Here is a 72,089-nt window from a genome sequence, read left to right as displayed (position 1 = left end):
TAGATCCTGGGAGTCCTTAGTAGATGTCCACATCAATGGCACCATCATACCTCACACCTTGATTGATCTAGGGGCTTCCATTAATGTGATGACCAGAGATACCATGCTCAAACTCAACCTTCAGGGTTCCTTGAGGAAGACCTCGACAGTCCTACAACTAGCAGATCGCTCCACCGTGACTCCCGAAGGGATTGTGGAGGATGTCTTGGTCTCTATTGACTCTTGGGAATACCCTGCAGATTTCTTGGTTCTGCAACCAAAGGCAAAGCTCACTGGATATCCTCTTATTTTGGGAAGGCCTTGGTTAGCCACTGCAGATGCTTACATAAGCTGCCGTGCAGGAAACATGACCATCAAAAATGGTCCTATGTCCAAGCAGCTAGTCCTATACCCGCCTGCCCAACCCTCATTAGAGCATGACTTACCACTTTGGTTGGAGGAAGGAGAAGAGGATGAGGTGTACTCAGCACCTTTGTGCACCCTAGACACCACTAGGGGAGATCCCCCAACCGAGGATGATTTGATTGAGACCTTGATCCAGAATCCACCTCCCAGTGCACTGTCCTTAGAGGAATTGGTGGAGGATGCCCAAGCCAGCACCTTAGTGGACCTTTGTGCGACCAACCCTGTCACTCCCAGAGTAAAAAATGTGGAGTTCGGCCCTGAGAGAATGTTAAAGATCAGCTCCTCCCTATCTCCTTCCCAGGAAAAGGAGCTGTGTAGTCTGTTGGCCAGTCATCTAGATGCTTTTGCTTGGAGCTATAAGGAGATGAAAGGAGTCCATCCTTCGGTTTGTACCCATCACATCTACATCAAAGAGGATTGTAAACCGGTTAGGCAACCCCAGAGGAGAATGAATCCAGCCCTTAAGGACATCGTCAAGGAAGAATTGCAAAAACTGTTGGATGCCGGATTCATTTACCCCATCTCAGATAGCGAATGGGTGTCCCCTCTGGTGTTGGTTCCCAAGAAAAATGGGAAGTGGAGAATCTGTGTGGACTACCGAGAACTGAACAAAGCTACCAAGAAAGACCATTTTCCTCTACCTTTCATAGATCAAGTGTTGGATGGACTGGCAGGAAAGAAGTTTTTCTCTTTCCTAGATGGGTTTATGGGGTACAACCAAATCCAAATCAGCCCGGAAGACCAAGATAAGACCACCTTCACTTGTCCTTGGGGTACCTTTTCCTACCGAGTTCTTCCCTTTGGACTATGCAATGCTCCTGCTACCTTCCAGAGAGCCGTCTTGAGCATCTTTTCTGAGCTGGTCCATGATGCGGTGGAAATCTATATGGATGACTTCACTCCTTATGGGTCCAACTTCCAGGAAGCATTGTCCAATCTGGGAAAAGTCCTAACCAAATGCATTGAGATGAACCTGTCCCTTAGTCCTGAAAAATGTGAATTCTTGATGACTGAAGGGACCGTGCTAGGCCATACCATTTCTTGCCAAGGGTTACAGGTGGATCCTAACAAAATTGCTCTCATCAAGAAGGTTCCACCTCCTCAAAAGGTAAGGGATGTTCGGAGTTTCTTAGGATTAGCAGGGTATTACAGGAGATTCATTAAAGACTTCAGCAAGCTAGCCTCACCATTGTTTGGCCTGTTGGCAAAAGATGTGGAGTTTAAATGGACTGACGATTGTCAGAGGGCTCTGAATGAATTAAAGGACAAGTTGGTGTCTGCCCCAATCTTGAGAGGTCCAAACTGGGCCCTACCTTTCCACATCCACACTGATGCCTCGAACAAAGCCATAGGGGCAGCCTTAGGACAAGTTGAACAAAAACTTCCATATGCCATTTACTTTGTCAGCAAAAACTTATCCAAAGCGGAACTGAATTACACTGTAACTGAGAAAGAATTCTTGGCCGTGGTCCATGCACTGAACAAGTTCCGACATTATATCACTGGCTATCAAACATTTGTACATACTGATCATGCTGCAATTAGATATTTAATGAATAAACCAGATGTGAATGCTCGTATCATTAGATGGTTACTTTTGTTGCAGCAGTTTGATTTGACTATCGTTGACAAACCAGGTAAAGAAAATGTTGTTGCTGACTTTTTATCTAGATTGGATTTATCTGCAGATGAGGATGGAATAGTGGATGACCAGATGCCCGATGAACATCTGTTTGCTATTTCAGTACTCTCTCCATGGTTTGCTGATATAACAAACTACCTTGTTTCAGCACAGTTCCCTCCGCACCTATCCTCAAGAGAGAAGAGCAGAATCATCAGAAAAAGTGCCTCATTCACTTGGATCGGGGGCAACCTGTTCAAGCTTGGCCCTGATCAGATCTTAAGGCGTTGTGTAAGGGAGGAGGAAGTCTTTGATATCCTCCTCACCTGTCATGATGGGCCTTGTGGAGGACACTTTGCAGCAAAGAGGACTACCTTCAAAATCCTGCAGGCAGGCTACTATTGGCCCACACTTCATCAAGATGTCAGAAGGTATATCAGCCAATGTGACCGATGCCAAAGGATGGGAAAACCGACTCAAAGGGATGAGATGCCTCTCCAACCTCAAGTGACTCTTGAGCCATTTGAGAAGTGGGGTATGGATTTTGTGGGTCCAATCAACCCTCTTTCGAGGCAAAAGTCTTACATCATTGTGTGCACCGACTACCTGAAAAAGTGGGCAGAAACCAAGGCAATCAAAGCAGCGACAGAAGAAAAGGTGGCTGAGTTCTTAAGAGAAAACATCTTCTACAAATTTGGCTACCCAAGAGAGCTAGTCACTAATCAAGGAAGCCAGTTCACCTCCAACTTAATTGAAGACCTACTAGCTCATCACAAAATCAAGCATAGGACATCCACCCCCTATCATCCCCAAGCAAATGGGCAGGTGGAAGTCACCAATAGAGCATTGGAAGGGATCTTGACTAAGGTGGTGAGCAGCAGCAGGAAAGATTGGGCAGATCGCCTGGTTGAGGCCACATGGGCTTACAACACCACTTGGAAGACCACAACCGGCTTCACACCTTATGAGCTGGTCTATGGGAAGAGAGCTTTGCTGTCAATTGAATTTGAATACAACACTTTGAGGATGGCAGCTCAGCTGGACCTAGATCTCAGCCATGCCCAACAAGAAAGGTTATTGCAGCTGAATGGATTGGATGAGCACCGAATGCAGGCCCTCCTTCACTCAGAAGTGGTTCAACTTTAGAGAAAGGTGTGGCATGACCAACACCTCAATGACAAGCAATTTTAGCTAGGAGATTGGGCGCTGTTGTATGATTCCAGGCATAAAGATTTCAAGGGGAAGCTGAGAACCAGATGGCTGGGACCATATGCAATGGAAAAATGTCATGACAATGGATCTGTTCTTATTCGGACCATTGATGAGGAGGCCATCCCCATGCTTGTCAATGGGCATTGACTGAAGATCTACAGGAAACCTCTCTCAAGACAAGAGTTCATCAAAACTGTGGAGAAATCAGTGTTGGTCATAGAGAAGGGTTCTGCCTCTGTTTTGGGCATACCCTGAAGATCTTAAAAAATAAATAAATAAATAAATAAAGATCCTTGGGTGAAAACCTCTCTGAGGCTCCCAAGGCAGATGGTAGGGGTGAAAACCTCATTGAGGCGCCCCTGCTGTCTTTCAAAAAAAAAAGAGAGATTTGAAAAAGACCCTTGAGTGAAAACCTCTCTGAGGCGCTTAAGGCAGATGGCAAGGGTGAAAACCTCATTGAGGCACCCCTGCTGTCTTTCAAAAAAAAAAAAAAAAAAAAAAAGAGAAAAAAACAATAAACAAAAAAAAAACAGGGACAACAAGTTCACAATGTGGCAATGCATGCAGGTTGCAGGTATTCTATGAAGGAGAAGAGGTCCCTCAACTCAAAGTCAAGGGTCCTTATTATGCTACCAGGTGACCTCACCAGCACCCCCTCCGAAAACACTCATCTTCTCCAAGGTATGGGCACGATTTCATCACAGCTTAGTCTTCTACAGGAAGCTACAGACTTTCTACAGGAAGTTCTGTATTTCTACAGGAAACTTCCTGTAGAAGTTTTGGACAGCCCAGAACTAATTGTGTGGGGAGATCTAACGACCAAGGTTCGGCATGGAGGCATGCAAGCTACTATTTTCTCCATCGCACACTGCTGTCACCTCCTTCTACCACCCCAGTTGACATGCAATAAAAGTACCTGCACAATCAAAACAGATCATTGAATTATCAAGAGGAAGCGATTCTTAAATAAAAAAAGATGCCGAGATGCCATGCAATACTCATCACAGCTATCCAAGGGCCCTGCGAGCGTGATCGTGATGCCACTGTCTTCACCGTTCAGCATGCACCCGAGGAGGAAAAACTGCTACAGGACATCCTACAGGAATCCCGTAGCAGTTCAGCCAACTAGAGTGTATACCATTCAATCGCCTGCAACATGCAATAATAAGCGGGCACATGCAGCCGAGTCACAAGCTTCATCATCAGCAGCCTGCGAAGAGGAACCTCCGGGCCTGTGCAAATAGCAGCAGCAAGCAAATCTAGTCATCGTCGTCCTGAAGCCTGGAAAATCATGTCGCGGCCGCACAGGTAAGTGCCTCGCCCTTTCTTTCGTCGAATTACATGAATACTACTTTGAAATGTTTGCAAGTATGAAATGAACGGGTTGAGCAGTCGTATGGCCATTCAACTGGCCACGTCGACCAGTCAGATGGTCTAGTCGGATGTGTAGAATGGTGGTCGTGGCAAAAAGAATGGGTAGTGGACACGTGAGAACCGTCCAGTCGGGGAGAAGCGCGTTTTAACAGAAATGGCGGCGGCGGATCTGCGGGGAATGATGCAACAGTCAGGGAACTTGCAGTGGAATGAGTAGATGACGTCGTCCAACGGTCCGGCAGGGACAGCTCACCCCCGCGCCACGGATTCCGCCGGATTCAAATCTATCGGCTAGATTGCCACCCCACGCATTTATCATCAGCCGTTTCGAAGTCGAGTGAGCATCCGAATTCCTCTGAAGCTCGACACTCCAAGTCTTCGGCCATTCGAACGTCTGATAGCAGCCCAGAAGGCGCAGAACCACTGCAGTGTTCTCCAGAACCCGTGCGCTGCTTCTACAGGAAAGCTCCGCTACAGGAAGCTCACTGCCACGAGGAAAATTGGGCTCTTCACGTCAAAGGTGGCGAATTAAAAAGGTAAGCCTGAACCTGTGCCTCCCATGCAATTGGTTTCGAGGGTGGCGGAGTCGACGTTCTACAGTCTGATCATAAAAAAATTGCAAGTGTTGTCTGCCGTTTGCATGAATTGTCGTCGAAATGTATGCAAGGTTTCCTACAGGATATGATTTGTAATTAAGCTCTGTTAAGGCTCATCTGGAGATAGTCTTCGTGAATTGTATGCGTGGCAGAGGCATAATTCTACGCTCTGTCCCAAAAGGCTAATCTGTGAATACGCATCCGCCACCTCCAGCTAACGTAGCAGGTCTTCACCATGCCGGGTGGGTTCATCAGAAAGGAACCGACCGACTCAAAGAAATTAAGAGAGAACCCTGAGGTGGTAGAGCTGTTCACTCGCGCGCAATGGATGTCGTTCTGCGACAAATTGCAAGGATATGATGATGAGGTGGCAGAGGAGTTCTTGCGGGCTCTGAAGCCAAAATCAAAGACATTGGCCACCGTCAATTTCAGGGGTTTGAGTCTCAGACTCACCCCACAGTTCATCAGCCGAGTTACTGAGCTCCCAATGGGGGTACCATGGGACAAAGAAGAGAGGAAATTAGTCCAGAAGGCTAAGAAGGAATTCTTTCCACCAAAGGAGCAATTCTCAGAAGATAAGAATGGGGTTCGCAGAACCAGCTTACTGCCACTTTGGAACGAAGTCAGCCTCCAAATTATGAAATACATCACCTGCGAAGGTCGGTTTAGCATTGTGTATGGGTACCATTTTCGGCTACTCACAGAATTAAGGCATCAGATGGACCTACCTGCAGAGAACAGATTAAGTACTCCCTACTTTCTACTACAGTCTATGACTGAATGTGCCACCAAGTTGAGAGAAGGCACACCAGACCAGGTAGCTCATCACGGGCTCATTAAGCTCCTCGTGGAGGATGCACTCCACACATACAAAGTCCCTCTCTCGTGGGAAGCCTTCCGAAATTTGACTAAGGATGGCGATATAAAAATGTTGACCGAAGAGCTTGGTTCCTCCAGCAGTGAGGAGAAGGAGTCAGTACCCACAGAGAAGAAATAAAAAGGTCAGAGACCCACGGCCAAAGCACCGAAGAAAGAGCAAAAGGAGAAACAAGAGAAAAAGGGTGCCAAAGAGAAGGATGACACACCCATGTTGACGGTGTTGAGCCTCAAACCTGCACTTCTTTACACATCCTCTCAGCCTCCTTTTCCTATTCATTTCCTTCTTTTGCCACTCATTCCCTTCATCAAATTGCTCAAATCATTGTATTTTAGGACTTTTTACATGGTTTATTAATTATGCTAATGACTGTGTTGTTGGATTAGAATTTTGGTTCAAGTGCTGCACTTTCCGTAGCTCACACAGGGTTTCCGCAGCTGATCCCGGTTTCCGCAGCCAACCCCGGATTCCGCAGCTGTTTTATTAAACGGCATGTTCCAGGTGTCCTCCGGGCAGAAGAGCCACATGGGCAAGTTCGTGGAACCAAGGACATGGTGTGTGTCCTTCCAGCTCAGCCAAACCAGTCACAAAAACCCATAGTCAACGAGGAGGCAACTTCGGTCAACAGAGGTCATTGGCAGTGGCACGGCTCTGCGTGTTCGGTTTTAGAGCACGTGAAGAACAGCTGGCCTCTTCCTCAGCCACGAAGATGATGGGAAACACAAATCCAACAGAAGATTTAATGCCCACCACGACCGTTGCTTAAATCCGAGGACGCTGCCAGATTACGTGTTTTTACACAGCTGATAGAATAGCGTAGTTTGTGTTAAGTTAGTTTTGTTTTCTCTGCTATAAATAAAGCGTCTCCGAACGCTGGATAGTTAGCTGTTGATATGTAATTTTGAACCCCACTGTACTTTCTATTTTGATACATAATATATGAGAAGACTGTTCTCCATTTGAGCGTGTAATTGATCTTTGAGCTGGCTGGAGTAGGCAGAGGGCCCTTGTTTACTTAAGGCCTGTACAGTGCTTTTAACTTCCTGCATTTCTTTTTATCATTTTATGTGTAATAGTTGTACAAAATGCCTTTGATTGCTGTGTTTCGATCATGTACAATAGCTGTATATAAACGTTGAATTCTGCTCATTTATATTTCTGAATTTTTTTCCATGACTGATCAGTGTGTTTTGCAGATTGCTTAGGCGTGCCCGGGACAGTTTCTTTTCTTTCTTTTTCATAGCTAGTGACACTTGTGATCATCTTGTCTATGTTGCTGACCTTCTTTGTTTTGCAGCCTTTATTTCTTTGTTATCATTTCTTTAAGTTGCATAGTTGCTTACTACTTTTAGATATCAAGTTGTTTACCTATTGATGGTTTCTTCTCTATAATTCAATATCTTTATTGAGGACCAAAATATCACTAACACAGCTTGGTTTAGTTGCTCAAGAACTCACAATTACTTGGATTATTTTTCACTGTTTCTCACATGATATATTCAGTTAAAAGACAAGAGGTTAAGAAGAAGTTAAAGTATTTGTGACTAGTCTTTCTTTTATGTAGATTTACTTCAGTTTCATATTACTTAGTTTTAGCTAGACTTGACATAGATTTCATCTTCATTTTCTTGCAGCAGCATAGATACTGGGCCAATGTCATTAGCCTTTTATTTGATGCCTTCATTTTCCTTTAAGAGTTGATTTCATTTCAAGTTGTTGTTCAAAGCTTTCTTGTAGATTATTTTCAAAGTTTTAAGAAATCATTTAGAACTCATCACAATCACACACACACTTCACTCACTTTACTTCATTTCCATCACATCATTGTAGGAGAAATATATTTGAAAACAAACTTAAAAAGATAAAAACGACAAAAATATAAGAAACAGTTGCCTAAGTACATACAGTACACATCACTTCATCAGCTTACGAGCCCCGGGTTGACATTTAAAAGTTGCAATTTAGACATCACTAAATTGACCAAACATTTTGGCGCCGTTGCCGGGGAAGTGAAAATTAGGTAGCTAGTTCTTAAAAAAAAAAAAAAACCAAGAAAAATTTCAAGGAAGGAAAATTAATAACCTCTCAAAGTATGCTCTCCTCTTGCACCTAGAGTGATCTGGAGGATCAGAAAGAGAAAGTTATTGGTTTAATAGTTTCTTGAGTATGCTCTCTTCTTGCACCTAGAGTGACCTGGAAGATCAGAAAGAGAATTATTAGCCTGACTTGAAGAAAAATAAAAAATGACATGCATAGAGCTAGAGATTCTAGGGGAAGGTTTTTAGCTAGAGCCAAGAGTTCGATTTTTACAAGTCCATCTACTTCAAGGAATAGACAAGAGACACCTCCCTCATCTCCAACTGACACTCCTAGCCCTAGGATTCCCGGAATTCAAGAAGCAGGAGTCGACTCTTCCATACCTTCCATCGAGTCTGAATTAGAGAGAGATCCTTTCCTTCTTTCTCCAGAGAGACAAATTATAATTGAAGAAGTAGAATCACCTGAAGAAGAAGGAGAAAATCCTTCTCATACACCCTTAGTAGAAGAACCGGAAGACTCTGAAGTCTCCAGGGAAACTACCATGACAGAGGAAGGAGCACCTGGATTTGGTAGAGGTAGAGGTAGAGGAGGAGGAGGAAACAATGGAGGAGGTAGAGGTAACATTGGAGGAAATAGGGATGGGGATAACTCATTCGGGTTCCCTATAGTCGATGAGGACTCCCGAGCCACCATGAAGAACATCTCACCATCTGTCCTCCCGAACTTCCATGGGTTAAGGAATGAGGACCCTGAAACATTTCTATTTGAGTTTGAAGTCGTATGTCGAACTTATGATTATCTGGATGACCCTCAAAAACTCAAACTGTTTCCTTCAACATTGAAAGGATCAGCTTTGAAATGGTTCATGGGATTACTCACTCAATCCATTAGGTCTTGGAATGATATGAAACAGACATTTTTGGATAGGTACCTGGACTATTGTATGCCCACCAATCATAAGGATGAGGTATTCAAAATGATGCAAAAAGAAGATGAAAACTTGGAGGAATTGATTGAAAGATTTCAATATAATCTGAAAAGAGCAAAAATGAGTAACTTGGATGAGGAGACCTTGAAAGCCCTTTTACTAAAAGCCATTAGAGATGAATGGATAGATCTTTTGAATATGATGGGAAAAGGAGATGTATCTCAACTTCCACTTTCTGATATAGCAGAATTATGTGTCCATCTCTCAAGGGGGAAATCCAAAACTCAAAAAGGGCCTAGAGATCCTTCTCTCATCAGAGCAAATAAATCTGCAACTGGATCGGTAAGTAGGGCTGAGATTGGCAACTTGCTTGATGAATTTAAAACCGACATCTTAGGGAGTCTTAGTGAACAACTAGACACTCTTAAGATTCACAATAAGCAGAGAGCAGAAGCTGAGGCTTTGGCCATCTTTTGCCCAAAGTGTAGAAAGAAACATGCTCTAAGGGAATGTCCCTTGGAAGCAAAAGTTGTAGAGACATGTGTGATTTTCTCAGAGAATCATGAGACCAAGGATTGTCCTTCAATCCCTGGGCTCAAAGCTGTTTTTCAAGAAGATCCAAGTACACTTGAATCTCTTTGTTTTGTTGCAAGGAGACCTTGGCAGGGGCAACAAAATCAAGGGTTTAACAACTCTATGAATTTTCAACCTCCACCAAATTGGAATCCTTGGCAACAACCTTGGCCCCAATCTCAAAATCCTTTTCAAGCATGGGTACAAGGTATGCAAAATCCTTATGGGAGATTTGCTCAGTTCTACCAATATCCTCCATCTTTTCAAAACCAACAAGCTCCACAACTTCCAAATCAAAATCCACAACTATCATTACCATTTCCACAACAACAACCTTCTCAACAGAATCAAAATTCTCAACTCTTGCTTCCATTCCAACAGAAGTCAAATCAACTTCCTTCTCAGCCATTGCCAAACCCCAATAATAAAAACCCTCAAAATGCTTACATGATGGAAGGTCAACCTTTTCCTACCTATATGATTGTTCCTCTCAATGAAGTACAACTCAGATCAGGTAGAGTCTTAGACAAACCTTCTATAAAAACTCAAGAGTAAAGCATTTTTGAGGAAGAATCTCTGGAAGCCAATAAGGGTTCTGGAGCATCTCTTCAAAACCCAAACACTCAAAAAGAAAAAGAAAAAGAATTAACCCCCACAACTCCCATAGTTGAGCAACCTGCATCCTTATCCACACCTCCTTTCCCTGAAAGATTACAAATTGATAAAGGAGTGGAAAAACAAATTTGGTTGCCTGACTATAATTTTCTAGATGAATTGAAAAATGTCTGTATCAAGATTCCCTTGTTACAAGCCATTAAAGAGATTCCTATTCTAGCAAAAACAATAAAGGAGTTGAGCCTTAAAAGACCAGGAAGGAAACCAAGAGATACCAGAAGGATCCACCTGGTAGGAAAAATTGCAGACATCATGATGGGAAAAATTACTATGCAGAAATATGTAGATCCCGGTAGTCCAATTGTCAAAACACATATCAATGGGGTAGAAATACCGAATACTTTGATTGATTTAGGGGCTGCTATTAACATTATGAGTAGACAGACTATGGAACAGCTAAAACTTCCTAATCTTCTTTTTACACCTACTTTATTGCAACTTGCAGATCGATCAATTATTAAACCAGATGGTGTATTGGAAGACATTCCAGTCTCCCTAGACTCTTGGGAATATCCAGTAGATTTCATGATTTTAACTCCCAAGAGTAATCTAGGAGGGCATCCTCTTATTTTAGGAAGACCTTGGCTAGCCATAGCTGATGCTTTCATAAGTTGTAGGTCTGGGGATATGTACATTTCTGATGGTAATTCGACAAAGAAGTTCAATCTGTATCCTCCAGCAAAAGCAATTACAGAAATAGGGGATAATGAGTGGGTTGATGATGAAGATACTATACAACCTGTCTTTACCATTTCTGAGATTAGTGAAGATAGTCAAATTCTGAACACATTAGAAAATTTTGAACCATCTTCAGAATATGACCACACACAATTTCAGTTGGATTCTGACATTGAGTGTCTATCATCTAGACAGATGTCTCTTTTCTCTATGGAAGAGTTTGGTAGTTCTGCCATTGAGATTTTTCCAGGAAAACACTGAATATCAACAAAAACTTGGAAAAATCACAACAGGAAGAGCTAACCAGAGTCTTGCAAAAGCATTCTACTGCATTTGCATGGGAATATACAGATATGAAAGGTATTGACCCGAAGACTTGCATTCATCACATCTATATTGAGGAAAATAGTAGACCAATCAGACAACCTCAAAGAAGGATGAATCCAAACCTTAGGGAAATAGTGAAAGAAGAGCTCCAAAATTTACTCAATGTAAACTTCATTTACCCCATTTCAGATAGCCGGTGGGTTTCTCCTTTGGTTATAGTACCTAAAAAGAATGGTAAATGGAGGGTTTGCATTGATTACAGAGAATTGAACAAAGCAACCTTGAAGGATCACTTTCCTTTACCCTTTATCGATCAAGTATTAGATACTCTAGCAGGTAAAAAGTATTTCTCATTTTTGGATGGTTTTAGTGGTTACAATCAAATTCAGGTAGCACCTGAAGACCAGGACAAGACCACATTTACCTGTCCATGGGGAACTTTTGCTTACCGAGTACTTCCTTTTGGATTATGTAATGCACCTGCAACATTTCAAAGGGCAGTACTAGGAATCTTTTCTGATCTAATTCATGATTGTGTAGAGGTCTATATGGATGATTTTACAGTTTATGGTAATTCATTTGAAGAGGCATTAGAAAATTTGGAAAAAGTTCTTGTAAGATGTAAAGAAACAAATCTTTCATTAAGTCATGAAAAATGTTTTATGATGTTTACTGAAGGGATTGTTTTAGGACATCATATTTCAGGAGATGGAATCAAAGTTGATAGATCAAAAGTCGAAGTCATCTCCAAGTTACCTATTCCAAATTGTCAAAAAGATGTTAGAAGTTTTCTTGGGTTTACTGGGTATTATAGAAGATTTATTGAAAACTTCACCAAGATAACATCTCCACTCTTCAAATTACTTACCAAAGACTGTGAATTCAAGTGGGATCCTGACTGTCAATCTTCATTTGAAACTTTAAAAACTAGAATAGCTGAAGCACCCATTTTGAGAGGGCCAAATTGGAAACTCCCTTTCCACATTTCTACAGATGCTTCAGATACAGCTCTAGGAGCTGTGTTGGGTCAAAAGGATTTAGTTCCTTATGCCATTTACTACACCAGTAAAAATTTGACTCCCACTGAGTTAAATTATACTGTGACTGAAAAAGAATTCTTAGCCGTTGTTCATGCAATCAACAAGTTTAGACACTATATAACCGGCTATGAAACTTTTGTCCATACTGATCATTCTGCAATTAGATATCTCATGAACAAACCTGTTACTAATGGCAGAGTTACAAGATGGCATTTACTTCTACAAGAATTCAATATTACTGTGTTAGATAGACCAGGAAAACAAAATACAGTAGCTGATTTCTTGTCTAGAATTCAAAATACTAACGAGGATTCTCCCGTAGAGGATAAGTTTCCAGATGAATATTTGTTTGCAATAACTACTAAAACCCCTTGGTATGCAGACATTGCTAATTATTTGGTTACAGGGAAGCTACCTCCACACTTATTTCTTAATGAGAAAAGGAAAATCATTCAGGAGAGCTCAAAGTATTCTTGGATTTCTAATGAATTGTTCAAAACAGGGCTAGATTGTGTGATCAGAAGATGTGTTCGGGAAGATGAAATGCCTGACATCCTTAAGGCATGTCATGATGAACCGTGCGGTGGACACTTTGCTGACAAGAGAACGGCCTATAAAATCCTTTCTTTAGGATATTATTGGCCTTCTCTCTTCAAAGATGCAAAACAATATGTCAAAAGGTGTGACAGCTGCCAAAGAGTTGGGAGACCAACTCCTTCAAATGAAATGCCATTACAGCCACAGGTATGCATCGAACCCTTTGAAAAATGGGCTTTAGATTTCATTGGACCCATTAACCCACCATCTAAGCAAAAGAAGTATATATTGGTTTGTACTGATTATGTTACTAAATGGGTAGAAGCAAAGGCATTGCCTTCTGCCACTGAAAATTCAGTTGTTCAATTTCTTTTTGAGGATATTTTTACTCGTTTTGGTGTCCCAAGAGAAATTGTGACAGATCAGGGAAGCCAATTTACATCTAACTTGATGGAGAAGCTGATGGAAGAATACAAAATTAAGCATAGAAAATCTACTCCATACCATCCGCAAGCAAATGGTCAAGTGGAATCCACAAATAAAGTTCTTGAGAGCATCATCACCAAAACTGTTCATCTTCATAGAAGAGATTGGGCAGAAAGGCTTCCTGAAGCCTTATGGGCCTATAGAACTACATGGAGGAACACAACAGGACATTCTCCCTATGAACTTGTTTATGGGAAAGAAGTCTTGCTCCCCATTGAGTTTCAAATCAAGACCTTCAAGATGGTAGTTCAGTTGGGGATGAATCTATCAGAAGCCCAAAAGCACAGAATGGAGCAGCTGAATGAGCTAGATGAGATAAGACAAGATGCAATTTTAAGGACTGATCTAGTTCAGCACCAAAGAACTAAGTGGCATGATCGACACATCAAAGAGAAAAAGTTTCAGAAGGGAGATTGGGCACTATTGTTTGATTCCAAGTTTAAGGACTTCAAAGGAAAATTTCAAACTCATTGGCTTGGACCATATGAGATTGATGAAGTCTTTAACAATGGAGCAGTTCGAGTAAAGACCATTGATGAGTTTTAGATTCCTCTCATTGTGAATGGCCACCGATTGAAAGTCTACCACAAGCCACTCTCAAAGGAGGAATTTGTTAAAATGTTCCAAGAAGATTCTGCAATGAGGCTGGTGGAGAAGAATTCTTCTCCTCCATCAGCCTAGTCTTTGTTTCTTTCAGTTGAAAAAAAAAAAAAAAAAAAAAAAAGTCTCTTGTATAAGCCTGAAAACCAATCTTGAATTGGCAGTCTTATGCAGAAAATATAAGGTGAAAATCAGGGGCACCTGACACTTTGTATTTTCCAAAAAAAAATCTCTCTCTCTCTTTCCATCTCATTCGCCATTTCAGTTCATCCATCACATCATCTCCATTCCACTTCATTTTCATTCCATTTCATTCATCTCACTCCATTTCATCAATAAAAGTCCCTCTCAGGACTATTTCATTTAGTTAAGTCTTCTCTAACTACTTCTTGGTATAGACAGAAGGGTGTTGTTTCAGTTTCCGCAGCTGAGAACTGTTTCCGCAGCTCGCACCAGTTTCCGCAGCTCGCACCAGTTTCCGCAGCCAGCACCACTCTGTCTCTACAGCAGCAGTACTCTGTTTTCAAAAACCACAGTCAGAGGTATCAACATCACCAAGGGCAAAAAGGATATGAGGCACCTGCAAGATAAGAAAGCAATAAGGGGTCAGCAACCTTAATCAACAAAAGGCAAATCTATGAAGGTATGATCAAATTTTTTTTTCCAAACAACCATTTAAATGTCATTTTATGCACAATTATTAAATCGTGGATAGAGCCACTAAATGCAATGATTCGGCAAGATCATCCCACTTCTCCTCCACGATAATCCTTCATCCACCTTGTACCCTCCTAACGGTCTCATAATCACACTTAGTTCAAACTCAAACCGAGACTGTGCTTTCATTAATTAGCCATACAAGGGAGAAGAGACCTATCGTACTACGTCTCTTCTCCACCACGATCTTCGTAGCCAATGCTGAAACGTGTGCGTAAGCCGCCCAACTCCAAGGGATTTGGCCGTTATTCCATTCTCTTATCACCCCATTTCCGCACGCATTTGAACTCATTCTCGTGTTTGTCTTCTACTCCCTCGCACTCACACCATTTCCACTCTCATTTTCGCTTCAAACCCCGCGGCTCTGTTTCAAACCCCGCAGCTCTGTTTCAAACTCCACAGTTCCGTTTCAAACCTGTATTGCCTCGCATTACATTGCGGCTATTCTACTTACAGCCGTAGTCCACCTGTTTTTCCTGTGAGCATCCTCCTTAACCATTCTCACATAGTCAAAGCTTCAGCCGAAGTTGAAAAGCCGAAGATGGGGAAGCTGCTTAGAGCTGAACCTGAAGGTTCAAAGTATCTAGAAGGATACCCACAGACAAAGGAAGCATTAAAGAAGGCAAAATGGTTGAAGTTCATTCAAAAATTCAGAGGATATGATAAGGAGGTAACGAAAGCATTTGCTCGATCATTCAATGGACACACTGTGGAAGTAGGGGACCTGAAATTCACAATCACAGAGAACTCCATAGCCACAACAACCAGTCTACCTCAAAAAGGAGAAAGATGGTTTAAGAACAGAACAGTGGAAGATCAGGGATGGAAAGACATGCTTAAGAATCCAGGTATGGACACTTCAATATTCACCAAAGGGATTCCTGTACATGTGATTAAAGAAGAATGGACTGCATTATTATTACTTGTTCAAAAATTTGTTACATGTGAGGGCCGCTTTGGCACTATGTATATGTACCATGCAAGAATTATGATGAATTTCATGGATGACCATGCCATCAATTTACCCTACTTTCTGTTAAGAAGCCTAACAAAAATGAGTTCCACTGTCCAAAAGAATATAGGCAATATTGAATCTCACTTGTATCATCACGGGTTAATTAGAATTCTCATAGAAGAGCAGTTAAAAAGTAACAATGATACATGGGAAAAGTTTTTAGTCAGGAATCATTTTCAAGAGGTAACTGAAGCTTCCGCTAGCAGCTCTCCTAGAGTCCCAAAAAGAAGTAGGAGAATGAAAAGAGATGTTGCAGCCCAAGATCCTCCTATTGTAGAAACTCAGGAGACTACTCAAGAAGAAGAGGTAGAGAGAGATAAAACCAAGAAACAGAAAAAGGATAAAGGGAAAACAATTGTTCAAGAATCATATCCATCACCTGAACCTTCAATAGAAGAAGACTATCAAACCTTGGCTGATAGACTAGTACAACTCCAAGCTACTGCCCTCTCAAAGAAGAAACAAAAAGAAAAACAGAGTAGTCAGCAAAAGAGCACTAATGTACAAGTGAGAAGAAGCGGTAGACTTAAAGAAAAAATGAGTGTGACTAAAGAAAAACAATCACATTTCATTGATTTGGGAGAAGGCACACCTGAAAAGACTCCAATTCAGCTAGTTATTGAGCCAAGTCCTCCATGAGAGGAAAGTCCCTTTCAGCAAGAAAGAGAAAACAGTCCTCAAGAATTCGAGTTTAGGCCAAGAAGAACACCTGAAACTGACCTTGACCAGCAGGAGGCATACAATTATTTGGAGACCTTGGAGCAATCAGTTGCAGGTCCAAGCACTATATTGCCTCTTGAGGAATAGGTCCAATCTTTAAAACAAGAGGTGTTTGAGCTAGAAGTCCTGAACCGGCATATTAAAAAGAAAACGAAGCATTGAAAGAACAAAGCAAGGTGGACAAAATTGTCCATGACAACACCATGCTTCACTTAGGACTTTGGCAGAGGAAGAACAGAAAATTGAAGAGAAAATGCAAGAAACTGAGCAGGGCCTTGATCAATTTGAAATTCAAGTGTTTAGTTAAGAAACCAAGAACAATTTTGGCAACAAGAAGAAAGAGAAGAAGGCTGGATGTTTTGGCAGAAGCATCTGAGCACATGGACTGAAAAACAATGACAAAGTTTTGGTTGCATGAGGACATGCAACACCTTCACAGTGGGGGTATGTTGAGCCTCAAACCTGCACTTCTTTACACATCCTCTTAGCCTCCTTTTCCTATTCATTTCCTTCATCAAATTGCTCAAATCATTGTATTTCAGGACTTTTTACATGGTTTATTAATTATGCTAATGACTGTGTTGTTGGATTAGAATTTTGGTTCAAGTGCTGCACTTTTCGCAGCTCACACAGGGTTTCCGCAGCCAACCCCGGATTCCGCAGCTGTTTTATTAAACGACAAGTTCCAGGTGTCCTCCGGGCAGAAGAGCCACATGGGCAAGTTCGTGGAACCAAGGACATGGTGTGTGTTCTTCCAGCTCAGCCAAACCAGTCACAAAAACCCATAGTCAACGAGGAGGCAACTTCGGTCAACAGAGGTCATTGGCGGTGGCACGACTCTGCGTGTTCGGTTTTAGAGCACGTGAAGAACAACTGGCCTCTTCCTCAGCCACGAAGATGATGGGAAACACAAATCCAACAGAAGATTTAATGCCCACCACGACCGTTGCCTAAATCCGAGGACGCTGCCAGATTACGTGTTTTTACACAGCTGATAGAATAGCGTAGTTTGTGTTAAGTTAGTTTTGTTTTCTCTGCTATAAATAAAGCGTCTCTGAATGCTGGATAGTTAGCTGCTGATATGTAATTTTGAACCCCACTGTACTTTCTATTTTGATACATAATATATGAGAAGACTGTTCTCCATTTGAGCGTGTAATTGATCTTTGAGCTGGCTGGAGTAGGCAGAGGGCCCCTGTTTACTTAAGGCCTGTACAGTGCTTTTAACTTCCTGCAATTCTTTTTATCATTTTATGTATAATAGTTGTACATAATGCCTTTGATTGCTGTGTTTCGATCATGTACAATAGCTGTATATAAACGTTGAATTTTGCTCATTTATATTTCTGAATTTTTTTCCATGACTGATCAGTGTGTTTTGCAGATTGCTTAGGCGTGCCCGGGACAGTTTCTTTTCTTTCTTTTTCACAGCTAGTGACACTTGTGATCATCTTGTCTATGTTGCTGAACTTCTTTGTTTTGCAGCCTTTATTTCTTTGTTATCATTTCTTTAAGTTGCATAGTTGCTTACTACTTTTAGATATCAAGTTGTTTACCTATTGATGGTTTCTTCTCTATAATTCAATATCTTTATTGAGGACCAAAATATCACTAACACAGCTTGGTTTAGTTGCTCAAGAACTCACAATTACTTGGCTTATTTTTTACTGTTTCTCACATGATATATTCAGTTAAAAGACAAGAGGTTAAGAAGAAGTTAAAGTATTTGTGACTAGTCTTTCTTTTATGTAGATTTACTTCAGTTTCATATTACTTAGTTTTAGCTAGACTTGACATAGATTTCATCTTCATTTTCTTGCAGCAGCATAGATACTGAGCCAATGTCATTAGCCTTTTATTTGATGCCTTCATTTTCCTTTAAGAGTTGATTTCATTTCAAGTTGTTTTTCAAAGCTTTCTTGTAGATTATTTTTAAAGTTTTAAGAAATCATTTAGAACTCATCACAATCACACACACACTTCACTCACTTTATTTCATTTCCATCACATCATTGTAGGAGAAATATATTTGAAAACAAACTTAAAAAGATAAAAACGACAAAAATATAAGAAACAGTTGCCTAAGTACATACAGTACACATCACTTCATCAGCTTACGAGCCTCGGGTTGACATTTAAAAGTTGCAATTTAGACATCACTAAATTGACCAAACAGACGGCCAGAGAGAAAAGATTACAAAGCAGGGTGGACAAGACTGAGCAGGTCCACGTCAATAAAGGCACCTCGACAGCAGCCTCAACCAAGTCAAAAAGCAAAACCCACTCAGCAAAACAAACCAAAACGGTGCCACCTGTTTCTACAGGAAAACCAAAACCGGCTTCTGCAGGAAGCCAGAAATCTGCTGAAAAAGGGCCTTCTACAGGAAGCCTTGAGAAGAGAAAACCCAAGGAAAAGAAAGCCGACATTCTTGCAAGGGAGGCAGCAGCCGTGCTGGCTGCCCTCAGTACACCTCCTAAGCCGAAGGAAAAGAGAAAGAGGGAGGCCCCTCTATATTTTAAAGCTAGGAGAAGTGTGAGAATAAAAACGGGCAAGCCACAGCCTCCATCCAGCAGCCCAATCACTATAGAGGATGCCCTTAATTCGCCCAGGGAGAGGTCCCCCTCAAAGATATCAGTCACCTATGAGAGGGGGAGCCCGAAAACAACTACTTGGAAAGAGAGGTTGGACCAGTTGGCCTCAAAAGCCCGGTTACAAGATGCTGAGGCTGTTCTACAGGAAACCTTAGCCTGGCTTAAGGAGACAGAGAGGATGGAAGGAGAAGCACCCTCATCACCACCGAGGGAGGACGAAGTAGAGCCACCAAGAGAAGAAGAGAAAGAGCATATTCCGGAGCCTAGCCCTCAGCCAAGTCTGAGCTCATATTATAACTTCTTAGAAGCTGGCAAAATTATACCACAGAAATTCACTGTGCCACTGTTCTTTGCATTGGAGGAAGAGAGAGTACGAACCCACACGTGGATGAAAATAGCCAAATCAAAAGGTGTGGCGGACATAGGCCCCTTGGAGGAGCAACTCAAGGAGGCAAGAAAGGAATTAGCCATGGCTAAACACGTGGAAAATTGCCAGCGGGTGTTCCTACAGGAAGAAAACGAAAAACTTAGACTGCAGCTACAGGAGCTGAGAAGAGGAACAGGCACATCCTCAGGGGACATCACAGCAGAACAGCAAGGCAGAAAGGAACTACAAATCGGTCTTGGGGAGCCAACCACGCATCTACAGGAAACAGAGCTGCAAGCACAAATTGAGGTGCAAGCTCTCAAACAACAGCTGCAGCAGAAAGAGGCACAATTGGCCTGCATGGCCAGTTGGGCCATGGATGCCATACAATGCAGACAGCCGGCCAAATCCTATGGCCTGTACCTGAGAGACCAGTGGCTGCAATTTCAAATCAATACCTTGGCGCAAAGGGGTATCTCTCAGCTCCAAGACCCGCAGTAGTTCACTGAATTATGCAATACCAGTTCTTCAGAGGATAAGGCCAAACTGTCGGAGTTCTACCTCCATAATTTGGCCCTTCCTAATGTGACTTCATGGGATCCCAACATGGTCTTAGGGGATATGCAGTTAATGGCATTTGCCTCATGGTTGAACCATGAAGACAAAAGAGCAGTAGAAGCCAAAGCGGTCATGAACCGAGAGCTGAATGAGCCATTACTATTTAGAGCAGAACCAGGGGATCCAACTGCATTAATATCAGCACACCAATACTTATCCACCGACCCTCAAGCTTCATTGAAATATATGGATCAGCAGGCCCAGGCCATAGCAAATTTCGAGGATATGGAGAGACTGTTAGGGGACAACTGTGTTCAAGCTTGCACCCGCCGATGGAACACATTGGCCCACAGTCTAAAAAGCAGAGAATATCATACTCCAACTCGAATGAGGGAAGCTCTAGTACGGGTGCCGCTCTATAAGAAATCTATGCAGAACCTCCAGGCCAGCTGGATTGGCCTCAAGCTAAGCCCACCTCTGCTGTTAGGATTGATGGAAGGCAACACAGAGAAAGATGAGCATGAACAGTGGGAAGAGGTGGAAAGAAAGGCTGGGTTCCATGTCAGTAAGGAGGACACTACTGCAGAAGCTTGGGATGTGAGGGTGGCAATAAAGGCAATGAAGGATGAGGAGCTGGATTAGTTGCTCAAGGATGAGCAATCATTTTAGCTGGGGGGTGATGATGAGCCCCAAATTTGGTAACATTTTGGGCTCATTTGGCCTAACTACCCTTGCTCAACCCTTCATTTTTCATAACTTATGCATCATTTTTTAGTATATTTATGTCATTTGTACGAATGAGGGCAGTCACTATTCCTAGGTGGCTAACACATGTTTATTTCAGGTTTTTTGACATTTAATGGAGCAAAACCACGCAGATGAGGGCTAGGAGACAACCAAGATGGGATTGAGCTTTTGTAGGAAGGTTGTCCACAGCATTGAATGGCCTTCCTCGTGATTTTCACCCTCAACTCCGAGCTCCAACAGCCCCCACCACCGAGCTAGAAGGCAGCCAAACGGATTTTGAGGAAGCAGCAGATTACTCTTAGTTTGGTCAGCCAAACCCCACTAATTTAGGAGGCCAGCTTGGCCCTCGTAATGTATAAATGATGAGGCTATAGCCATCGAGGGGGACTTTTGAAACCTTGTTGCATATTCTGAATTAGGAGCTGATAGCTCTGTTTTGCTTTTGTAAGCCATTTTTGGCATGTTATTTGACTTATGACTATTATCTTTTAATGAAAAGCAGGCAGATTTGAGTTCAGTTCTGAGTTCTTAAAGGAGCCATAGCTCTCGGGGTTGGGCCCAACCTGAGAGCAAAAGGCATCCTTCCTTGTATTGTTACCTTTCTTTCAGCATTATATTCCTTTTCCTTTACATGCATTTGGAAACACAGTTTGCTACGTTGAATTTCTTGGTGTGATTAAGTAGGTTAGTTTTATGAACAGAGTTGCTTCAGTAGCTTAGATTAGAGTGAGGAGATTGGAGTTAATCAGAGATCCAAAAAGGGTTGACTGCACACTCACTTTCACCTCTGTTTAGGGGCTGGAATTGCAGACCGTGCCACCCACCAAAAACACCGTTTTACATGTTCATGCAAGCTTTGATGCAATGTTCTCGTTTGTAGCAGTGTTCATGCATTTAGATCTTGTGGAATGAGTCTTTGCTTCAGCACCATGCATGATTTCCCTCAGAAATAACGTTGCTGTTCTTTGGTTTTTATTAAAACAGTTAGAATAAGTTGATGAAATTTCGGTTATGTGCAAGACATGGATGATTTGTTTCATTTACACTGTGCAGTACTACTCCCTCACTCCCTTATCCTTCTAAGCCATGCCTAGGCCATCTACTCATCTCCCAGTTAGATCACTTGCCTCCTAACTCTTCTATCACCCACGTGATTCTACCTTTTCGGCCTTCCATTCCCTCTACTCTCCTTTAGACCAACCAGCTTAGCACACCCCCTCTCCAACTCATCTCTCTGTCCATAAGCCATCACAAGCTCCCCTCCTACCTCCCTAGCCATCCATACAGCCTCTTCCACTCATCCATCACCCAAAAATCCGATTGCAGAACATCCTGTAGGAATTACTGAACTTCCTGTAGAAATCCTGAACATCCTGTAGAACCCCTGCAGACTTCCTGTAGAAGCTCGTAAACACGGTTGCCAGGCATCTAAACTTTGTGAACTTCTCTGAAAGGATGTTAGGGATTCCTTAGACCCTCTCTGAGCCTTCCTGACCTTTTCCAAGCCTTTCCCTCCTTGATCTATCCCTGCACAGTCAAGACCCAGTTAGAAGCACACGCATAATAATTCCAACAACTTGAACAAAAATACAAAAATATGTTTTCTTTAGATCAAAGTAGTCTAGACACATGCACCTCACCTTAATAGAAGTAATGGCATCACTTTCAGTAGTTTGCATTCTCTCCGTTGCATCAGTAGGACTAGCTGGTAGAATTAGGGTTTGCTAGGGTTTTCATTTCTTGTTGGCGTTCATTTCATTTTTGCAAAGTAGGTTAATTTCCTTTGAGTTAGCCTTCGTTCATCAGTTAAAAAGCTTCTTCTGAGAGCTCATAAAAGTTGGCTTGAGCCCTAGCGGACTTGTGCCAGCTGACCAAGTGACAACTGCAACAAGAGCTAGTACTTGTGCATACAGCACCGTCGCTTCCAAGTTTGTTATGAACTACCGGGTTGATAAAATTAGAGAAGGAAGCTCCAGGAGTTGTAGCATTATTGCTACAATACTGGAGCCCACCAGTAGGCTAAGTATTTTTCCATGCATATTTGTTCACATGGAAATATATCAATGACCCAAAAATCCTGAAGTGACGAACATCTGGCCTCTTACCAGAATAAGCCTCCTCTAGTGTCTTAATCTCAACTATCCAATGTGGGATACGATTCCGAGAATAAACCATTGTGTTGCATGTCTCAGACCACAATTGAAGTGGTAGGCCCTGATCATACAACATCGTCCTCATTGCCCCTACTATGCTTATGTTCTTCCTCTCAGCGACCCCATTTTTCTGAGGGTTATGGGGTGTCATCAACTCTCGTTTAATCCCTTTCCCTACACAGAAGTTCTTAAACTCATTTGAGACATACTCACCACCATTATCACTATGTAGATCTTTAACCTTCTTTCTCGACTCTTTCTCTGCCAATGCTTTAAAATCACAAAAATTTGTTAAAGATTGATTATTTTTTTGCATGAAAAATATCCATCATTTACGAGAATAGTCATCAACAAATATAACATAATACTTGTATTTGGTCGTGGATGCTGTCAAGAATGGTCCACACACATCTAAATGGACTCGCTTTAGAATAGACTATGTTCGGCTGTCTTTGTCGTGAAAGGAAGACTTGGGGTATTTTCCCAAAGTACACCCCTTGCATGTATCAACTTGCTCAAGTGTGCATTTAGGAAGACGGGTAGATATCTGTTGCAATATCTTCAAAGCCCCATGATGAAAGTGGCCCAATCATCTGTGCCACAACTCGCCAATGCCTTAGCTCTACACCCTTTCTACTTTTGTTTTCAAAGAAGCACACTCCTCTACCTCCAGCTTATAGATATTCTTCACCTAAATCCCTATCTTCTTTACCTGACCCGTGGCTATGTGTCGAAGGAATGCCTTTCCTTTAGAGAAGATCACATCATAGCCTCTATCCTCCAGCATGGCAATAAATACCAAGTTCTTCTTCAACACTAGCACATACATAACATTATTCAAGGTGAGTGGAGCCACATGCTCCCTTTGAAAATTAATCGTGCCCAATCCATTAACACTATACTTCCCATCGTCACCTATCTCGATATGCATTTGGAGATCTTTCTCCTCCAGGTCACTGAATAACTCTTTGTCACCAGTCATGTGGAATGAAGCTCCACTTTCTAATTACCATACACTTCCCATCATTGATGACACCATGCATGCAATGAGGGAAAATTCCAATTCGAATTGAGTGGCCAAAGCCTCACTCGCTGCTCCTCCTAAGGACTTCTTCTTGGACTTCTTAAGTGGAAAATTTGTAGTAAAATGGCCCAACTCATGATAATGAAAGCACTTAACTTTCGTCATGTCTTTCTTCTTACCTCCATGATAAGAATCTGATTTGGAATGGGAAGCTTTCACTTCCCCTTCTTCTCCTTAATCGCTAAGGCACAGTTCTATTCATCATCAGTCTTTGATGAAGAGCCATCCCTGGTGTTCCTCATGATCTCTTACTTCATCAAATCTGACCACAGTCGTTCCTAATCCAACAGCTTCTCCTAACCATTAACAAGTACTAATAACTATGCCAACTCTTTAGGAGTCCTAGAAGAAAAATACTCACCATATCATCCTCGGAAACTATGATTCCAACACTTCCAAGTTCATCACGGCATTTAGTGAACTTGGTCAAGTATTTTGGAATAGTCTCACCTTTCTCCATTTTGATTTGTCGAAGTGTGTCCTTCAGTGCCAATTTCCTTTGGTCACTATTTTCTAATACAAGTTCGTCAATTCTTTCCACATAGAATACAGAGTTTCCTTTCCATGGAGACTCGAGACAATGTGGTCTCCAACTCCCTCAAGGATTATTTGCCTTGCCTTCACCACACACTTCTTCGATTCGGCCAAATTTTGTGCATTCGATGCTGCTGGCTTAGGAATTTCCTGATCAACGAAATCCTTCAAGTCATTATCCTCTAGCATAGCCTCCATTCTGTTCCTTTGGGCTATAAAATTCAAGTTGCCTTCCAAGGCATACTCAAGACGCAAACCGAAGAATGCCATCTTCCGATCCTAAAGTATGTATTGCAAATTCGAATTTCACCTATAACCCAAAACTCAAAACTTCGAAATATCCTCTAGTATATTGTTCTCAGCTCTGATACCATGTAGAAAAATCTTGTAGATTCACAAGCACATGCAATTTACTAAAGCACAGGACAAGAATCTACTTCCACTATCAACCAGCGGAAGCCAATAAATCGATGAAGACAATATGAACAAGAAGAAGATAAATCAATGGCACATAACACAAGATGTATCTGGGGAAAACCACTAATCAAAACCCTGCTATCTGTATTGCATATATCAAAAATATGAGTGAAGATACAAAGCTTGTTCTCACTAGAATGATTCCACACAAGTCTGTTCAACTCTCTTAGCTCACAAGCTAGCTCTTGGCCAACACTTAGCCAATTCTGTAGCTCTCCAAGCTCCTAATCTCTTGTGTAATTCCTAGGATGAATATCCCGTATTTAAAGGGAATTCATGCTTCCAAAATAGCACAATCCAAACATAGGATCAATCTCTGATGCATGCATGATATTTACATCCCAGTAAATAATACCATTGATAGTACACTGTCCCTGCACTCTAGTCTCAACTGGGTCTTTCTCTGAACTAACATGCATGAGTTTCTCATGAGGGAATATTCAGTTAACTAAAGTAGCAATAGTGGATGCATTAGTGCACCAACTGAATATTATTCCTCTATTAGTTCCAAAAATAATTTAGAACTAATTTAAATGAACTTAACTCAGTAAACTAAGTGATCTAATTTCCAACTCATTTTAAACTCATACTGGACCCCTAAAACTTAGGGAGAACATATAGATGACTACATAAAGACTTCCAACTTGAATTTACTAAGCTAATTAAGTTAATTAAACTTAATTAACTATTTACAAGTTTCTGTGAGAATAGAATTCAACTTTAATTCTTAGTTTAACTCAAGAACAAATTAAACTGGAATTTCTTGTTTCCATTTCTCAACACCTAGGACAATCCCTGCATTCATAAAAAAATCACATTTTTCGAGACTTAATGAAAGATTCATATCAATTCATTTCTTTAATACTTTACACATGTTAGAATGAGCTTCTTGGAACTCACAACCATAAGGAGTGAAGTCATCCATGTATATCTCAACAGTTTCATGAACAAGGTCAGCAAAGATACTCAAAACTGCCCTTTGGAAGGTAGCAGGGGCATTACACAAACCGAATGGAAGGACCCTATAGGCAAAGGTACCCCAAGGACATGTGAATGTAGTCTTGTCTTGGTCCTCAAGGTTGATCTGTATCTGGTTGTACCCACTAAACCCATCTAGGAAGGAAAATAATATCTTCCCTGCAAGGCCATCCAGGACTTGGTCAATGAAAGGCAAAGGGAAGTGGTCCTTTTTTGTAGCCTTGTTAAGTTCTCGATAATCAACACAGATCCTCCACTTCCCATTTTTCTTGGGGACTATAATGAGGGGGGACACCCACTCACTATTTGAAATGGGGTATATGAACCCTGCATCCAATAGATTTTGTAATTCCTCTTTCACAATGTCCTTAAGAGTTGGGTTCATCCTTCTCTAGGGTTTGTGCACATGCTTGCATCCCTCTTTTATGTAGATATCATGAGTACAAATTGAGGGATGCACACCTTTCATCTCCTTATAGTCCCAAGCAAAAGCATCTAGGTATTGCCTCAACACACTGCATAATTTTTCTTTATTCTCAGCTAAGAGAGAGGGGTTGATCTTTAGAGTTCTGGATGGGATAATCTCTACAACCTTGGCATGTTCTAGGTTAGGGTCAATAGATCACAAATAATTCCAAGGGTTACTCTCAAATTCCTTCATCAGTTCATCAACTGGCATGGCAGTGGGAGGTTGATTCTGTAAGATATGGTCAATAAGGTCATCTTCATCAAGCTGCCTCCCTCCTATAGTAGTGTCTAGTGTGCAAACTGGGTAGAGGGATGCCTGAGAAATTTTTTCCTCTTCCTCATCCTCTAACCACAAGGGCAAGTCATGCTCAATAGAAGTTTGATCAAGAGATACAACATAATTTTTTTTGATATATGCCCATTCGTGATGGTCATGTTACCAACTCTACAACTAATGTAGGCATCAGCAGTGGCCAACCAAGGTCTTCCTAGGATGAGAGGGTAGTAATTAAACTTGGTTTTGGGTTGTAGGACAAGGAAATCAGTGGGGTACTCCCAGTTGTCAATGGAGACCATTACATCCTTAATAACTCCATTAGGAGCTATTGTGGATATGTTTGCAAGCTACAGTACTGTAGTGGTCTTCCTCAAGGCCCCGTAGAGGTTGAGCTTGAGCATGGTTTCCTTGGTCATCATATTGATTGTAGCCCTGAGGTCAATCAAGGTATTAGGGACCATAATTATATCAATGTGCACATCCACTACTGGGCTACCAGGGTCCAGGTACTTTGGGGAGATCACCCTCCCAAGCATTACATCAGATAGTTGCCCAACAACATTGATAATGGGGGTATCTCTTCTTGTTCTCCCAGTCCTTTTGAAACACACTTCCTTGATAAGCTTGTTGTAAATGGGGACTTCTTTGATGGCCTGGAGAAGGGGTGTTTTGACACACAAATTCTTCAATTCTCCCAGAATTTCTACCTCTTCCGAGGTGTGTTGTTTAGGTTGGATCAACCTCTCAGGGTAAGGAGGTGCATTGGCTTGAGGGGCACTTTCTTCCTTCTCTCCTTCAATCTCTTTAGGTAGAGAAGGTGGGTGAACATCTGGAAGTACCTTCCAAGACTGAAGGTTGATCTCTTATATTTCCACAACATAAGCAGGATAGGATGTCTCGCCATTGTACACTAGTTGTGCCTACTTATTGTTTGTACTTAGATTGGTTTGGCCAAGAAGTTGAGGTTTCTTAGGAGGGTTGTGGTGAGGAAGTTGTGGTTGAGGTTGTGGTGGAGGGATTAAAGCAAGAGGTTGGGTTGTTTGAAGCCTCTAGCCTAGTGAGGAGTTTCCCCATTGAGGAGATTGAGGTGGATATAGCTGGAAATGGGGGTTTATAGGTTGAGGAGGATATTAAGGAGCATCAGGCCAATGAGAGGGGATGGGCCATGATGGATGAGGGGAATGGTACCAAGGCTGGAAAGGTGCAACTGATTTGGATTGTAAGGGGGATAATGTTCACCTTGCATTCCTTGTTGATATGGCCAAGGGCCTTGAGACCTCATTTGGTTAATGAAGTAGAGTTACTCTGAACCACCTTCTACCCCTTCGTATACAACTTTCAGGCCTGGTAGGAAGGACATTTGTTTGTTGCATGGTTTTCCTCACAAACAAAGCAGACTTTTATGACATTCAATGGGCACTCATTTCTAGGATGTCTCTTAGTGCATCTAGGGCAAACGATAGTTAGTGTTCTTTCTACTTCCTCTTGCTTCCTTTTGATTTGCTTAGTATCCATATGTAGGGCAAAGGTATGGAACATTTCACTCTTGAAATCCTCCAACATACTTCCTATCTCATGTTTGAGGGACATGAACTAACCAAGCCTTGGCTAAACCTACCCTTTTTCCTAGCAGCCTTAGAGTGACTCTTGAATATTGTCTTGATGTCATCCTAAGGAAACTAGTAGATGACCCCTCCAAACAACATGTTGATGGTCTTAATTACATCCTGCCTGATCCCTCAGAGAAGAACTAGCTTGAGTGACTCAAGGTCAATGGTACAATTAGTCCTCTTATAATTGAGTTGAAATCTTTCCTCATAGTCCTCTAAAGATTCATCTGGTCCTCCTTTCATTCTTCGAACCTACAATAATCCATGTACTTTTCATTAAAGGCTTGATGCATTTGGGCCCACGTAGTGATGTTTCCTCTAGGTAAACCCATAAACCAACGCAAGGATGCATATTTAAGGGTAAATGGAAACAAATTCAACTTATGTTCATCAGAGGTATAGTCATAGGTCCTACAGACAACAACAAATTCAAACATGAAGGTGTGAGGGTCTTCAGAGGTTAGGCCATGGAAATGTGGCATTAGGGGAATTTTGAGGTCTAAAATGGACCTCCTAAGAAAAATGTACAACAAAAATAAACTTTATAAGAACCAATAGGATTCAAGATGATGATGTCAACCGTGGGGGATGAATCACCATTTTTGGAGTAAAAAAGAAAAAAAATTAATAAAATAATAAAACTACTTTTCAACTCATATTTTCAACTTATCTCCCTAAGATTTTACTCAAATTTCGAGTGGGAATACTCGTTGGATGCAAAATTTAATTCCTCATTCAAGGAGTACCCATGTTGCATACTTGCGATGGACCTTGCTACACGCAAAATGAGAAATACATGAAAAAATGTGATTGCAATCATGTTTTTCATGTATTTCTCATTTTGCATGTAGTAGAGTACATCAAAAGTATCCAACATGGCTATTCCATGGATGAGGAATAAAATTTGCATCAAACAAGTGTTGTCTCTCAAAATTTGAGTAAACCCATAGGGAGATAAGGTGAAAATACAAGTTGAAAAAATAGTTTTTTCTTTTTTCCCTCTAAAATTTGATGACATAATCTAATATTATTTTATTATTTCCACTATTTTTTATAATTTCCTTAGAAGGCCCATTTTAGACCTCAAAATTCCCATAATTAAGGGCAACATAACTTATATTCTTCATTATGGCCTCCCCATTGGTTTCTTGAATAGGAAAAAGATCATTCTATTTATTTTCATCCATGGTGTGGGTAGGCCCCTTATTCTCCTATTGGTTCCTAAAAAACTTCAGGTTCCCCACCTAAAGGTTTTTCTAACCCCCCTACAGTCAGAGAGGGAATTTCATGGTCACCAAAGAAGAATGATGGTTGGTTGTGTAACAACCCTGGTTAAAAATTCATGTGAAAGTATATAACACCGTAGTCATGGGACATGTATTCCAAGTTGAATGGTGGGAAAAACATCCTAGTGGGTGTTCACTTCGGTTTATTATGGCTAAGGAAAATGGAAAAGGCAATGGAAAAGGATTTGGAAAGGAAAAGAGGCATTAATTGGCATTTATTTATGAAAAATAAAGGAAATTAGAAGAAAAGGGAGGTGAAAGGTCACAGGTTGCATGTGAGGAGGAAAATGAAGGAAAATAATGGAAAATGAAGAAAATAGAGGCCTCATTAATAAAAAGGATTTTGAGGATCATTTGGTAATATTTTGATAGGTTTTGGTGGATACCTCTTCTATTCTCTCTCTTTCTCATACTCTTGGACACTTAGAGTTTCTTGGAGCAATCTTGGAGGAGTGTGGCATACTTGGAGTTTTGGAGCAAGAAGGCAAAGGAAGAGTAGGAAAGCATAAGAGGACATTGGGATCATAAGCTACAAGGAGTTTTTCTTGCGGGTACAGAGTTGCATGTATGTTTTCCTCACTAGTTTTGGCATGCATGGCACATGCATGTGGTTTCTTGGTTATGATATGTCATTGGCATGGAGGATTGGCTAGATTGATAGTGGATTTGCCTAGTCTTTCCATTCCCTATATAGTCATGGTGTTGTGGGTTTATTTCTTTATTTTTTTGGTTGGTTCTCATGTTTCTGTTAGCTTGGGTTATTAGTTTTTGGAGCTTTGGTTGGACAAATTCTCTGGAGCCCAATAGCAACCGTGGGTTGAGTTACTAGCCTTGGAAGTCGGGTTGGACAAATGCTTTGGAGCCCAATAGCAGCAGTGGGTTGAGTTACTAGTCCTGGAAGTCGGGTCGAAACAAATGCTCTAGAGCCCTAGATAGCTTGGGTAGAGACCGATCTAGTGATGGTTTTGTGATGTCCGACCATGAGGTGGAATCATTGTTTGATGGGTTGAGGTGGTTTGGCCCTTCGAAGCCCTAGATAGCTTTGATTGATGTGTTTTATGAGATCCCACATTCATGCTTGGAATATGGCATGGGGGTGAATGTTTGAAGAGAGATTTGGCTCAACCATTCTACGGTCAGCTGGAACATGGTAGTCCCATACCAGGTTGGCTTTTGCATCATTAACATGAGGTTATTTCTCCTTGTTATCTAATGAGTATTATACTAGATTATATGTGGGTTATATGGTTGTTGTTTCCTAGGTATTTATGTTGCTATTATGCTGGTTATGAATATGTATTATGACAGAGGCTATGTATGGCTCGCATCATGTTTCTACTTGTATATGAAGGAACAATGTACCTATGCCCTAATGGATGATAATGCAGCTAAGATGATAAGGAAACAATGCCTCATAGCGAATCTTAGATAAGTATGAGACCCATATGCTTAGATCTCTTGTTTAGACCTGTATATTACATTAATGCCAAGTCTTTGATAGAATGTCAGTCCCGGTTGGGGATGGTCAGGCATAGTCTTGGAGTTAGTTTTTGGTTAATTAGTCTTGGCATTATGTGTTCAATGGATTCCATAAGTTACAACAAGTTCTGGGCAGTGGCTGAAATTCTAGGCTTGAAAAGTGCCTTAAATTCCCCAAAACTTTGACACAGGTCAATGGCAAATAGTCCCTGGATGCAGGCATGCAATATTGTGGGAGCATCGAGAGCTCTGTGGACGTTGGCATGCCCATAGCATGGGAGTTTCTAGAGGTTTACTAGATTAAAGGCTCAGTGGGACCTAGGAGCTGGTTAGTAGAAAGGTTGGGATGGTTCCTAGGTGTCCTATTGCTGATGTTGAAGTTCAGTATGTTGTGTTTCCGTCAGTTCTACTTCCTTAACGTGACTTAGGAGGTCAAATCATATCATAGTAACTTCTCGTCACATGTTTACCCCGGTTTACCGGTTACTTGGGTAGATGTGGGAGGAGGGCATTATAGAGTCGTCTTAAAGCATGGTTCACCCCTCGAACTAGATGGGTTGTGTGTTGGTCATGCATTCATGTTGGTTGCATATGTGTTCCTTATGCTTGTAGTCCATGTGCTTGTTACATTTGCATGGTGTTGATCATGGTTGAAGTGATGTCGCCATGTGAAGGGTGATATTGTTGTTGTGGGATGTGTCGTCATGAGTTAATGGTTGTATATGCATTTGTTATGCATGCCAATCTCTATATGATGTTATGCACGTATTATCATGGTTATGGTTACGCATGTATGGTAGGTCAGACATGCATTGTGAAGTCATTGTATGCAATTATGTCATCATGATGCTATTGGTATGTTATGATGTTAATGTGTTAGTTGAGATAGAGCAAGAGATGTAGATCATTAAAGTGAAGTTGCAATAATGGACTTTGAGGCAAGGGCATGTTGTCATACAGGTTTGTATATTGGGCATGCAGGTATCTAGGTTAAGGATTGTTATAGGCATTATGGTTAGGTGTATGCATTTCATTCTATTTATGATTATGTTTACATACACGATAGAAGCTACTTGATTAGTGTAGTCATATGCACATGTGTAGGATAGTCAGGAATGATAGTAACTTGTGGTTGTATGCATTTATATTGTTGTTTTAGGTTAGATAACTTGATGATTATGTTATATGTTGTTGATGAGAATGTTATAGGTTAACTTGTTGTTGTTATATGACAGTTTGCTTGATGATTATGTTATATGTTGTTGATGAGCATGATAGGTAACTTGTTTTTGCTATATACTAGTAATCTGATGATTAGGGTTATTGCATTTAAGACCTTGATATTATATGTATTGTGTTAACCTAGATTGTCATATCCAGATGGTTATGGTTACTATATTCAGGTATGAAATGACATTTTTTTGATATGGTCTTGTACTAATCTATATTGACTTTGCATACGTAATTGTTATGCATGAATGATAAATGTTTATGAGTTTATGATGTTAAGATGTTAGATAGTGACTATTATGGATATCATGGCATTATTTACGTTTGAGTTGATATGTTGTGAAGTTATATCGTGCTAAATAGATTGATTGTGAAAACAATATAACCTCCCCTGAGATACATCAAGGTATGAGGTTGCTTATGTTGTATACATGGTGCTTTACTGTTTGATTATGTCATCTATTTCGTGTTTGAGTGTTTGGTGTCTATTATGTCGTCTAGTTGATTTATTTAACATGGTATGTTTGCAAGTTGGTTGAATGTTTAATGAATTGCATAATATGAGTATGTGTTCAAATGATATTATTTGAAGATGATTGTACTAACACATATGTGTTGAGACAATTGATATGTACTTGAGTGTAAGTAGGTGACAGTCATAGCATTATGTCTAATGAATATGAGTTGACTATGGATTATCACATGATTGTTAGTCTTCGTAAAGTTTGATTTCAAATTGATAGATATGATTTTATTTATATTTGGAACATGTGGTTGACATCTGTGAATAGTTGCAGGGTAACATGCTTGGTATTAGCGTGATAACTTTACAGGACCTTTAACACAGATATGATAAAATAGCAAGGTTGCAGAAATTTGAACAAGATTTTATTACTTATGGATGCAGATATTACAGAGTGATAAATCTCTTCCTCAGATGGACTGCTATAGCGTTTAGTAGATATGAGTTAGCCGAAGCGTAACAAATCTACAGGCTACCTGGCATACAAGCAGACTGAGTCTCAAGATAAAAAAAAACTTACAGACTCACAAGACAATCTAAGAACCGGCCACTTTAGGTTCACACTGGCGTCAAGCACCAATGCGCAGGCTTCTCAATTCTCCTAAAGACTTTAGCTCTTCCCGTGGTGCAAGCAGTTCAGACTAAAAGTCCGCAGATGCAGAGCAGGAGAAAAACTCGACCCAGACCTCTAAACTCTCAAACTCCCAAAAACGAATGAGTCTTACTCCGCAACCCCCAATATTTATAGGGTTCGAAGGGAACAAACATCCGTGAATGGTCTATGTACAAACTGATGACTCAAAAGAAGGATTCTGATCAAATCTGATCAGATCACCGAAAGCTAGATTCGGGCATGGGAGGACTGTCCCATGTTATCTCGTCCCTTCTCCTTTTACGGATAGCCAGAGGCATGTGGGGACCGAATCATAGAGTACTGACTGACCAATTGGTACTACAAAGTGGAGATTCCAAACTGAGGGAACCCACGAAAGCTTCATGAGAAAAGATATGCAAATCTCTTTTATTGTACAAATTACAAAGTGGATATTACCAGATCAAGGGAATCCACGAAAGCTTGTCCAACACCATCGTCGGTTGGAAAGACAACACTTAATCCATTGTATAATATTCTATTTGTGGATGTGTGTAATGCTGATACCTGAACCTTTCAACCAAGGAATTGTTAAAGTACTGCACTCTTATTTCTTTTTCTGATTCCCACATTTGCGAACTGTTTCTGTCAGGGGGTTCCAAAAAGTTGATGGGCTGGAAAGGATTTGATGAGATATCAACTTGGTGGTGGAAATCTTCATAATTGGTACTGGAAGATATCATCCTTGCCTTGTAGTGGTTTGTGACAAACCATCTGATGTGACCACAGCGTCAGATTCCTTGCAAGAAAGAAAAACCACTTATGTTAGCAATGTCTTCGACAGTCTTGTACACTATACCATTCATATGGGACCTTGGTTCACTAAAACCGGGAATTTTAAGCATGTGTAGTGTATATGGCTTAATGACCAAGGCTGAGAGTCCATATATTTGCCACCATTCGACGAACCAATCTGGTGTGGGGTCTTCTCGTTCTAAGGCTTCTATTGTCATTCCTTCAAATAGAAATGAGGACTGTATAGAATAGAAAATGTTGGCTGAACAGTTTTGGAGGTTCATAGCTGTAAAGAAGGATTCTTTTTGTCTGTTGGGGTTATAATTTTCCCGATGAAGATGGTTATCAAACCTCCGAAGTTTTATGTGGCAACTTGTCATTCTATCATCATCCTCATCATCTCTTTCAAGAGTATAGAGTATACTGCCAATGTGTTCCAAATACTCTAAAGCTTCCACTGATTCTTGATTCATTTCATCTTGCATTGTCTCTGTTTATAGATAGGGAATATCTTCTCGGTGTCTGATCTCTTTGATTGGATACCAATCTACATCATGGATAAGTACTAGAATTTCAAGCTCATAGCTTACCCATCCCTTTGGTGTTTCAATTTCAACAGTACTTTCTCTCCTCCTGAGGTAATTGCAATGTAGACTTAGTATTGAATGTTCAGATAGGAATTCCCTACTCAACATGTCTGCAAAACTATTCTTCTCTCCTTTAACAAATTCAATATCAAAATTATACTGACTGAGCTGCATAATCCATTTTACCATAGCAGCATCTTCAAAGTCACATTTGTGGATAGCAAACTTTAATGCTTGGCAATCTGTTCTAACAGTGAACTTGGTGTAGATGACAAAATCTCTGAATTTTGCTATTCCCAAACAAACTGCTCTAAGCTCTTTTTTCAAGCTGGACCAATTCAGATGATTCTTGGCTTAAAGTCCAGATGCATACTGGCAGACTTCAGTCTCATTTTTGCTGCTGGGGTTCTTTTGACACAAAACTGCCCCCCATCCTTCATGGCTAGCATATGTCATTATTATCTTCTCCCATTCTTCTCTAATAGGGGAGAGTGGCTCGATGCTTCTGACCTTTTCTTTTATTGTCTTGACTGCCTGAGTGCAGTCATTATTCCATGGAATTGGATCCTTCTGAAGCCTTTTATTTAACAACCTTCTTTCTTGTGCACAATGCTTCAAAAATTTAGAAATGTAATTCAAACTTCCCAAAAATCTCTGCAACTGAGTTTTATCCTTAATTTCATCAGGGAAGTGATCAACAAAATTTAGACTTCTTTGGATTACAGTATAAGATCCATATTGTATGTTGTAACCCAAGAAATCTATTATTGGCCGGAACAACTTCATTTTGGATTCTGATAATACTATGCCCATTTCTTTGACTCTGCGCAGAAAGATTTTCAGATGTTTGATATGGTCAGCAATATTATCAGAATGAATTAATAAATCATCAATGTACTTTTTCAGGAATTCCTCCATTCCTTCAAAAGTCTCGTCCATTATTCTCTGAAAGGCTGAAGGGGCGTTGATTAGACCGAATGGCATGATATTCCATTCATAATGTCCTTCAGGCACAGAGAATGTTGTTTTCCATTTATCTTCTTCTTTGATTCCTACTTGCCAGAAACCAGACTTCAAATCAAATTTGGAAAATATTTTGGACTTGGATATCTGGGCAAGTATGGAAGATGGCTTAGGTAGAGGATAGGCGTCATAATCCAGAATACTATTAAGAGGTTTGTAGTTAACAACCAACCTTGGCTTACCTCTGGCTATCTCAGCATGTTTATTGACATAAAAGGCAAAACATGCTATAGGGCTCTTACTTTTTCTGATGAGTCCCTTCTTTAGGAGATCTTTGATTTCTATTTTACACATCTTCATTTGATCTTCGTTCATTGCTACTGCTTTAGATCTCCTCAGTTTTCCGCTGAAATCCTTCTTAAGAGGAAGTTCCACTTCTTGCTTTTTGATATGCCAGAAGGCATTTGGGTCGTCTGAACAACATTCTTTGAATTTAGCAGTGAGGTCTGCTATTTCAGAGGCATATTTTCCATTGTCCAAGTGTTCTTCTGTCTTCAAGATTTCCTTCTTTACTTCCATTTTTGCCAAAAGGTTTTCCAATCTTTCAATTCTCTTTATTCTATTGGGTGAATTGGAATTTATGAATGGAAAGAAAATTTCTTTATTTCCTAAACTGAAAAAATAACCATACCTCTGGCTACTTTCATCTAGCTTAGCTCCATGCTTCTTAAAATTATGGAAAAGGGAGTTCCGAGATACATAGCACAATCTATTCCTGGAACTACTGGACAAACTAGAAGTCTAAATTTTGTTGATCACTTCCCTGATGAAATTAAGGATAAAACTCAGTTGCAGAGATTTTTGGGAAGTTTGAATTACATTTCTAAATTTTTGAAGCATTGTGCACAAGAAAGAAGGTTGTTAAATAAAAGGCTTCAGAAGGATCCAATTCCATGGAATAATGACTGCACTCAGGCAGTCAAGACAATAAAAGAAAAGGTCAGAAGCATCCAGCCACTCTCCCCTATTAGAGAAGAATGGGAGAAGATCATAATGACAGATGCTAGCCATGAAGGATGGGGGGCAGTTTTGTGTCAAAAGAACCCCAGCAGCAAAAATGAGACTGAAGTCTGCCAGTATGCATCTGGACTTTGGGCCAAGAATCAACTGAATTGGTCCAGCTTGAAAAAAGAGCTTAGAGCAGTTTGTTTGGGAATAGCAAAATTCAGAGATTTCGTCATCTACACCAAGTTCACTGTTAGAACAGATTGCCAAGCATTAAAGTTTGCTATCCACAAATGTGACTTTGAAGATGCTGCTATGGTAAGATGGATTATGCAGCTCAGTCAGTATAATTTTGATATTGAATTTGTTAAAGGAGAGAAGAATAGTTTTGCAGACATGTTGAGTAGGGAATTCCTGTCTGAACATTCAATACTAAGTCTACATTGCAATTATCTCAGGAGGAGAGAAAGTACTGTTGAAATTGAAACACCAAATGGATGGGTAAGCTATGAGCTTGAAATTCCAGTACTTATCCATGATGTAGATTGGTATCCAATCAAAGAGATCAGACACCGAGAAGATATTCCCTATCTATGGACAGAGACAATGCAAGATGAAATGAATCAAGAATCAGTGGAAGCTTTAGAGTATTTGGAACACATTGGCAGTATACTCTATACTCTTGAAAGAGATGATGAGGATGATGACAGAATGACAAGTTGCCACATCACACTTCGGAGGTTTGATAACCATCTTCATCGGGAAAATTATAACCCCGACAGACAAAAAGAATCCTTCTTTACAGCTATGAACCTCCAAAACTGTTCAGCCAACTTATTCTATTCTATACAGTCCTCATTTCTATTTGAAGGAATGACAGCAGAAGCCTTAGAACGAGAAGACCCCACACCAGATTGGTTCGTCGAATGGTGGCAAATATATGGACTCTCAGCCTTGGTCATTAAGTCATATACACTACACATGCTTAAAATTCCCGGTTTTAGTGAACCAAGGTCCCATATGAATGGTATAGTGTACAAGACTATCGAAGACATAGCTAACACAAGTGGTTTTTCTTTCTTTCAAGGAATCCGACGCTGTGGTCACATCAGATGGTTTGTCACAAACCACTACAAGGCAAGGACGATATGTTCCAGTACCAATTATGAAGATTTCCACCACATTTGCGAACTGTTTATGTCAGGGGGTTGTAGAAAGTTGATGGGCTGGAAAGGATTTGATGAGATATCAACTTGGTGGTGGAAATCTTCATAATTGGTACTGGAACATATCGTCCTTGCCTTGTAGTGGTTTGTGACAAACCATCTGATGTGACCACAGCGTCGGATTCCTTGCAAGAAAGAAAAACCACTTATGTTAGCAATGTCTTCGATAGTCTTGTACACTATACCATTCATATGGGACCTTGGTTCACTAAAACTGGGAATTTTAAGCATGTGTAGTGTATATGGCCTAATGACCAAGGCTGAGAGTCCATATATTTGCCACCATTCGACGAACCAATCTGGTGTGGGGTCTTCTCGTTCTAAGGCTTCTGTTGTCATTCCTTCAAACAGAAATGAGGACTGTATAGAATAGAAAAAGTTGGTTGAACAGTTTTGGAGGTTAATTGTTGTAAAGAAGGATTCTTTTTGTCTGTCGGGGTTATAATTTTCCCGATGAAGATGGTTATCAAACCTATGAAGTGTGATGTGGCAACTTGTCATTTTTTCATCATCCTCATCATCTATTTCAAGAGTATAGAGTATACTGCCAATGTGTTCCAAATACTCTAAAGCTTCCACTGATTCTTGATTTATTTCATCTTGCATTGTCTCTGTCCATAGATAGGGAATATCTTCTCGATCTCTGATCTCTTTGATTGGATACCAATCTACATCATGGATAAGTACTAGAATTTCAAGCTCATAGCTTACCCATCCATTTGGTGTTTCAATTTCAACAATACTTTCTCTCCTCCTGAGGTAATTGCAATGTAGACTTAGTATTGAATGTTCAGATAGGAATTCCCTACTCAATATGTCTGCAAAACTATTCTTCTCTCCTTTAACAAATTCAATATCAAAATTATACTGAATGAGCTGCATAATCCATCTTACCATAGAAGCATCTTCAAAGTCACATTTGTGGATAGCAAACTTTAATGCTTGGCAATCTGTTCTAACAGTGAACTTGGTGTAGATGATGAAATATCTGAATTTTTCTATTCCCAAACAAACTGCTCTAAGCTCTTTTTTCAAGCTGGACCAATTCAGTTGATTCTTGGCCTAAAGTCCAGATGCATACTAGCAGACTTCAGTCTCATTTTTGCTGCTAGGGTTCTTTTGACACAAAACTGCCCCCCATCCTTCATGGCTAGCATCTGTCATTATGATCTTCTCCCATTCTTCTCTAAAAGGGGAGAGTGGCTGGATTCTTCTGACCTTTTCTTTTATTGTCTTGACTGCCTGAGTGCAGTCATTATTCCATGGAATTGGATCCTTCTGAAGCCTTTTGTTTAACAACCTTATTTCTTGTGCACAATGCTTCAAAAATTTAGAAATGTAATTCAAACTTCCCAAAAATCTCTGCAACTTAGTTTTATCCTTAATTTCATCAGGGAAGTGATCAACAAAATTTAGACTTCTTTGGATTACAGTATAAGATCCATATTGTATGTTGTAACCCAAGAAATCTATTATTGGTCGGAACAACTTCATTTTGGATTCTGATAATACTATGCCCATTTCTTTGACTCTGTGCAGAAAGATTTTCAGATGTTTGATATGGTCAACAATATTATTAGAATGAATTAATAAATCATCAATGTATTTTTTCAGGAATTCCTCCGTTCCTTCAAAAGTCTCGTCCATTATTCTCTGAAAGGCTGAAGGGGCATACATTAGACCGAATGGAATGATATTCCATTCATAATGTCCTTCAGGCATAGAGAATGTTGTTTTCCATTTATCTTCTTCTTTGATTCCTACTTGCCAGAAACCAGACTTCAAATCAAATTTGGAAAATATTTTGGACTTGGATATCTGGGCAAGTATGGAAGATGGCTTAGGCAGAGGATAGGCGTCATAATCCAGAATACTATTAAGAGGTTTGTAGTTAACAACCAACCTTGGCTTACCTTTGGCTATCTCAGCATGTTTATTGACATAAAAGGCAAAACATGCTATAGGGCTCTTACTTTTTCTGATGAGTCCCTTCTTTAGGAGATCTTTGATTTCTATTTTACACATTTTCATTTGATCTTCGTTCATTGCTACTGCTTTAGATCTCCTCAATTTTCTTCTGAAATCCTTCTTAAGAGGAAGTTCCACTTCCTGCTTTTTGATATGCCAGAAGGCATTTGGGTCATCTAAACAACATTCTTTGAATTTAGCAGTGAGGTCTGCTATTTCAAAGGCATATTTTCCATTGTCCAAGTGTTCTTCTGTCTTCAAGATTTCCTTCTTTACTTCCATTTTTGCCAAAAGGTTTTCCATTCTTTCAATTCTCTTTATTCTATTTGGTGAATTGGAATTTATGAATGGAAAGAAAATTTCTTTATTTCCTAAACTGAAAAAAATAACCATACCTCTGGCTACTTTCATCTAGCTTAGCTCCATGCTTCTTAAAATTCTGGAAAAAGGGAGTTCCGAGATACATAGCACAATCTATTCCTGGAACTACTGGACAAACTAGATGTACTCCAATATTTTCAGTTAGGAAAACATCTATCTCTGCTTCATGTTTAGTGGCAATTTCACCACTTGCAGTAATGACTCTGGGGCAGGCAGTCGGTCTCCGTAGATGCATACTCACTACTGTATTGCTGACGATATTTAATCTTGAGCCAGTGTCCAACAATACTTTCCAATACTCAAACTGTCCACCAACCTTTACTTTCATTTTGACACAATACATTACATCTCGGCTCATGGTATTGCATCCAAAATCTGTTCTATCTTTCTCTCCCTCTTCCTCTTCTGGACTATTTTGCTGGTGGATTTTTGTGATGACCGGTTCTGAATGGAAAGTCCAGTTTTCTGTTTTCCCTGAAAGTTCAGGACCTTGTGAAGTCGAGGCAGAAGCCCATTGAGCATTCAACAATCTCACATTTAATTCTTCATGTTTTTCTATGCACAATCTTCTATTTTCTTTTATTGTTCTTCTCAGTTCCTTTATTGCCTGATGAACTGCGGGCAATGTTTGCGGTAGATCTTCACCAAAATCTTCATTCCTGAACTGCCAAGTCAGAGCTTCAACTGAGAATAAGGTGGCAGGAGGCACATACCCTTTATTAGGAGACTTTTTTGATTCAACAGGTCCTTGCTTCAAATGTTCTGTTAATAGGGATTTGTACATATTCTTTATCTCAAGCTCAGTAGCATTCTTCATTTGTGCAAATATATTCCTACTGGTTCATCATAGTCAGACTTCATCATTCTGACTGCATTACATTTACAGACATTAGGGTCACTGCAATCACAATCCCTACATTCTGTGCAATGAGGGTCCCTGCAATATTCATCTTCAGAAGTATCTTGAGAATCAACAAAATTTAAATCATGTTCTGATTTTGAATCAGAAGATATTAGTCATCACAGCTACTTGGTAAATCAAAGAAATTTATTTTTCCTTTTTTTATTTCTATACTGGACTTTCTTCTTTGATTTGTCTTCCTTCCTGTTTGGACAATTTGGAGCTGTGTGGCCTTTCTTGTTACAATTGTAACAAATGATTTCTTTGTTTTTAGAAAACATCTTTGTATGCTTGTAAGGTTTAGCTTTGTGATGTTTTCTTTTTGGTTCTTCTTGGGAAAACTGGGAATTCTTTTGGAAATGCCTTTTCTTTCTATGTTTATAGACTCCATTGCAGTAAGGAAAAAGGTAAAAGAAATCAATTGGGAAACAATTCCTTTGGCTATGTTTGGAAACCCTAATTCCAAACAAATAAGTGTTTTACATGCAGGAATCTTCTTAACCTTGAATTTGTTTGACATTATGGGGATATATGATATATTCATGAACATGTATTTGACAGGTATATTAGATAGTCTCTAGTTACAGGTGGATCTGTCAAGGGAGTTGGCATCCCTTGAGAGATGGCGTGGATGTGTTTAGTTGCTAGGCAGTGTGCTTGGAACAACAGGATAAGGTAACTGGTGTATTGTTATGTTTATTTAAGCATTGATGGTTATGTGTTTATGGAAGTACGATGCAAAGGATTGCATGGAAAAGGAGAATGCCATGAAGGCGTGAAGAAGGCTTAGCTTGAGGTTTCTCTTTGGGAACCATGGGGATTGATTCATGGTGTTTGTTGCCAATCTTGCACTTTTGGCCTTTTGTGATTTGTTGTGCTTGGTTTGTGGCTTTGTTTATGTCTAGTGTATGGCCATACATCTTTGTTTCTGGAGTCGTGTTATTGGTTTTCTTCTTGTTTGTTTCATGTGCTTTCATTTTAAGTTTTGAGTCTTGGGAATTGGTTGGGAAAGAGGGAAGTTAATGGAATTCGAGGAGAGTTGTGTGGTACCCAACATGTGATGTAAGACCTAGATGAAGCTCGGTGGATGTATAAGGGCAGTTGAAGGTAAGAGTATGACAACTAGTTGGATTAGTTGGGTCCATTTGTGTAAGTGGACGATGGCAGGACAGTCATGGGAAAGGTAATCAAGAAAGGTAAGGTGAATGGATTTGAGGCGTCATATTCCTTGGCTATGTTGGGAACTATTTTTCTCGATGTTGCACATTTGTTGCACACATAAAGGGATTTCTCTTAACCTTGACCATATGATATCTAGTAATTATGTTGTGATCATGATTATGTTGATGTCTATATATGTATACATGTATGTATGAATGAATTTCATGTCTGAAAATGTCATCATGAATCATGATTATTTTATGCTAATGTTTATATGTACATATGTAAGTATGGATGTCATTTTCCGACTAGATCATTATTGTTTTATGTTGATGTTTATATGTGTATGTATGCATATCGTTGTCTAACATGATCATGACTGTTTATGCTAATCTTTATATATATGTATGTAACTGTGTATCTATGTTACTGTTCGACAAGGTTGGCATGGATCATTCCTGTGGAGGAATGATTTCTTACGCAGGTGAATGACATGAAAAGGTTCCTGGTCGTATGAGGAATCAATTGGGAAAAGTATCCCTGACAAATATATGAGGTTAGTATCATGTGGTTATGAGTTGATATTATGTGATTATATTATGTCTATGTTAGGGACAGGTTATACCGAGGGATACATTGTCGTCTACGGCATGCTGGGATAAGAATGGATGGCGAAGAGACACTAAAAGAAAGGTTGTTTGGTAGAGACAATATGGTCCTGGATATGTGGTTTTGATGTTGTGCATATGTTGTACATGTTTCATCTGTGATGTTGTGCACATGCGGTGTGGTGTATATATAGTGTGTGTATGTGTTGTTTATGCCATGTTATGTAGAGGGTGGTATAGATAATGTTGTGTGAATATTGCATATGCAGTACTGGGTATAGATGGTGCTATGTACATGTTGGATATGCGGTGTTGTGTACATATTGTACTATGTGCATGATGGATATGTGGTGCTGTTGCATATGGTACTGTGCGCATGTTGGATATGCATAGTTGTGTACATAGGATGCTATGTACATATTGTATATGCAGTTCTATGTACATATGGTGTTGTGTGCATGATGTACAGTGGTTCTATGTACATATGGTGTTGTGTTCATGATTGTACAAGTGGTGTTGTGAGCATGTGGTGTCATGTACATGTTGCATATGTGGTGTTGTGTGCAGGTGGTGTTGTGTACATGTCGTGCATATGGTGTTTTGTACGTGCGATGTCGTGTACATGTCGTGCATGTGGTGATGTATATGTATGGCATTGTGTACACATTGTATAGGTTGTATGATGTACATGTGGCATTGTGTACACATTGTGAAGGTGGTGTCGTGTTCATGTTATGTTGTGCACACAATGTGCAAGTGGTGCTTTGTAGAAGTAGTATTGTGCACGTGTTGTACAAACGGTACTAGTGTACATGTGGTATTGTGCATGTCGTACATGTTGTGTTGCGGGCATGCAATACTATGTATGTGCATTGTGTAGTTATAGTATCGTGGCATGCGTATTCGTTATGTTGTACTATGTGTACGTATATGTATTGTGTGGTGGTGTACACTAGATGTAGGCATATGTATTGTGTTGCATTGTAAACTGGGTGTAGTTATATGTGTTGTATGTCAGGTGTAGGTGCATGTATTGCATGGTGTTGTATGTCATGTGTGGTTGTATGTGTGTGATGCAAACTATATATTTGTGCACATGGTTGAGGAGAAGGTACTTGGTTTTTCTCGGTTGTGGCAACCGAGCCGGAGTGCGTACGAAATAAGGACAAAGGTAGAAGCTAAGGATTGATTAAAGGATAAGTATCAATATTTTATTTCAGTTTTATTATGCATGTGATTTATGATTATGCTATGATGATTACATGTGATCTATGATTCCGGTTTATGATGGTTACATGTGATTTATGTTTTTTATCTATGATGGTTGTGTTTTGAGCTAACCTAATGTGATATGTTTATACATTATGATTTTATCCAATAGTTAGTTTTACTTGTTGTGATAGGAAGTAAACATTATTGAAAGTGTACCTTATTAATGAGCTACCAATGAGGTATGATGTGAATTTATTTCAATTTATTTTAATGTAATGGAAGCTATGTGCTTGGTACAGGAAGCATAGAAATGCCCAGTTGGGTGGTTGAAATCGACTGCAAGAATTAGAAGCAACAACAAAAGGAATTGGAACAGGCAAAAATATGTTGGTAAAGTATTCAGGAGAAGGGCCATTGTGGGATACTAGTACCCAATAGTGTCCATTGATTGCCATGAGCATGATATGACTGGTATGATGGTTTTAAGGTAGGGATATGCCTTGGTTTTGTATCTTTCGATGCGAGGAAGCCTTGCCAAAGGATGGATTGTCTGGGATGCCAGGTGCCCACAGAACTTGGAAGGTGTGTGACTACATGGAAGGGGGTGACGAGATTTCCTGAGGGATTATGTAGCAAAGAAGGAAAGGTTGGGGATGGATTTTTTTCGGTAATTAGCATTTCCAAACATAATCAAATGCACATTGGGATTATTCCCTGGAACAATGAGCCAGTAAATGTTCACTGAGAGGACAAGTGGTGCAGGATTATAGCGTTGGACATTGTATGCAGGTTTGACTTTGCAGTGGATTCTGAACTTCCTCGGAAGGAGGTGATTCCTGGTATTACTTTGAGGGTGGTGGTGTGAGCCTCTAGATTCCCTTCTTGCAGATGCAAGCATCATATCATTTTTATTTGTTGGTTGAAAAAATGTGCATATGTTTATACTATTGTAAATATTGTATCGAGCTGGATTTATAAAGCTCCATAAACAGTATGGTTATTTTTTGGCTGAAGCAAAGGCGTTAAGTATATTTGGATTGTAAATATCATAATGAGATGTGTTATAAAGCTCCAATAAATGGTATGTCTATCGTGTTTTCAGCAGATGTTCATTGTAAATACTGCAACAAGCTATGTTATAAATCTCAATGGGCAGTATGTTTTGTTTTCAGCAGTCTTGTTGGTTATAGGTGTCATTGAACGCTGAGGAAGGTGTTCCCTAAAGGGGGAGGGTTCTGTAACAACCCTAGTTAAAAATCCATGTAAAATATATAAGGTCATGATCATGGGACATGTAGTCCAAGCTGAATGGTGGGAAAAACATCCTAGTGGGTGTTCACTTCGATTTATTATGGCTAAGGAAATTGGCAAAGGCTTTGGAAAGGCAAAGAGGCATTAATTGGCATTTATTTATGAAAAATAAAGGAAATTAGGAGAAAAGGGAGGTGAAAGGTCATAGGTTTCATGTGGGGAGGAAAATGAAGGAAAATAATGGAAAATGAAGAAAATAGAGGCCTCATTAATAAAAAGGCTTATGAGGATCAGTTGGTAAGCTTTTGATAGGAATTGGTGGAGCTCTCTTCTATTCTCTCTCTCTCTCATACTCTTGGACACTTAGAGTTTCTTGGAGCACTCTTGGAGGAGTGTGGCATACTTGGATTTTTGGAGCAAGAAGGCAAAGGAAGAGAAGGAAAGCATAAGAGGACATCAGGATCAGTAGCTACAAGGAGGTTTGCTTACAGGTACCGAGTTGCATGTATGTTTTTCTCACTAGTTTTGGCATGCATGGCACATGCATGTGGCTTCTTGGTTATGATATGTCATTGGCATGGAGGATTACCTAGATTGATAGTAGATTTTCCTAGCCTTGCCATTTCCTTGATAGTCATGGTGTTGTGGGTTTATTTCTTTGATTTTCTGGTTGGTTCTCATGTTTCCTTTAGCTTGGGTTGAGTTATTAGTTCCTGAAACCTTGGTTGGAAAAATGCTTAGGATCTTGGCAGTAGTCGTGGGTTTAGTTACTAGTCCTGGAAGACGGGTTGGAACAAACGCTCTGGAGCCCTGGATATCTTGGGTAGAGACCAATCTGGTGATGGTTTTTTGATGTCTGACCATGAGGTGGAATCATTGTTTGATGGGTTGAGGTGGTTTGGCCTCTAGAAGCCATAAATGGTTTTGATTGATGTGTTTTATGAGATCCCACATTCACGCTTGGAATATGGAACATGGGTGAATGCTTGAAGAGAGATTTGGCTCAACCATTTTATGATCGGGTGGAACGTGGTAGTCCCATACCAGGTTGGCTTTTGAATCATTAATATGAGGTTATTTCTCCTTGTTATCTCATTAGTTTTATATTGGTTTATTTGTGGATTATATGGATGTTGTTTCCTTGGCATTTCTATTGTTATTATGTTGGTTATAAATATGTATTATGCAATGGCTATGTATGGCACTCATCATTTTTCTACTTGTATATGAATGAACAACGTACCTATGCCCTAATGGATGATAATGCAGCTAAGGTGATAAGGAAACAATGCCTCATAGTGAATCCCAAATAAGTATGAGACCCCTATTCTTAGATCTATTGTTTAGACCTCTACATTGCATTAATGGAAAGTGTTTGACAAAATGTCAGTCCCGGTTGGGGATGGTTAGGCATAGTCCTAGAGTTAGCTTTTGGTTTATTAGTTTTATCATTATGTGTTCAATGGATTTCAGGAGTTACAACAAGTTTTTGGAAATGGCTGGAATTCTAGGCTTGAAAAGTGCGTTAAATTCCCTAGACTCTGACACAGGTCTGCTGGAAATAGTCCCTGGATGTAGGCAGGTAGCCTTGTGGGAGTGTCCAGAGCTCTCTGGACGCTAGCGCACCCACAACATGGGAGTGTCCAAAGGTTTAATAGCTTAAAGACTTAGTGGGACCTAGGGGCTGGTTAGCAAAAAAGTTGGGATGGCTCCTAGGGGTCCTATTGCCGATGTTGAAAGTTTGTATGGTGTGTTTTTGTTGGTTCCACTTCCTTAATGTTACTTAGGAGGTCGAATCATAACATAGTAAATTTTCATCACATGTTTGCCCTGGTTTTTGGTTATTTGGGTAGATGTGGGAAGAGGGCATTATAGAGCGGTATTAGAGCATGGTTCACCCCTTGGACTAGATGGGTTGTGTGTTGGTCATGCATTCATGTTGGTTGCATATGTGTTCCTTATTCTTGTAGTCCATGTTCTTGTTACATTTGCATGGTGTTGATCATGGTTGTAGTGATGTCACCATATGAAGGGTGATGGTGTTGTTGTGGGATGTGTCGTCATGAGTTTAGGTTGTATATGCATTTGTTATGCATGTCAGTGTCTATATGTTGTTATGCATGCATTTTCATGGTTATGGTTATGCATGTATGGTAGGTCAGACATGCATTATGAAGTCATTGTATGAAATTAGGACCTCGTGTTGCTATTAGTATGTTATGATGCTATTGTGTTGGTTGAGATAGAGCAGGAGATTAGATCATTAAAGTGAAGTTGCAACAATGGACTTCGAGGCAAGAGCATGTTGTCATACAAGTTTATATGTTGAGCATGCAGGTATGTAGGTTAAGGATTGATATACGCATTATGGTTATGTGTATGCCTTTCATTCTATTGATGATTATGGTTACATACATGATAGATGCTACTTGATTAGTGTAGTCATATGCACATGTTAGAAATTCAGGAATGATAGTAACCTATGGTTGTATGCATTGCTATTTTTTAGGCTAGATAATTTGATGATTATGTTATATGTTGTTGATGAGCATGTTATAGGTTAACATGTTGTTGTTATATGATAGTTAGCTTGACAATTAGGTTATATGTTGTTGATGAGCATTATAGGTAACTTGTTGTTGTTATATTCTAGTAACTTGATGATTAGGGTTTTTTCATTTAAGATCTCGGTGTTATATGTATTGTGTTAACTTGGATTGGCCTATCCAAGTGGTTATTGTTATGATATTCAGGTGTGAGCCGACATATTTTTGATATGGTGTTGTACTAATTTAGATTGACTTTGCATACATGATTGTTATGCATGAACGACAAATGTTTATAAGTTTATGATGTTAACATGTTAGATAATGACTATTATGGATATCATGACCTTATTTATGTTTGAGTTGATATGTTGTAAGTTATATTGTGCTAACTAGATTGATTGTGTAGACAAGATAACCTCCCCGGAGATACATCAAGGTATGAGGTTGCTTATGTCATATACTTGGTGCTTGATTGTTTGATTAAGTCATCTATTTGGTGTTTGAGTGTTTGGTGTCTATTATGTTGTCTAGTTGATTTATTTAACATGGTATGTTTGCAAGTTGGTTGAATGTTTAATAAATTGCATAATATGAGTATGTGTTCAAATGATATTGTTTTAAGATGATTGTACTAATAGATATGTCTTGAGACAGTTGATATGTACTTGAGTGTAAGTAGGTGATAGTTGTAGTGTTATGTCTAATGACTATGAGTCGACTATGGATTATGACATGATTGTTAGTCTTGGTAAAGGCTGATTTCAAATTTATATATAGAATTGTCATGATATTTGGAACCTGTGGTTGACATCTATGAATAGTTGCAATGTAACATGCTTGGTATTAGAGTGACAAGGTAACAATTGATTTGTTTATATAACTAATAGTTGGATGATGTGATAGCACATAATAAGACTCAACTGCAGCAAGGTAAAAGGTAAAAGAAAGGAATTGGGCAAGATTTCCTTTGGCTATGTTTGGAAACCCTAATTCCAAACGAATGAATGCTTTGCATGCAAGAAGCCTTCCTAACCTCGAATTTGTCTGACATTATGGGGATATATGATATATTCATGAACATGTATTTGACAGCTATATTAGCTAGTCTCTAGTTATAGGTGGATCTATGAAGGGAGTTGGCATCCCTTGAGAGATGGCGTGGATGTGTTCAGTTGCAAGGTAGCATGCTTGGCACAACAAGATAAGGTAACTAGTGTATTGTTATGTTTATTTAAGCACTGACAGTTATGTGTTTATGGAATATGATGCAAGGTATTGCACGGAAAAGGAGACTACCATGAAGTCGTGAAGAAGGCTCAGCTTGGGCTTTCCCTTGGAGGCTTTTGGAACCATGGGGATTGAGTCATGGTGTTTGTTTCCAGTCTTGTGCTTTTGGTGTTTTGTGATTTGTTGCACTTGATTAGTATCTTTGTTTATGTATAGTGTATGGCCATACCACTTTGTTTGCAGAGTTGTGTTGTTATTGGTTTTCATGGTTTTCTTCTTGTTCGTTTCTTGTGCTTTCCTTTTAAGTTTTGAGTCTTGGGAATTGGTTGGGAAAGAGGAAATTTAATGGATTTCGGGGAGAGTTGTGTGGTACCCAACAGGTGATGTAAGACCTGGATGAAATTCAGTGGATGTATAAGGGCAGTTGAATGTAAGAGTATGACAGCCAGTTGGAATGGTTGGGTCCATTGGTGTAAATGGACGATGGCAAGACAGTCATGGGAAAGGTAATCAAGAAAGGTAAGATGAATGGATTTGAGGCATCATATGCCTTGGCTATGTTGGGAACCGTTTTTCTTGATGTTGCATATGTGTTGCATGCATCAAGGGATTTCTCTTAACCTTGACCTTATGATATCTAGTAATTATGTTGTGATCATGATCATGTTGATGTCTATCTATGTATACATGTATATATGAATGAATTTCATGTCTCACAAGGTCATCATGGATCATGATTGTTTTATGCTAATGTTTATATGTACATATGTATGTATGTATGTCATTGTCTGACTAGATCATTATTGTTTTATGTTGATGTTTATATGTATATATGTGTATGTATGCATATTGTTGTCTGACAGGATCATGATTGTTTATGCTAATCTTTATATATATATATGTATGTATGTGTGTATCTATGTTACTATTCGACAGGGTTGTCAGGGATCATTCATGCGGAGGAATGATTTCTTAAGCAGGTGAATGACATGAAGAAGTTCATGGTCTTACGAGGAATCAATTGGGAAGAGTATCCCTGACAAATCTGTGAGGTCTGTATCATGTGGTTATGAGTTGATATAATGTGATTATATTATGTCCATGTTATGGACAGGATATACTGAGGGATAAATCAACAAAATGAAAGTAGTGTGGTATGCGACATGTTGGTATAAGCATGGATGGTAGAGAGACACTAAAAGAAAGGTTGCTTGGTAGAGACAATGTGTTTTTGGATGTGTGGTATTGTTGTTTTGCATATGTTGTATATCTTGTACATGTTGCATCTGTGATGTTGTACATGTGCAGTGTGGTGTATATATAGTGTGTGTACGTGTTGTTTATGCCATGTTATGTAAAAGGTGGTACAAATAGTGTTGTGTGAATATTGTATTTGCAATATTGGGTATAGATGGTGCTATGTACATGTTGGATATGCAGTGTTGTGTACATATTGTACTGTGCACATGATGGATATGTAGTGTTGTGTGCATGTTGGATATACAGTGTTCTGTACATAGGGTGCTATGTACATGTTGCATATGTAGTGCTATGTACATATGGTGTTGTGTGCATGATGTACATGTGGTGTTATGTACATATGGTGTTGTGTGCATGAAGTACATGTGGTACTATGTACATATGGTGTTGTGTGCATGCTTATACAAGTTGTCATGAGTATGTTGTGTTGTGTGCAGGTGGTGTTGTGTACACGTTGTCTAGGTGGTGCCATGTACATGTGATGTTGTGCACACGTTGCACAGGTGGTGCTTTGTAGAGGTGGTAGTGTGTACGTGGTGTACCTATAGTACTAGTGTACATGTGGTATTGTGTGTATGTCGTACATGTGTTGTGGGCATGTGGTACTATGTATGTGCATTGTGTAGTCATGGTATTGTGACATGTGTATTCGTTATGTTGTACTATGTGTATATATATGTATTGAGTGGTGGTGTACACTGGATGTAGGCATATGTATTGTGTTGCGTTTTACATTGGGTGTAGGTGTATGTGTTTTATGTTAGGTGCAGGTGAATGTAATGCATGGTGTTGTATGTCATGTATGGTTGTATGTGTGTGATGCACACTATGTGTATGTGCACATGGTTGAGGAGGAGGCACTGGGTGTTTCTTGGTTGTGGTAACCAAGCTACAGTGTGTATGAAATAAGGACAAAGGTAGAAGCTAAGGATTGACTAAAGGATAAGTACCATTATTTTATTTCAATTTTATTATGCATGTGATTTATGATTATGGTCTATGATGATTACATGTGATCCATGATTTTAGTTTATGATGGTTACATGTGATTTATGATTTTTATCTATGATGGTTGTGTTTTGAGCTAACCTGATGTGATATGTTTATACACGATGATTTGATCAAACAGTTAGTTTGACTTGTTGTGAAAGGAAGTAAACATCATTGCAAGTGTACATTATTGATGAGCTACCAATGAGGTATGATGTGAATTTATTTCAATTTATTTTAATCTAATGGAAGTTATGTGCTTGGTACAGGAAGCATGGAAATGCCTGGTTGGGTGGTTGAAATCGACAGCAAGAATTAGCGACAACAACAAAAGGAATTGGAACATGCAACAACACGTTAGTAAAGTATTGAATAGTAGGGCCATTATGGGACACTGGTACCCAATAGTATCCATTGATTTTCTTGAGCATACTATGACCAATATGATGGTTTTAAGGCAGGGATATGCCTTGGTTTTTTATCTTCCGATGCGAGGAAGCCTTGCCAAGGGATGGACTGTCCGAGATGGGGGTGACAACGGAACTTGGAAGGTGTGTGACTACATGGAAGGGGGTGAATGGATTTCCCGAGGGACTGTGTAGCAGGCAATGGAAGGTCGAGGATGGATTTGTTTTGGTCATCGACACTACTAGATGGAATCAAATGCACATTGGGAGTGTGCCCTGGAACCATGAGTCAGTAACTGTTCACTGAGAGGATAAGTGGCACAGGATTATAGCACTGGACATTGGATGCAGATTTGAATTTGTAGTGGATTCTGAAATTCCTCAGAAGGAGATGAATCTTGGTATCACTTTGAGGGTGGAGGTGTGAGCTTCTGGATTCCTTTGTTATAGATGCAGACATCATATCCTTTTTATTTGTTGGTTGAGAAAATGTGTATATGTGTATATGTGTATATTATTGTAAATAATGTATTGAAATGGATTTATAAAGCTCCATAGACAATATGGTTATTTTTTGGTTGAAGCAAAGCCATATGAGTATATGTGGATTGTAAATATTGTAATGAGTTTTGTTATAAAGCTCCATTAAATTGCATGTCTCTCATGTTTTCAGCAAATGGTCATTGTAAATACTGCAACGAGCTATGTTACAAAGCTCCATGGGCAGTATGTTTTGTTTTTGGCAATCTTGTTGGTTATAGGTGTCATTGAACATCGAGGATGGTGTTACCCTAAGGGGGAGGGTTCTATAACAACACTGGTTAAAAATCCATGTAAAAATACATAACACAACGGTCATGGGACATGCATTCCAAGATGAATGGTGGGAAAAACATCCTAGTGGGTTTTCACTTCAGTTTACTATATATGGCTAAGGAAATTAGCAAAGGATTTGGAAAGGAAATGTGGCATTAATTGGCATTTATTTATGAAAAATAAAGGAAATTAGGAGAAAAGGGAGGTGAAAGGTCACAAGTTAAAGAAAGTAGAGGCCTCATTAATAAAAAGGATTATGAGGATTAGTTGGTAAGAGTTTTACAGGTTTTCGTGGAGCTCTCTTCTATTCCCTCTCTCTCTCATACTCTTGGACACTTAGAGTTTCTTGGAGCACTCTTGGATGAGTGTGGCATACTTAGAGTTTTAGAGCAAGAAGGCAAAGGAAGAGCAGGAAAGCGTAAGAGGACATCAGGATTAGTAGCTACAAGAAGTTTTTCTTGTAGGCACCGAGTTACATGTATGTTTTCTTCACTAGTTTTGGCATGCATGGCACATGCATGCGATTTCTTGGTTATGATTTGTCATTGACATGAAGGATTTCCTAGATTGACAGTGGATTTGCATCAATGCCTAGCCTTTCCATTTCATGGATAGTCATGGTGTTGTGGGTTTATGTCTTTCTCTTTTTTTGTTTGGTTCTCATGTTTCCTTTATCTTGGATTGAGTTATTAGTTGTTGGGGCCTTGGTTTGACAAAAGCTTTGGAGCCCAATAGTAGTCGTGGGTTGAGTTACTAGTCCTGAAAGTCTAGTTTGAACAAACGCTCTGGAGCCTTGGATAGCTTAGGTAGAGACCAATCTTGTTATGGTTTTGTGATGTCTGACTGTGAGGTGGAATCACTATTTGATGGGTTGAGGTGGTTTTGCCTCTAGAAGCCCTAGATGGTTTTGATTGATGTGTTTTATGAGATCCCACATTCATGCTTGGAATATGGCACAAGGGTGAAAGGTTGAAGAGATATTTGGCTCAGCCATTCTACGATTGGGTGGAACATGTTAGTCCCATACTAGGTTGGATTTTGCATCATTAATATGAGGTTATTTCTCCTTGTTATCTCATGAGTATTATACTGGTTTATATGTTGATTATATGGTTGTTGTTTCCTTGGTATTTCTATTGTTATTGTGCTAGTTATGAATATGTAATATGACAGTGGCTATGTATGGCTCTTATCATGTTTCTACTTGTATATGAATGAAAAATGTACCTATGGCCTAATGGATGATAATGCAGCTAAGTTGATAAGGAAACAATGTTCTCATAGCTAATCTCAAATAAGTATGATACCCCTATGCTTATATCTCCTTTCTAGACCTATAGATTTCATTAATGCCAAGTGTTTGGTAGAATGTCAATCCTGGTTGGGGATGGCCAGGCCTAGTCAATGAGTTAGTTTTTGGTTTATTAGTCTTTTCATTATGTGTTAAATGGATTTTGGAAGTTACAACAAGTTTTGGGCAGTGGCTGGAATTCTAGGCTGGAAAAGTGCCTTAAATTCCCCAGACTCTGGCATAGGTCCGCTAGAAATAGTCCCTGGATGCAGGCATGCAGGCTTGTGGGAGCTTCCAAAGCTCTTTGGTCACTAGCATGCCCATAGCATGGGAGAATCTAGAGGTTTAATAGCTTAAAGACTCAGTAGAACCCAGGGGCTAGTTAGCAGAAAGGTTGAGATGGTTCTTAGGGGTCCTATTGCTGATGTTGAAGGTATTTATGGTGTGTTTTCGTCAGTTCAACTTCCTTAAAGTGACTTAGGAGGTCGAATCATGTCATAGTAACTTATCGTCACATTTTTACCCCATTTTTCTAATTACTTGGGTAGATGTGGGAGGAGGGTGTTATAGGTTGCTTTAAGGGGTGGGGTTTTTGGTAGGAATGTCCCTTAACTATCCCTACTCTTACAAGGCATGAAATAACAAATTCTATTTTTTTGAATTTTTTTCTCTTTTCTCCTTTTTTTTAAGCTTTCAAACCAATAGTACTGATGCAAAACACAAAGGAAAAAAACAAGCAACTTCTAAGTAGAAATAACACCTACTTGGACACCTCCCTGACAATGGTACCAAAAAGTGATGATCCCTGGTATTGCATGAAGGATGTTGCAACTCCCAAGGCTCTCAACTTAAATTATCAACTCGGGGTTCATACAAACTTAGAGGTGACAATGCTATATCCATAGTAGGTTATGTTCTACTCATTTCATCCTCAATCATTGGATTATATCAAGGCATGCAAAGACCACTCCTTTAGTTAACTACAAAGAGAGTTTCTAAGAAAACATGTCATAATTTCAAGGAAATGAACATTATTCTAATTGCATAAATGAAAGTACCATTCATTAAATGTAGAGCCTACTTGTGACTGCAAGAAAGGAAAAGGCTACACTAGTTGTAGAAATAAACCATGCTACTCTTTTTTCAAACTAATCAAATCAATGTTCTATTTGCATGAATCATTAATATAATTTCAAATTGCTTGAGATGAATAAATTCAGTCTACAACACATAACTAGGGAATTCAAAAAACTAAGTCTAATATACTTGTTTTTTGTTTGTAGTGGAGGAAGGATAGGTTTGGAATGGTCATGGAGTCTCCCCAATCATGGAATCAGAGCCTGGGGGCCATTATTCAAATTCAAAATGAAAAATTCAAGGTCCTAGGGAAAATCTGGTTGAATTTAGACAATGCTCCAGGACTGCTACAAGGTGTTATAGGAAGCCCTGTTTTTCTACAGGGGTGCCTTGTTTTTCTACAAGAGTGGGTTTAAGATATTTCTGAGGGAAAAGACGGTGAAGAAAGGTGAAGGAAGGTGGATGAGGTTGAATTAAGGATGTGTGGGGCCTTTTTCCAAGCTTAGCACCCCTTAGAGGTCTATCTTGAACAAAATTTCCTGCCCATGGTGGCAAATATTGAGAGTAGTATGAGGTGTCTAAGAGAAGGATGGATATGACAAGGTGGATGTGGATGAGTGTGCCAACCCCTTCAAGTCACTGGTAGCTCTTGAAAACTAGTGATCAAGGACATACATCTACTAACCAATATTCTAGTTAAATCAATCAAAGTGGAAAGGGTGAGTTGAATTTAAGATCTATTTTATCCTACAACATGCAACTGATCTATTTTCTCAGTCATGAGATTAACTTCTAAGGTGAAAAAACTAAGCATGCAAAATAAATTCAATATAAGGCCTAACAAACTCCAAGGAAACATAAACACATATCTTTGGCTTGTTGTTGTAGACCTCCCAACCACACTTCCCACAAGAGAGGTGGTGATAAAACCTACAACTATATTTTTTGCAATATAATTCCTACTTAAACAAGGAAAGAAATACAACAACTTGAACCAGAACAAAGTAAAAATACATGAGAGGGACTAAGGCCTTTGGGTTGGGCCCTAACCCAAGTGTTCCAACCCTCTTAATCTAACTCAGATGCATATTAACAAAGGACCTTTCATTAACAGAAAATAGAGTGAAAATGCATAATCTCAAAATGAGTATAACAATCTCAAGTACTTGGCCTTCAATAGCTCTTCCTAGCTCCAAAAGTTTGAATCCTAATGATCCCTTATGCTTGTTTATTTATATAAAAAGTGACTAATGGGCAGCTCCCTTTGAGAGGAGGACTTCTTCCCTCCAAAATATTGAAATTGGTGGATCTGGTTCCCTTAGATCTTCACATGCACTTGAGTTCCTTAACTGCTAGTGGACTTCGAGTTGTTGGTGAGGAATCTTGGAACTCAAGTCGAGTTGGAGAGTTAATGTAGTGGAAAAGCCTCGCATATTCTCTCTAGATGCCTCCAACATGCCCCTTCATAGTAAATATCTCCAAAAATACTTCTTTTTCCTGCATATTAACCACATTATGCCATGAAATATGACAAGTACCCTTCATTCTTCCTACGAAGCACATTATGGCTACAAAATGTAAATTAATGTGAGAAAAAAAGAGTTTAAGCACTGGAGGATAACACAATGGGCCTCAAAATATACCTATTGATGGGACCCATTAGTAGGCCTATATGGAGACACCTAGCTTGGCTTCGATGGATTTAGGATTTCCAATATTGAAGATACTCTAAATATACATATAATAGCTTACTAGATGGAGCATAATTGTATTATGCATATGATGTTCTGAGCTATGGAGCAAGACATCCATATTCAAGATTGATTAAAAAACCTCAATATGAATATAAATATTGGAGCACAAAATCAAGGGGAGTGTTCCTTAGTGATAGAAAAATAGGAACATTTATCACAAAGTGTTGAAAAATGCATACAAAGGAAGCACCAACAAGAGGAGAAATTGGCAAGAAATATGCAAAGAATGAAAACAGAGGGGAAGAGTTATCAAAGTATTTCCATCAATAACAAAGGGGAGATTGCTGAAAATGGTTGTTATTGATGTCAAAGGTTGCTCAAATGAAAAAAAAATAAAAAAATACATGTAAAATAGCATATTTTGATCCTCTTGGAAATATTGCTTTTGGATTTTTTGATGCCCCATTTAGATATCCTATCTTTGAATACATTTTTACTCCAATTACCTAGCACAAATGGGATAATAATTTATATGGTTGGAAAGCTTATTATGATACCTTTTCAACAGTGTATGGAACTCATGCTTCTAACTTCTCACAATTGAGGAGAAATGTTTTTTTGAATAGTCATTATATAGTCTTCCAAGTCAGCCCAACTAGTGCACAAGTTGGCCTATTCAATAAGCAAGTCAGCGCTACTTTTGGGGGTCAAACACACTATATATAGGAATTATGTGGAGGAACCAAGGAATCCCTTGCTCAAGTAAATTTGGGTCTATTTAAGCAAGAAAAGGAGAAGTTATGAGCTGCATACCTCATTAACAAAGTGAAGTGAAGCTGAGTTGGAGAGGATTTTTGTGGGAAGAATCTTTGGCACATTTTTGGAAGTGTTTTTAGCACTCTTTGGGGAGTTTTTTGGTATTGGTGAGAAGGAAAGTTTTAGAGTTGTTCTAGAGGGGAAAACCTTCTCTTTAAACATATAATAAGCCTAGGTACTAACAATTAAATAGTGAACAACAAGAGTTGAGGAAGTTGAAGTGGCATATGGGTGAACCTCTTTTTGATCAAATACTGAGAACTGACATGTAGGATATCAAGTCTAAAGAGCCAAGTCAAGAATACTAGTTAAAGAGGATACAATTAAAGTGTATAGGTCAAGTGGTTGTGATCAAGATTGAAGGCACAAACCTGAGGGTTGCATGGTTAAATGAAAACTCACTAAAGAATTCGTTGAGGACCAAAAGTTATTAATGAAATATCCAAGGAACAACTTAAATATGTAGCTTGGTGCCTACAGTTTGTTGAGTTGGTCTTCATCTAGAGGGAATTGTTGTCTTTTTTAGGTTAGTTCCTAAATTTTCTAAATTGGTGCTCAACTAGGGGAATGAAATCTCTTGTAGGTTTGTGACCATGAAAGTTGTAAGTTGTTCTTACATTGTACAAGGAAGTTTACAAAATATTTTTAAATAAAAATTGTACAAGTGTTTCTTATGTATAGATATGTGTTTCATGATTTATTTGCATCAAATGTTTTAAAAGATAAAAATAATTAAAAATAATGAAATATTGATTCACCTTCCCTCTTAATATTTCCAATATCTACTACAATAGGTCATTTTCTTAGTCTTAGAAAAGAATAGGACCTTCCCCATTGATTTGTTGGGAGTACTTACAAATATATCAAATAATTCATTTGTTGTTACCACTAACTCTCACTCAATAGTTTGCAAAAAAATCAACAACATAATAAGAAGCATTTTTATATCTCAGTGCCTTGAAGAGAACCAACGCATGGATGCAACTTAAGGCATGTGAGTTAGGTGGATGAGGATGGCCCACCTTCCAGGTGGCTAAGGATGGCATGCAAACAATATAATCAAGTTGATGGTTGTGAAGTGAGACTTGCCATCATTGTGCTATGTATTTCTCTAGTTGGACAATCGACGAAGAAAACAAAAGTCACTTGCAAACTGTAACAACCCTAGTGAAAATTCCATATAATAAAATATAATAAAGGAAAAATAATGACCATGATTGATGGGCCACTTATTCCAAGCTGAATGTTGGGCAAGACATCCTAGTGTGGGTGTTAATTTCAATTAATATGGCTAAGGAAATTGGCAAAGGCAATGGCTAAGGATTTGGAATCGTAAAATGGCATTTTTGGCACATTTATTTATGAAAATAATGGAAATTAGTAGAAAAGGGAGGTGTAAGGTCACAGGTTGCATGTGAGGAGGAAAATGAAGAAAATTGAGGCCTCATTCATAAAAAGGCTTTTGAGGATCAATACACAAACTTTAGTCAATTCACTTTTGGAGCTCTCCCATTATTCTTTCTCTCTCGTACTCTTGGATACTTAAAGCTTCCTTGGAGAACTCGTGGAGAGTATGGAATACTTGGATTTTTGTATAAAGAAGGCAAAGGAAGAGAAGGAAAGCACAAGAGGACATCAGGATCATTAGCTACAACAAATTTGGCTTGCAGGTACCAATTTGCATGTATGTTTTCCTCACTAGTTTTGGCATGTATGGCATATGCATGTGGATTATTGATCATAATATGTCACTGGCATGGAGGATTGCCTGGATTGATAGTGGATTTCCTAGCCTTGCCATTTCTAGATAGCCATGCAGATTGTGGGTTAATTTCCTTGTTTTTTTTTGTTGGTTCTCATGTTTCCTTTAGCTTGGGTTGAGTTATTAGTTCTTGGAAGCTCTGGTTGGACAAACACTCTGGAAGCCTTGTAACAAATTGGGTTGAGTTACTAGTCCTGGAAGCCTTGGTTGGACAAACTCTCTGGAAGCCCTTGGTGGGTTGAGTTACTAGTCCTGGAAGCTTTGGTTGGACAAACGCTCTGGAAGCCCGACGATAGCTGTGGGTTGAGTTACTAGTCCTGGCAAGTTTGGTTGGAACAAGCACTCTAGAGCCCTACAAGGCTTGGGGAGAGACCAATTTGATGATGGTTTTGTGATGTTCGACTGTGAGGTGGAATCACTATTTGATGGGTTGAGGTGGATGGCCTCTGGAAGCCCTGGATGGTTTTGGATTGATGTGTTCTATGAGATCCCACATTCATGCTTGGAATATGGAATCGGGGTGAATGGTTGAAGAGATATTTGACTCAGCCATTCTACGGCTGGGTGGAATGTGGAAGTCCCATCCCAGGTTTGGATTTTGCATCATCAATATGTGGTTACTTCTCCTGGTATTTCTATGAGTATTATACTGGCTTATATGTGAATTACATGGTTGTGATTTCCTTGGTATTTTTGTTGCTATTATGTTGGTTATGTATATGTTTTATGACAGTAACCATATATGGCTCTCATCATGTTTTTGCTTGTAAATGAGTGAACAATGTATCTATGACCTAATGGATGTAATGACAACTAATGTGTTGAGGCATCAATGTTTCTAAGTGATTCTCAGCTAAGTATGAGCCTCCTATGCTTAGATATGTTATTCACACCTGTAGATTACATATTTGTGATATGTTTGATGAAATTCCTGTCATGGCTAGTAGGGATCAGGTCAAGGGCTTGTTTAAGTATTTTAATTTGCCTCATTATTTCCTTGTTATCTTTATTTTTTGAAGGTGTCATTCAATTCTGGGGAGTGACCTGGGCTTTGGGCTTGAAAAAATGGCTCAAATCCCAGGGACATTGGCACAACACTGAGAAAATAGTCCCTAGATGTTGGCATGCCTTGTCAGGAGAGCGTCCAGAGCCTCCTAGATGTTGTCAGGCCCATAGCATGGGAGCATCCAAAGGTCAAGATGTCTAAAACCTCAGTGGGACCCAGGGATTGGTTACCAGAAGTGTTGGGATGGTTCTCAAGGGTCCTGTAGCTGATGTGGAAGGTCTGTATGGTGTGTTTCTATCAATTCCATTTCCTTAATGTCACCTAGGAGGTTGAATCCAATCATAGTAGCCTCTCATCACATATTTACCCCAGTTGGATGGTTACTTGGGTAGATGGAGGAGGGTGTTACAGACTAGTATCAGATCATGGTTCAACCCTCGGACTGAATAGGTTGGGTGTGTTGGTCATGCATTATGTTAGTTGCATATGTGTTTCTTGTGTTGTGAGACCATGTGCTTGTTTCATTTGCATGGTGTTTATCATAGTTGTAGTGATGTCACCATGTGGAAGTTGAGGTTGTTGTTGTGGAGTACATTGTCATGAGTGTATGACTAGTTACATGTTGTTAATTGTCACTTGAATGTATCATTCTTGTATGCTTTTTTACATGTTGTTACAAGTGTTGTTCGTTTATGCTTGATTATATGTGTTTATGCATGTGTGTGGTCCATGGTTATGTTTGTGTGTTGCCCGCATATGTGATGGTGTATCGTTTACATTTATCGTTGTGCATTGTCCACGTACATTGGTATGGTTGATGTTGTCATGCATGAGGTCATGGTATGTGTGGTTGACATGGTCATACATCGGTGACTGGACTCTAGCTAGAATGATGGTTGCATGGTTATATGCTTATGTGTTATGTTTCTATATGCTATCATTATTATGGTGTACATGTATAACATTGATTTTTTGATATTGCAGATGGGGTATCCTCCCCGAACTATTGTGATTTGGTTTAGCTAACATGATATACCTTGCAGGAAGAATATCAAATATGGCTCGCAAGATGGTAGACTACAGTTCCTGAGACTCTCCCTATGGATCAAATGAGAAGCATGGTGTTGGGAATTATTTTGATCTATTAGACACATTGAGAAGATTAAATGCAAAAATAAGGAGTTGTAAGGAAGAAATGATTAAATCATATAGGCATAGGAGAAACAAGCAGAGGTAAATGCAATGATACTTCAGAGTTTATCAGATTTGCAGTGACAGGGGCCACGTCGGATCAACCATGAGCAGGAGGACAAAGCTCATTGGGCATATGGTAGTAGTTCTCGTGATGGTCACAGGTCGGGTAGATATGACACAGTGAGAGATAAAATATTGTTGGCCACTCCGGATAGAAGAGGGGATAGACACGAGTACTGTTATAGTTCTGGTTCAGATAGGTAAAATGATCGTCATCATTATCATCCTTACAGGAGGAGTGATAGGGGATACTCTCCATATGAGTTTAAGAAAGAAAATCCACTTACTTTTGATGGAGATATGAATAAATTGCAGGATACAGAGGCATGGTTTCTTGGCATGAGGAAATTATTCAGGATGCATGACTATTCAGAGAACATGAAAGTCAGAGTAGTTACATTCAATCTCAAAGGTACATTACTTGGGGCATGTTGTCTCCAAGGAGGGCATTGCAGTAGATCCAGAAAATATAAGGGCCATGATGGAGTGGGTAGCTCCTAGGAATGTAGATGAGGTGAGATCCTTCATGGGATTGGCAGGTTATTACATGAGGTTCATAAGGAACTTCTCACAAATTTCTTACCCTATCACATTATTGTAGAGAAAGGGTAAGAAGTTTGAGTGGACAGAGGAGTGTGAGGTTAGTTTTGAGGGGGTTAAGTAGTTGTTGAAGCATGCATCAGTGTTAAAGATTGCAAATCCGAAAAAATATATATATATATATATATATATATATATAATATAAAAAATAAAAAATAAAAATAAAAATAAAAATAAATAAAAATAAAAATAAAAATAAAAATAAAATAAAATAAATAAATAAATAAATAAAATAAAATAAAAATGTACTATGCACAAATGCTTGCAAGAAAGGACTAGGTGGAGTCCTCATGCAAGATGGATAGGTGGTGCACCATGAGTTGCAAAAACTAAATGAGCATGAGAAGAACTACCCCACACATGATCTTGAGTTTGCAACGATCATACATGCATTGAAGATGTGGAGACACTATGTTCTGGGCAGGAGGTTTGTGTTGATGAGTGATAACGGTGGTTTGTGGTATCTATTTGATCAACCGAATATGAATGGAAGGTAGGATCGATGGCTGGCTATGATCAGTGACTTCGATTTTGAGATCAGGTATATCAAAGGTAAAGAGAACATAGTGGCATATGATCTTAGCAGGTGGATACATGTAAATCACTTAGTAGCTATGAGCTCCTATGGGATAGACTTACATGATAGGATATTGCAGGCAGGCCATCAGGATGTCAGGTATATAAAGATTATGCATAGGTTGCAGCAAAGTACATGTATAGGTAGTAGTAAAGGTACAGGTGCATGTGATGGTACATGTAGAGGTACAAGTACAGGTAGTGGTACAGGTGCAGGTGCACAAGATGTGGACTATTGCCTTACAACAAATGGATTGGTTAGATTGAGAGACATGATATACGTGCTAGACATTAGTGAGCTCAAGAAGGTGATCTTCAGGAATTTTCAAGTGAAACCATATTCAGGTCACCTGGGCTATCAGAAGGCATTGATCACAGTGAAGAAATTTTATTATTGGATGAATCTGAAGAAGGACATAGCAGATTTTATGGCTAGGTGTTTCAATTGACAATGTGTGAAGGTAAAGTGTAAGCATCCAGGTGGACTGCTACAGTTGATTGTGATTCCAGAATGGAAATGGGAGGTCATTTCCATGGACTTCATCACAGGTTTTCCGAGGACAATGAGACAACATGATTCCATCATGGTTGTTGTGGACATGTTGACAAAGGTTGCACACTTCATTCCAGTGAAGTCTACATTCTCAGCTAGTGATGTAGCACAAGTATTCATCAGAGATGTGGTTAGATTGCATGGTGTTTCGAAGAATATTGTGTAAGACAAGGATGCGAAGTTCATTTCCAAGTTTTGGAAGGAGTTATTTGCAAGTTTGGGCACAAAGTTGGCCTTCGGTACAGCTTATCATCCGCAAACAGATGGATAGATAGAGAGGGTCAATAGGATATTGGAGGACATGTTGAGGATGTATGTGATGCATTCGTAGCGAAAGTGGGAAGAGTATCTTCCACTGATAGACTTCGCTTACAACAATGGGTATCATATTAAAATTGGCAACTAGGGACAAACTTCATGTGGGTCATCTTATTCATGGATAATAATATTTTTATTAGATTCCTCTCATTGAGAGGTGTAGGATTGATCTAAAGATCATTCAATTCCAATAAGTATTCATGGAGATATGAATTTATTTTGATTATGGAATTATTATCAAGCTGACCTACAACTTATGTAGGCTTAAGAAGCCCAAACGTCATGTCTATTCAACCTCTACGTTTTAGTATAAATAGAATATGACTTCAAGTCATTTCTACACACACTTGGATCTCTTCCTCTCTCTACTTGTCTTTGGGTTTTAGTAGGAGGAGAGATCCTAAGTTGATGCCGGTGATGCTGATGATGTCAGTGAAGCCGATGATGCCGGTGAAGCCGATGATGCCGATGATGCCGTTGATGCCGATGATGCCGGTGATGCCGTTGATGCTGGTGATGCCGATGATGCCGGTGAAGCTGATGATGCCAGTGAAGCCGATGATGCCGATGAAGCTGATGATTTCGATGATGTCGATGATGCCAGTGATGCCGATGATGATGATGCCGGTGAAGCCGATGATGTCGATGATGTCGATGATGATGATTTCGGTGAAGCCGATGATACCGATGAAGCCAATGATGGTAGTGATGCCGATGATGCTGATGCCGGTGATGCCGATGATGATGATGCCAGTGAAGCCGATGATGCTGGTTGTGTTGATGATGCCAGTGAAGCCGATGATGCTAGTGAAGCCGATGATGCCAATGAAGCCAATGATGCCGATGATGCCGATGCTGATGATGCCGATGATGATGATGCCGGTGAAGCCAATGATGTCGGTGAAGTTGATGATGTTGGTGATGCCAATGATGCCAGTGAATCCGATGATGTCGGTGAAGCCGATGATGCCGGTGATGTCGATGATGTCGGTGAAGCCGATGATGCCGGTGAAGCCGATGATGCTGGTGATGCCGATGATGCTGGTGAAGCCGATGATGCCGGTGATGCTGGTGAAGCCAATGATGTCGGTGATGCTGATGATGCCGGTGAAGCCGATGATGCTGGTGATGCCGATAATGTCGGTGATACCGATGATGATGATGCCGGCTGATGCTGATGATACTCATGCCGCTGATGTTGATGATGCTGATGCCACTGATCTAGGGTTTGCTACTACTGATATAAATCAGATTTATGTACTATTTCTCTTTGCTGAATTATTGAAGATAAAAGAAGATTTGATCAAAGGTTTTCCCCATATTTGGGGTTTGTCCCTAGCTAGCCGCCACATCTTGTGTCTCTTGTCTTGGCTTATTTTCTGTTGATCGTTTAATGTTCTATCTACACTTTACTTATGTACATGTGATTGCTAATCTATGGATAATAATAAGAAAGATAAGTAAATTTCTCTAAACATAGAACATACCATAAAATTAACATGGTATCAAAGTTGAGGTGAAGACAATGCCCAAGCAAGAGTGAAAGAGCAATCACCGACAACAGTTGGGACAAGACAAAAGGATCAATGGGTTCAAATTCACTAAGGGTGAAGTGGAAGCAGAGAATATTATCAGAATGGCACAGCGGAAGTTTTTGATGGCCTACTTAAAGATCACTTCATTGGGAAGTTCAAATCTAAGGGTGTAGGGAATGTTACCCCTCAATTGAATGAAGGTAACTCGATTCATTTACAAAATCTATCTTATGTACTTGATCGCAAGAAGAACCTGGTGTCCATTCCAACAATGGAAGTCAAAGGTTACAAGGTGGCACTCATCGATGGAAAGGTACGTGTTTGAAAATAGATTTTTTCAAAGATGTTTTTGAGTTCAGGGTTGTATCAAGTTGTAGGAAGTCCACTGGGGACCATGTCCATTGACACAGCACCGAAGGTCTGTGAGTCAGATGGTGACAGGGATGCCTGAATTCAAAAAGAGCATGAAGGTACATGTCTGAGATGTACCAAAGGAAAATCTTACAAGGGGACCATTCCCCTCATGTAGCAGGTCCACAAGTTTGGAACAACCAGTGGAGTTTGAGATTCATGAACGGGAATCTCATGTATACATGTGGAAGAAATCCCTCTATGGCTTGAAGCAAAACACCCCGGGCGTAGTATGAGAGGATTGATAGTTATTTGACGAAGTTGAAATTCACTAGGAGTGAAACCAATCTAAACCATTACCTGAAGGTTGTGGATGATAGACCCCTCATACTGGCACCTCATAAGGATAACCTATTTTTGGCAGGTGTAGACCCTCTCATTTGTAGAAGTAAGAGGGAGTTGGATTCCGAATGTGGAATGATAAACTACAAGCCTATGACTACCTCAAGGATATTAACTTTCAGAAGTTATATGGTAGTGATGTCAGACCAGATTTGGGAAATGCCTCTGAGTTTCATAAACTCAATCACATTGATGTTCTTGGTGAACTTCCGTCTGGACATATATTTTGCAGTTAGCATGGTGAGCTCATATTTGGTTGAGCCTCACTAGATTGGTGCCAAGAATACTATGAGATATCTTCGGGGCACAATCTCTCATGGATTGAGATACACTACCAGAAATATGAAAATTGCATGATTATTCGAATGCTGACTGGGCAGGCATTGTGGAGGATCACTAGAGTGCTTCTTAGTGCTGGTTCTCTTTGGATTCTGCTTCGATATCATGGATGAGCAAGAAGCAGAAATCGGTTGTTATAAGTATCGCCAAGACCAGATACATAACTATGAGTATGACCTCGTATGAAGTTGTCTGGTTGTGAAACTCTTCAATGAGTACACATGATGAATACCACTGTGATTCTCTGTTTCAACCAGAGGTGGAATTAGATTATTGAGGAATCCCATATTCAATGATTGCTCCAGTAGATAGACATCAGATACTACCTTATCTAGGATACGGTAAGTCGATGAGCAAGGAGGCTTCATTGCACTGAGATGATGTATAGGTCAAAGCCCCGGGGAAAGATCAAATTTATGATTTTCTCAAACGACTTGGAGTCATCAAGAGACCCTTGTGAAAGGGTCCTGCATGTTGCATACATTGAGCTCTGGGAGCTCTGGGGGCTTGCGGTTATTATTGGAGCAACATACGACCACAGGGTGACTCACCCTCCCCTGGTGGTGTGCACTGTGAACAAGATGATTTGCTCTCTTGTGGAACAAGATGATTCGTTCTCTTGTGGGACATGTTGATTCGCTCTCCTGTGTAGCGAGATGATTAGTTCTCCTGTGAGGTCTAGATGATGTGTTCTCCATGACGATTGTGTAGCAGGATGATTAGTTCTCCTGTGAGGTATGGATGATGTGTTCTCCATGACGACTATGTAGCAGGATGATTATTTCTCCTGTGAGGTTTGGATGATGTGTTCTCCATGAAGATTATGTAGAAGGATGTTTAGCTCTCCTGTGAGGCCTGGATGATGTGTTCTCCATGGCGATTATGTAGCAGGATGATTAGTTCTCCTGTGAGGATAGGATTGATTAAGTTCTCCTGTAAAGGCATCCTACCCATGCAGTCTAGGACTCATGGGAAGTACCTCTCATCTGATCAATGAGCAGGGAAATGAGGATAGGGACCATAGTAGTACCAATGGACACATCGCTGTATCTACTGTACTCCCTATGCTAAGATGACCTTCATTGATCTGGGATCAATGATACTAGTTTTTGACTAGTGGTAGGAGTTTTACCTACTATGACGCTGACGTCGATTCGGTTGAGACTAGTCTGGGACCAGTGGTACATACTCTGAGACTGACCTCTGGTCAGTGCAGTACTGGTCTGGGACTAGTGAGAGTGGTACATATTATGACGCTGACTTCGAGTCGGTTGAGACTAGTCTGGGACTAGTGGTAGGAGTTGTACCCACTATGACGCTAACTTCGGGTTGGTTGAGACTGGTCTGGGACCAGTGAGAGTGGTACATACTATAACGTTGATTTTGGGTTGGTTGAGACTGGTCTGGGACTAGTGGTACACTCTCTAAGACTGTGGTACTAGTCTGGGACCAGTGGTAGGAGTGGTACCTACTATGACACTGACTTTGGGTCGGGTTGAGACTGGTCTGGGACCAGTGGTACACACTCTGAGACTGACTTTGAGTCAGTGGAGGATTATACTGGTCTGGGACCAGTGGTAGGAGTTGTACCCACTATGAAGTTGACTTCAGGTCGATTGAGACTGGTCTGGGACTAGTTGTACGCACTTTGAGACTAACTTTGAGTCAGTGGAGGATGATACTAGTCTGGGACCAGTGGTAGGAGTTGTACTCACTATGACGCTGACTTCGGATTGGTTGAGACTAGTCTGGGACCAATGATGCATACTCTGAGACTGACTTTGAGTTAGTATGATACATCCTTGATCATTTCTTCTTCTTCATAATTCGGACAAAAGCGTAGCAGAATAGAACAAAGCAGATTAGAGCAGAGTAGTATAGATCAATATAGGGCAGAACAAGACAAAGCAGAATAGGCAGAATAGAGTAGAGCAGGACAAGGGCCAGGTTGTACATGGCAGCGCATTTGATGGATGAATAGTAGCAACCGACAGATAGATTGCAGATGAAGTTATCTCTAGCTCAGAGGGAGTGTTAAAATTGGAAACTAGGGCCAAACTTCATGTGGGTCATCTTATTCATGGCTGATAATATTTTTATTAGATTCCTCTCATCGAGAGGTGTAGGATTGATCTAAAGATCATCCGATTCTAATAAGTATTCATGGAGATATGAATTTATTTTGATTATGGAATTATTATCAAGCCGGCCTACAACTTATGTAGGCTCAAGAAGCCCAAACGTCATGTCTATTCAACCTCTACGTTTTAGTATAAATAGAAGAGGACTTCAAGTCATTTATACACAGACTTGGATCTCTTCCTCTCTCTACTTGTCTTTGGGTTTTAGTAGGAGGAGAGATCCTAAGTTGATGTCGGTGATGCTGATGATGCCGGTGAAGCCGATGATGCCGGTGATGCCTATTATAGACATATTTGGGCACATCAACCCCAAACTTATATGTCGATGTATTAGGTCTCATCAACCCCTAAAAGAGTTGTTTCATACCCTAAAGGAACATAATCATCTGAATACATCATTCCCCAAAAGTTCCATCTAAGAAACCATCCAGAAATTGCCTAAATTCAACCATACTGACTTCTCCACTAGCAAAGTGCGATGCATACTGAGTGGTACACTACTAGGGTGTGATGCATATTGTTTAGGCATTCTATAGGGTGTGATGGGTGAGGATGGACAAATGTCCTGGATAGTTTGCTAAGTGGTTGCTCATGGAATCTTCTAGAAACTTCACCTATGCCACTTGCCTCCCTGAATTCACCCAAGGATGAATAAGGGATCTAAGAAAATCTCCAATCCCTTCTCTTGTGGAACCAATTGTAACAAGTGGAATGACACTAATCAAACCCCGTGGATGACTCACACCCTTGCAAACATCTATAAATGGATCCCTCATCCAAGAGATCTAGGGGGTGGAATGTTGTGAATTGCAAGTAAGTGCTAATAGTTTGTAACTGAGGAAAAAGCATTGTATTCTTGTTGGAGTGATCTTGCTATTTCATGAGGTGAAGAAGGATTGAAGCTGGGAGGATGGCACTGGATCAAACAACTGGGTTGTAATTCTCCTTTCTATTAATAAAGCTCTTCAAGTTTTCTTCCATATGATTGTGCAATTTTGAATGTTATCATTTGTGAATGCTATCATTTGTTCATTATATATCTGATTCTGTAATGTTTATGTTGTAATAGATCACGATGCTTTAACGATTCTTTGTTGCTGTACTTGTACAGGTACTCTCCAAACGTGTTAAGTACGGGGAGGAGTTGCAGGATCTGCCAAAGGAGAGAGAGAGCAAGCAAGGGATTAAGCGGAAGTTCTAGGTTGGTTCCATTATCTTTCTCTTATCTATTACACATAGAAGAAATCATTGGATTGCTTTAAACTGTTGTTTCTAGGGTAGCTGCCAAACCTAGAGGGCTAGCATTCTTTAGGAATACTAGTTTTCCCAAAAACAAATTGGTGACTCCACTGGGGAATGAACAGATGTTTGTTTGTTGTTATTGTTTGTTTTATGTTCAACTTAATAAACTATAGACAGATTCTGAAGTCAGCTAGGTAGCCTTCGAACTGCTCTTGCTCTGCAATTGCATAGTAGATGAATGTTGCTTCAGTCAACCTCTGGTTTAGTTCATGAATTAAACATTTGACTTGAAAGCACATCTAGATACCCTTTTGGTAGCTCGGTAACCTCTCAAGACATTCCATCATACTTTGCTCTTTATTGTTCATCAAAACACAGCTTAACTCATTGAAAACAGCTCCACATTTGAGCCAAAACCCATTTTAGTTGCGCTCCTTGGACCATCGCACTATCTTCCACTGTAACTCAGTATGCATCGCACTTCCCGAGTGTAGTAAGTGTGATGCATCTCAATTCCTATGAAGCCTAGGTGCGATGATTGACTAAACTATTTTTCCATCTAGAAATTGAGGGTTTTTGACTTTGTTTTCAGTTTTGTTTGGTTGTTTTGCTGCAAATGAACAACACCTCTTTACTGAAGCTTACTTGCATCACTTATATCAGCATTGATTACATTAGGATTAGTGAATGTTTTTGTGTATTTGTTCCTCATTTACAATCCTTTGTCGAAAAGTTGTTTTAGTCGATTTGTCACTTTGATACAAAAAGTGTCGTAATTGTCGTTTTTTGTCGAAAAGAGAAGTGTCGTAAATTCTTCCTTCCCTTGATAATCAATTGAACTTTTCTTCATGTATTTGTTTTGATTTATTCAAAGTGTCAAAAGCATTTTTATTCAAAATTGAAAGTGTTGTTTTGAGTCTTCCTTTCCCTTTTGAAGAAGAAATTGTCGAAAATGTCATTTTGAGTGAAATATTTCAGATCTTTGCTGCATTTAGTTTTCCTTTTTGCATCTTTCACATTAAGGAAAGAAAAAACAAATACATGCATTTGCATTTAGCATTTTTTTATTTGTGTGTGAAAAGATGATTTAGGGAATTGCACTAGTGTGTGATCTTTGCTTTTTACTTAAAAGCACTGTTATTTTCTTTCCCTAGTAGCTAGGATTTTCATTGCTCAAATAAACAAAGATTGTTTATCATTGTAGATTGCATCTGAGGTATTTCAGATCATTATCACGCGGTGAACCATTGAAAGGAAAACTCTGAACAAGATCAAATTTAAAACGAATTTCAATGAACCTAACAACACTTTGGACTTAACACAACATATCTAGAGGTCTAGGCTAGAGATGTGTTCCGACGTCGTTAAAACTAGTGGCTATCGTTTTCATTGAAGGTTGGGTGATTCCTCCTCCTTGATACAACAAGTGCTAGCACGGACTTGTGCTCCCCATACCATCGCATATATATTGGGAGACCACAGTAGGCTTAAATCCTTTATCCCTAGGAAACTGAGTCTGTCGCCTTATTGATCGCAATGCACTGAACACAGCATTCGGGAAGATTGATTGCCGTACATAAGTCCTTGGTAATTTATTTTTAATTTATCATCAAGGTGTATATTGTAGTTTTGTGATTGGTTTGGTAATCCCTTTGTCTAGATTCTCCAAAGTAGTCACTTTCGTTCATTTTCGACTCTTTAAAAGAAAAGGTCCATCTAAGCACTTGTCCTTTCAGGCTCATTAAAAATCGAAGGAGACTAGAGTCACCTTTAGCTTTTTCTCGACTCTTAAAAACTAAAAAAGTGAAGTTGTGTCCAAGTTTCTTTAAAATTAATTGAATTCGGAATAACATCCATATTCCTTAGTTGATTTTAGGTTGAGACATATGGCGACAAATCCAGAGTCCACTGATCAAGGAACCCCTTTTGATTGGAATCCTAGTCCTTTTCCTTCTTTCAGAAATATTGGTGCTCCTTATATGGCTACATTATCCCTTCCGGGATTTACCATTGACCCGCTAGTATGGTTGTTTTCGACCTATTTGGTTCAAAATGTTGTGATTTCTCCACAATCGAGTACACCTTCAACTGGACAAAATCAACCTCCAGTTGATCCTGAAGTTGACCCTTTGCCTTCTTCCTCGTTTGTTTCTTCCTCCCCTTCTTCCTCTTCGCTTGGTGAAAGTATTGATACTAGTAACCAGGTGGCTAAGAAGAAGAAGAAGCCAATTCAGCAAGGGGGCAACCAAGCAACCATTGCTCTGAGTGCAACATCTGATGAAAATCCATCCATTAAACTTCACAAACCCAAATATCCATGCATAATTTGTGTGGGAGACCATTTTCATCGAAATTGTCCTTACTTTCCTCGGATCTTGAAAGAATGGTCTTCCCATTCACACCATCCCATGTCATCAACCTCTGGAGATCATGTTGGTAACACACCATC

The sequence above is a fragment of the Pinus tabuliformis genome, chromosome 1_1 (assembly GCF_031772625.1).
Source record: "Pinus tabuliformis cultivar Carrire ecotype Pingquan chromosome 1_1, CPIR1, whole genome shotgun sequence".
In the NCBI taxonomy this organism is placed as follows: domain Eukaryota; kingdom Viridiplantae; phylum Streptophyta; class Pinopsida; order Pinales; family Pinaceae; genus Pinus; species Pinus tabuliformis.
This window is presented reverse-complemented; position numbering follows the sequence as displayed.